Source organism: Zootoca vivipara, chromosome 3 (assembly GCF_965207765.1).
Source record: "Zootoca vivipara chromosome 3, rZooViv2.hap1.1, whole genome shotgun sequence".
In the NCBI taxonomy this organism is placed as follows: domain Eukaryota; kingdom Metazoa; phylum Chordata; class Lepidosauria; order Squamata; family Lacertidae; genus Zootoca; species Zootoca vivipara.
The window spans coordinates 21,690,111-21,762,199 of NC_142586.1; the positions used below are offsets into that span (position 1 = coordinate 21,690,111).

Below are 72,089 nucleotides of genomic sequence, written 5' to 3' on the forward strand. Positions count from 1 at the left end.
GAAATAATTTCCCTTTGATGCAAAAGTGAGATTGTAATTGTCTTTATGGATTCTTTAATTCTTTGTTATCTTGTAGTGCAGGAACAAAAGGTGGTGGTTGTTATTTTCACAAGAGCCTCAACATTTGCTCACGCAACTCCACTTAAACCCACCCCTATTTCTAATATAGAGGAAGTAATTAATGAATCCCGCAGATCTAGAGATTATGTAGGTTTTGTTTTGCATTGTTCCTTGTAGGCACTGACGGTACATTTAGATACACATGCACTAAAAGTGCTATTATATTTTGCACTGTTAGGAGAAAGAGAGAATTCAAAGAAATAGAAATCTTTCCACTCAGCGGTACTGTACGTATTACAGTGGTACCTCAGGTTAAGAACTTAATTCGTTCTGCAGGTCCGTTCTTAACCTAAAACTGTTCTTAACCTGAGGTACCACTTTAGTTAATGGGGCCTCCCGCTGCCGCCGAGCCGCCGCCACCACACGATTTCTGTTCTCATCCTGAAGCGAAGTTCTTAACCCGAGGTACTATTTCTGGGTTAGCAGAGTCTGTAACCTGAAGCGTCTGTAACCCGAGGTACCACTGTAGTACAACATCTGCTGCCGAAGCATCATCACAAGCTTTTGCTTAAATGTCATGTGTATGCTCCTGGCTTTTATGTATGTATCCCACCATTTTTCAAAGTTTTCAAAGTTTTGATCCTTCTAAATTCAAGGCTCTCCCCCTCCACATCTTTTCCTAACAACAGCCCTGTGTGGTAGGTTAGGTTGAGAGAGAGAGATAGATTATCCCAAGGTCATCCAGTGAGCTTCATGGCTGAGTGGGGATTTGAACCCTAGTCTCCCAAGTCCTAGGCAACACTCTAACCACTACGTCACACTGGGATTTCACCTTGAAATCCCCCAGCTTCTTTTTATTGTTTCGCTGCTATATTTCCTCTGCCCTTCTGTTCTCATATTTTGTATTTTCATCCGCTTCACCAAACTTGTAACCGATACCTCTTCCTTTCCCTCCCCCGCCCCACCTCTGTTATCTTTTCCTCCCAAGTTACTACTAACAGCCTATTGGGACTTCATTGTGAGTTTCCTGCGTTCGAGAAGTCTTTGCCCACACAAAGATTGACAGGATGATCCCCTTCAGGGCTTAGCAAGGCAGCAAAGCTTGAGACAAAACTACCTTCGCTCCTGTACCAGAAGAAAAAGAAAACATCCTGATTCGGAGCATACTTGTTATATTGTCCCATTAAGTATGTGGAGCTGCATTTGTGGAGTGTTTTCAATTGTGGGTCTCCACAGGGACACTTTCCTCGCCTTTGCTTCTGGCAACAATATATTAAAAAAAATGTTTTGTTTTGTTTTTTTCGTCAGGATGTAGAAAGCCAGAATGTTGTGCTTCAGGGATTGTCAGGGGAACAACAGAGTTGTCTGGCAAGAGGGAGAGCCTGGGGGTGCTACAGGGTGACAGCTAAACCTGGAGGGGGGTAGCAGAGGAGTTTTCCATTTCTGTGGTGAAGAAGGTTAGCATTCAATTAACTGTAACTAGCCATTGGCCAGTTTATGTGTTATATGCATCACGATAAATTTGTTAACATACATTTGCTGCAAATTTCTCAGTGGCGGAGCACACATCCACAGCAATAATTTAAAGCTCTCTTATAACACTTTTGCAGGGACGCAGGTGGCACTGTGGGTTAAACCACAGAGCCTAGGGCTTGCTGATCAGAAGGTCGGCGGTTCGAATCCCTGCGACGGGGTGAGCTCCCGTTGCTCGGTCCCAGCTCCTGCCAACCTAGCAGTTCGAAAGCATGCCAGTGCAAGTAGATAAATAGGTACCACTCCAGCAGGAAGGTAAACAGAGTTTCTGTGTGCTGCTCTGGTTCGCCAGAAGAAGCTTTGTCATGCTGGCCACATGACCTGGAAGCTGTACGCTGGCTCCCTCGGCCAATAACGCGAGATGAGCGCTGCAACCCTAGAGTCAGTAACAACTGGACCTAATGGTCAGGGGTCCCTTTACCTTTGCCATAACACTTTTAGCAGTCATGGCTTTCTCCCAAAGAATCCCAAGAACCATGTTTTGTTAAGGGCGCCGAGAGTTGTTAGGAGAATTGATATGCAGATGTTAATATTGACACTAGGACCCATGGAGAGGAGGGAGTCATATGATTCAGAGTAAGCCCGTTAGATGGATTTTTAAGTAATTTTGTTATAAGTTTATATTTTTTTAAAAAAATAATTTTGAGAACCAAGGTACCACTGTAAATAAAAACTTTTTTAAAAAAGAGAGAGTTGTTAGGAGACACCCTCCCCACAGAGCTATAGTTCCCAGCACCCTTAATAAACTACAATTCACTATATTTATATTGGGGGGGGGAGGGAAATCTATGACTTTTAAAGTGGTGTAAGAATGTTTTAAAGGTGCAGTCTGTCCAACTGCCAGTTATGTACTTCAGCAGCATGTTAAGTGGAAAACAAAATTTAAAAATCTGTTCACTCTTATCAGTTTCTACAGATGAAACACAGAAACTATATACTGCTTACGAGTATAAACAGTCACAAGTTATGCCATGTGGTATTCATAAAGGTAAAGATAAAGGGACCCCTGACCATTAGGTCCAGTCGTGACCGACTCTGGGGTTGCGCGCTCATCTCGCATTATTGGCCGAGGGAGCCGGCGTATAGCTTCCAGGTCATGTGGCCAGCATGACAAAGCCGCTTCTGGCAAACCAGAGCAGCACATGGGAACGCCGTTTACCTTCCCGCTATAGCGGTTCCTATTTATCTACTTGCACTGGTGTGCTTTCGAACTGCTAGGTTGGCAGGAGCTGGGACCAAGCAACAGGATCTCACCCCGTCACAGGGATTCGAACCGCCGACCTTCTGATCAGCAAGCCCTAGGCTCAGTGGTTTAGCCCACAGCGCCACCTGGGTCCCAACATACATTATTCATACATAATAGTAATTATCTTCCTTCACATAGTGTGTTGCAGCCAACAGGATGGCTGCTACACACAGCTCATGACTGAATGCCAAGCTCATAACTGAAATTTGGATATGATTTTTGCTCATCTGTATTTAGAAGTCATTTCTTGTGTATATTTTTATTTATTTCAGCAGGATTCATAATGCTTAACACCATAGTCTCTAAGTAGTGCATAGTAAGATTGCAAAAGACCTAATAAAGAGAGAATCAATTAGCATTAATCATAAAATCAGAAATCTTACTTTAAATGGCTGCTGAAATAAGAAAAATTGCCACCAAGCACCTGAAGTTCAACAGGGAGGCGGCCTATCTGATCTCAGGTGGGAGGGAGTTCCACCAAACTAGGCATACAATATTTAGCTTTCTTTCTCTTCTTCCTTTTCGGCTTTGCCCCATTCACCCCTTTGCCTGTGACATTTATAAGGAGGAACTGCTCCCCCAAACTCACTCTTGCTCTCTCTAACATCCTTGTGACTTTCCAAAACCAATGTGAATTCATTGGGCTTCCAATGTTTGTTTGCTGGTTTTGAAATGTTAAGATTTTGTTGACTTAATTTGATTTAAAGTTCTGTGTTTTGTTCCTGAATTTTGTATTTGCGTTGAGATTTCGATTTGCCTGTTATTTCGACCTGTATTCCTCCCAACTCCTCAGCTTCATCAGCATTCAAACTGTGCTGGCTATCTGTTGTTTCACTGAATATATTAACATCCGCCGGGAGAATATGGATGGAATGGATTATGAGATGCCAAAATTACAGTATCTTGCTCATATCCTTGAAATCTTTTGACATCCTTTCATCAGAAAATCAATGTGTTGCTTGGTACTGATGCGTGAAGGCCTGTGAGCTTTCTGATAATGAAGGCAATCTCCCATCATGTGGCTTGACTTGCAGAGCAATCCTTTACCTGTCTTCTCAGAAGTAAGTTCCACTGAGTTCAAGGGGGGGGGGTGACTCCCAGATGGATGGGTGAACCTGTCAATTTTGGTTTCTCTGAATTTCTTGCTTTTCCAGTCTTAAGTTCAGGTCTTCACATTTCCACATCAGTTTGTTTGTGTAAATTTCACCTAAGAGAAACATTTCTGTATGCAAGCTTGTCAAATTTACATTCCTGCAAAGCAATTTTCCTTCTTCTTATTTTATTAATTTCTTTATTCAGGTTAGATCCTGCCCTTCCTCCTTAAGCATCACAGGATGGCAGGCACAGTAATAATAAATCATTTTAAAAGTTTATTCTGCATTTTTATACGTTATAATCACCAATATATGCATTTCTATGCACACTTTGCCCTGGAATGTGCATTTTTTCACACAGTACTTGACTGGAAAACTGCACTGTGAAATTGGAGAAGTGCTATTGCTGAAGAGTGGCTGTGTTTTGTTTGGAAAGTATGGATTGGACAAGATTTCCCTCTAAACATGGACTGAACTGAATTTCTCCATAACCCCACATTCTAGGTAAGTGGGTGTAAGATGTTAGTCTTAAATCCATAAAGTGCATTGAAAAACTATTTGGTTTATGGGAAATAGAAATGTTGATGTCCATTTGAGTGAATACTTTGAACACGTTATTATATTTAGCTGATAGAGAACTGGAACTATTTTGATTTCTTTTTTCCCCTCCCACTTTTTCCATGTTCGTTCTTTTTCTTTCTTTTCTTTTTCTTTCTTCCGTTTCTTTTTTCCTTCCTCTTTGCTCCTGTTCCTTTTTAGATTAGAGTTTAAAAATATCTCTTTTATTCTGGTATATTCTAAAAAAATACTTTGCATTGGGTATGAACCTTTGCATACTTTTGATGAATATCAATGAAAATAAAATGTAAAATCAATGAAGCACAATTGGTGTTCAGACACGGATGGTCCATCTTTTGTTCCTGCATGATTGCACTATAAATCCATCCATCCTACCACTAGCCTGTATTCTGTCATGTCTTCTCAAGGTAATACCTTAATAGTGTCACCTGAGTGTGTGAGGTGTGTCATACCCTCCAACATTTATCCAATGAAAATAGGGACGTCCCATTCCATAATGATAATTTTTCTATATATACCCCACACATCTTACTGGGTTGCCCCAGTCACTCTGGGTGGCTTCCAACATATATGATGTTGGTTTTGTTGTTTAGTCGTTTAGTCGTGTCTGACTTCGTGACCCCATGGACCAGAGCACGCCAGGCACTCCTGCCTTCCACTACCTCCCGCAGTTTGGTCAAATTCATCCAACATATATAAAAACATAATAAAACATTAAATATTTATTTTTAAAAAATCATTCCTATATAGGATTGTCTTCAGGTGGCTCAGGGTCAGTTAATTCCATACCCTCCAACATTTCTATAATGAAAATAGTGACTCCTAAGGAAAAGTGGGACATTCCAGGGTCAAATCAGAAACCGGGACGGCTTCTCTAAATCAGGGACTGTCCCTGGAAAATAGCGACACTTGGAGAGTGTGTGCATGTTCACAATTCCTTCCTATTAGGTTTGGGTTTTGCTGGCAGAGAGGGAGGGTGCACATTAATATCATGGCATTTATTATTGTTTTTTTATATCCCTCCTTTTCCTTCAAGGTGGCATACATGGTTTTCCATTTCACCATTTTTCTCTCACAGCACTCCAGTGAGGCAGGATAGGCTGAGAATGTGTGGGCTTCATGCCTGAGTGTGGATTTGAACCCTTGTCTCCCAGCTCCTAGTCTAAACTATGCTGGCCCTGCACTACACTAGACTGAATGTAGTTTAAACACTGACAACTGGGAAACACTGGCCTGCGAGCACTCCAATTGGAGAACAGCATTTACTAAAGGTGTCATGGGCTTTGAAGACACTCGAACTCAGGACGCAAGGGAGAGACATGCCAAGAGGAAGGTGTAACGAAATAACCCTAAAATGATATATTTGGTTACAACCTGGGTGTATAAGGGTTAATACATCTCCTACCTTGAGTGACAGCACATGCTTGTGGGGACGGGGGGGGGGGGTTATGGACATTCTATGAGGAGAAAAGAGCGGTTATGACAGTTGGAGGGAGTGAAGGAGAAAAAAAGAGCAGGAGAGTGGGAGGTTGAGTGTGATGCTGGGCTAATTCCAATGTACTGTATTAGTTTTACAGCTTTAAGTAATAATATGAACTAAGAGTTTAAGCAGATGAAAAGATAAAGAGTTGTAAGTTCTCCAGCAAATAAAAATTGCATTTATATTGTGTCAAAAACAATAAAAGGACGGTCTTCATTGATCCAGTGATATATATCTAAACTCAAAAAGGTGGTGACTGAAGAGTGGAGACAATACTATACCTGAGGGACAGGTGGATAGTTTTGTATCTCAAGGTCACGCACAGAGGAGGCAAGGGAAGGAAAAGGGTGCCACAAAGTAGCCAAAGTGTGGAGACACTTGAACTCTATGTACTAGCAAACCCATATATAAACAGGGAGTTTATTTGGGAGGTGGCGGGAGAAGAGTGTGTGTGGCTTTTTTCACCTCTGGATTCCTGTGTCACATTTTAGTAATAGAGAGGAGAGGCACACTTGGCAAATCCACACCATGATCAACTCCCGCCTGGAAACCAATGTCCCCACTGTGGAAGGATGTGTGGATCCAGAATTGGCCTCCACAGTCACTTACGGGCTCATTGTTAAAACCGTGTTTATGGAAGACAATCTCAATTGGCTATGAGTGATCGCTAAAGAAAAAGAACACTAGACTGGGCATTAGGGCTATTACGCAATGTCCATGTTTGGTAGCCTAGAACCCTTCCATGTCTGGGTATCAGAAATGCTTAGTATACTGCATATAATTCTTTAGTTTGTTCAAATTGTTTCACGTTTAAGGTCTCTATTGTTTTATTCAAATTGCAGAGTTAGAGCTGAAGCAAGTAGCTTGCCTTATATCAGAGTTACTTCAGGGCTCAGTCACAAAGTGAATTGGAGGCTTACCAAGCTTATACTCTTACCACATTAAAAAAAAAATCAAAGATCTGCTTCAGTTTTGGATGGGCGGGAAAATATAATAACTTTCCAGTATTGCCTAATCTTCAAGATCTGCCCCAGGGTAGGGAAAAAAGAAATTAATAAAATCATTAATATTTAAACCTTGTCTAGGAAGAGGCCTTTTTAATATTTATGTGTGCTTTCTTAAAACTTCACAAAGCTGCTTAAGAACTGGAAAGCACGTCTGTTTTTATTACTATCTTTCAGCAGCACAATTGTCTATTTAAGTACCTTGCCCTCGGAATCATCGCCGTAAAATATGTGGCACCTCTGATTAAGATCCCCTCATATGAAAATGGGAATTCTTCACAGAAACTATTAAAAGTAATGAAGATATTAGCTGTATAACAAAGGCTGGATCGTGTCGAGTGAGCATTCGGCAGTTATTTCGGTGAATATCTAACTAGGAAATGAGATGCAAAATAGTTACATGATAGTAAACAGGAGCAAAGGGAACTCTGTTGAGTCACAACTTGCAATCCCTCATTAATTGGTCATGGATCTCCCTCTGACTCACATGGCTAAATATGTATTACTGTGCCATTGCTCACTGAGATTATTACAGAATGCAAAGGAAAAGGCGCAAAAATAAAAATGGACCAGCAGATGAGACAAGCTGAGAAATTTAAGGAAAGAGAGAAGAGGCACCGAGCTTTCCGTATTTAGTCATTTAAGAAATGCATAGACTGCATAATACCAATGCAAAACACAATGTCCATGCAATACGAAAAGTTAAGGGTCGCAGAAATGCAATTAATGATAACAAGCATAATACTGGATCATGCAAAATAGTACACGATACATAATGTGTAATACGTGATATGCATAGGGTTAAATTATCTGCTATGCCAACCCCACAATAAACTTTATTGATGTGGCACTCCCTGCCCACTCCACCCAAGGCTGCTCACAAAGGAATGTGATCTTCAGGTGGAAGGTCACATTGAGTTCCCCCATCCTTTCCCTAAGCTTCAAAGCAAAATAAAAAAATAAAAAAATCCGGACCTGATAACGTGCAAACTTGCCACAAAGAGAATGCTTTTGCTAGGCCACTTTTATCACATGATTATGGAGAGGAAATATTATGTAGTGATTTTCCACTGTCATAGTGATCACTGGTCTCATTAGATTTCCTGGTCTTCATAGCCTCACTTGTTCCCCCACCAAAGATTCCATGAGTTGGCTTTCTGGAAGTCATTTTATTTATTTCTTCTTCCCTGTTTTTCTGTGGTGTTCTGGGTATTTTTTACTATCAGTTTTGCTGGCTGTCTTTCCTTAACATCTCTCTGTCTTCCTTTCTTTGACAGAATACTATGTGCAAGCACTATGTGCAAAGCGGAAAGCATTATTCAACATCTAAAAAAAAAAAGTAAGAACACTGCTTTCTTGTCCTGCAGCTATTCCGGGTAACCAAGCAACATTTCCCTTGCCCTGGAGCAGCTTATAGTCAACAAAGGTTAAACAAAAATGTGCTTCTAAGCAGAGCAGCTGTCTGAGCTATCAAATACTGCTTTTGATTCCCCCAAAGCAGAATTAATAACCAGAGGTTAAATGAAATGTTATTCCCTTGCCCTCTTGCTGCTTAATTCTGCACTCAGCATAAATGTGTTGCAGGCCCTTCTCAGAAATGACTCCGTCATCTTTGATTTTTTCATTTTCTTTTTCATTCTCCTCGCGGAACAAATGCAAAGCCTAGGGATCAGAATTTAAATGCTTGTTCTGCTGGGAAATCTATAACTTCAAGTGTGTACCCTCACTCTTTCCTCAACTGTAGGAAAGCTCTACAGCCAACCCAAAATGTATTAATCAGGTTCCAGTCCTGAAAGTCCACATTAGCTATGATAGTAGGAGGAGCCAGATATGTCCCACTTTAGGAATGGAACTTTGCCCGGGAAAGTGCATATCACTAGATAAACTCCTTTCCTCAAGAAAGGTTTTTAGCATGTAATGAATTCAGTCTTGATCTGTGTGCCTGGTGCCTGTTTGCAGTCTGAAACCTGTTCTGTCAAATCCAGCTAGACAAATGTTTATAATGAAAACATAAGTAGGTGTTGATCCTCTTAATCCACTTAATTAACTGGAGCATGACAGTTCCATTCTCGAACACAAGTTGCAACCTCTAACTTGGCTTGTCATTCTCATTTGTGGTGTCCTTAAATTTCATTTCCTGGCCTTTCCTGAACACCGGGGGCATCTAAGAAGAAGTTTAAAAAATATATGCATACAGTAAATATTAAAACAAAAACAAAAAACAAGAGAAACACCGAACGCCAGCCTGAACCAGCTTAGTCCTAGTCACCCAGGACCAGACTAGGGGGGGGGGGGAATGGATACATGTGGGAGCTGTTTATGAGATCATTTTACTTTGAAAATTTCATACGGTGAATATTTCTTACGACTGGCCACCTGCATGAGGGGAAATGCTTCAAAACTAACAGGTCATGTGGGAAGAAGCCACCTGCGAACATATGGGGGCCGTTTCATAAGCACATAAATAGCACATGAAATATTTATATTAGGAATATTTGCTTGCACAGATGTGTTAGATAAAATGGCACACAAAAATATATGTAATAGGATTAAATGCTGACACTAAAATGATGACTTTTATAAATAATAATCGCAAATTGCTGTGGGAGTGTGGAGTTCTGGAAAAATTGGAAACTGAGAAAACCAAAACTGACAAATTTGTCTATCCATTGCTAGTACACAGCATAGATTAAAAGCATATCTAAAATACGGTACATTTTACCCAAAGATTTTTTTCCCCTCTTTTGGATATTTACTTATATTATTTTTATATAAAAGAGCATACTTCAGTGCAATCATTAACTTTTCATTATACTCTGGACATTTGCTGTTAATAGACATAAGGGTATAGTCTGGCTTTTGTTTCGCTAAAACAAACAAAGACTTACTTTGTGCTAACAAAAAATTAAGTAGGAACACAGAGTGCTATCCTTACTGTAGACATCTGTAATTTGCTGCTGTATCGGTGTTCATCACTGGAATTTTAATAATATCCTGCTAAAGATTTTGCATTTAAAGTTCCAGTTGAGTCATTTTCATAAAATCTGTGCCATTTGCTTATTTATTAGCAATTATCTTTGGTTATATTTTTTCATTCTTAACAAGGTGCATGTAGAACAAGGAGGGAGAATCTGTGATCCTCTAGATGTTACATAAACTTAGTTGGTCTTTAAGGTGCTACTGAAGGAATTTTTTTATTTTCCTCTAGATGTTATTAGACTCCAACTTCCATCAGCCCCAGCCAGCATGACTAATGGCCAGGGATGGTTCAAATTGTAGTCCAGCAACATCTAGAGAAACACAGGTTCCCCATCCCTGATGTAGAAATAAAACTTGTGGAGAAGAAAAAGGGTTGTGGAGAAGATAACAACATTTTCAATAAGAAGGAAGGTAGCTGGGACACTTCTGGAAGCAGGTGTTTACTGAGGAAACAGCTAAACCCATAGTCTGTAAGGAAAGCCAACAGAGAAAGACACTCAAAACCCCCAGATTATATGGATTATGGTGAAAATCTGTCCCACTCTTCTGCCACATTTAGGGCTGTCATACGTCATGGAATTCGCCTTGAGTCCTGGATTATTTTTTTGAAATTCGGCAAATGTCCTGGAAAACTGGCAACAGGGGTTTGTGCCGAAAATGCCCCCCAAAGCTCCCAAACTAAAAAAACTATTGTAGCTTTTACTTTAAAAAGCTCAGCAAGTTTCGAGGTGTCCTGGTTTTTAGAAATATGGCAACCCTAGCCACATTCAGGCTGCGTTATGTCTAGTTCTTTAAGGTTGATCTATTGTAGAAAGAGCCAACCGCACTATGTGAATGTCATTGGCATATATCTAAGAGTCATGAACATGAACACTGGCAAAAAATGAAGGTGTCTGCAAGAATGTACATATTGGTTAATTTGGTTCAAGACAAAAAATACTAGGTATGGTATGATAATTCCCTGGATGCCTAGATCCAGGTTTGGGGCAAGTACCCTGTAACAAACTAATGCGAGGAAATATAGGACCTTTAAAATATCCCCTTCTAAATTGCTTCCAAGGTTCCTCACTTCCCTTAGCATTCAAAGAATTTAAAGGCAAACTCTTCAAAGGTCAGATTCACATGTTTTTCCATGGAGCAGCAAAAAGAGTCAGTCAGGAAAACTTAAGTCTGTTCCAAAGAGGTAAATGTTTCTAACTTATTTGTATAGAAACACGAAGATGGTTTGCTTAGACTTCCCTACTGGTAGGGTTCACATGGCTTAGTCTGAAGTTGGCCACCTTTGCTGGTGAAGAGCAATTCCAGCAAAAGGTCAGAAATCCTGGCCAATCAGAGTTCCTGCCCACATGTTGGAGGTCATTTTTGCACTGATTGTGCCGCAAGCAGCATGGCCAATGACCAAAGATGAGAAGACTAGAAAGCTACCACATTGGCTATCCCTGCTCTATGACATAATTCATATACAATGAGAGAAATTATTATATCCTTCAAAGATGTGACCCAAAACCACACTGCTTCTGATAATGACTCAACATTTTATGGACTGGGAGTCTTCCACTGTCTGTTTTCAAGGGGAAAATTTATTTGTCTTTTCAAATACTTGACATAGATGAAAACTCTGAAACTAAAGCCTACTAATAATGACTTGTATCAGGGAGAATCATGAACAGAAAGCAGCTCAGGACCCTGAAAGAACTATCAACAAGCTATCACTCATTAAAAACTGCAGGCGTTCCTCTATGTGGCATAAACAGTTAGGCCACCTAGCTATTGTGTCTATCAAGTGTGAACTCTTGCAAGAGAAATTGACTTTCAAGAGTGTGAATTTGCTAGGTAACATTCACGATCTTGCAATGGAAAAGGCCAGAAGAAAAATAAAGCTTTCAAGCGAATTGTTGTGTTTATTAAATGTTTGCATGACAAAGCTCCCAGAAATCCCAAAATAACTCACAACTGACACAATACTTTAGGTTTGGGTTTTTGGCATTATTTTGGCCACAACTTTATTCAAAATACATTTTAATTCTGAGTGTTGGCTTAGGCTTTGGTTAAACCATCTGTCCACTCTAAGGGACAGGACCATTCCATCTGCCCATTTTGAGTCAGGACCATTTCCGACTTACCTAATGGTAGGTAAGTCAAGTAAACACCCCAAGGGATTGGAGGTACTGTTCACAGGCACTCTCCTCCCCCAAGGGGTGTTCCCCAAGGCTCGGCTCTGTAATGGCCGCACCATCCTTGCCTATGGCAGGATGAATGGACTAGAGTCCCTGAGCCCCAGGATTCCTTTAACGGAATACTTCTATAAGGAGCAAGTAAGGGGGGGTAGGCATTTTTATGCTATGCCCCTCCTATACCAATTTTTAACCAAAGCCTAACGGCCAACCTAACAAGTTGTGACAATTTGCTTGTCAGTAGGCAAAAACCAAATGGCAACAGCCAATCAGCCAAGTGGCAAAATTCCTACTGGGCCCCTGAATACAGGCGACCCCCGCGAACGGGCAAGCAGTGTTGACTAAGCCTAAAAGCAGCGGCGGGCGGGAGGGAGAATCGAAGGCTTTCTAAGAGTGAGGGGAAATGAAAGTAACGTGGGTGTTAAGTAAAATGCTGCTGTCAATCAAATCAATGGCACGCCCCATGACTCAGCCTAACTACAGCCCACCCCCCTCTCAGATTTCTTTTGAGCTCGTCCGCAACCCCCACTACACTTGATGAGTGTAATGGGCTTTGTGGTTGCATTGGTCAACTAACATAACAAAAAATAAACCACAACACTGACAGGATAATCAGCACCCACCCAAACTTGTGAAATAATAAGGTTGGTATGACTTTATTGCAGACTGAATGTTACATTAAATAAAGATGGCACAAGATGGTAGGGACTATTTGGGGATGTGGTAAAGCAAGCCTACACGCAAACAAACTGTGTGGACTGTTGGTGTAATGCCAGAATTGTAGAAAAATCAATTGAAGTTGAAAGTTTTCTTTTATGACAAGACCAGATTAAGGTGGTTAGGAGGCCTAGTGTAGCTCCCAAAATAGGAGTCCCTTTCCTCCCCCAGCCCCCGCCCCCAAAGAAGCAGCAAACAAAAACAAATGGCCAGCCTTGAATTTCTGCCTGCCAGCTGTTAAAGGCAAAGGAATCCTGTTTTTCCCCCAGTGCCACCCTGAAACAAAAGCCTACACAGTAAGAAATCCCCATTAAAACCAAAGGAATACACATATGTATTATAGTAACGTATTATAGTAACTGAATACACATATATATTATAGTAACGTAAGTTATACAGTGGTACCTCTGGTTAAGAACTTAATTCAGTCTGGAGGTCCGTTCTTAACCTGAACACAATTTCTGTTCTCATCCTGAAGCAAAGTTCTTAACCTGAGGTACTGTTTCTGGGTTAGCGGAGTCTGTAACCTGAAGCGTTTGTAACCTGAAGCGTTTGTAACCCGAGGTACCACTGCACAGTGAATTCTTAATGAATGCTTGGTCTTTAGGTCCTGTGCAGCAGGAGACATGCCTAAAACTCCTTGTAAAATTTGTTCTTCTTGCATTTGCCATTAGTACAGGCACTTGTTGACATCTGCCAGCACTTATTGTGTAGTAGTATTTGCAGAAAATAGCTTGTAGGGAGTACCTGATCTCAGACAAGTGACTACAGGAAAGATGCATCCTGGTTGCTAGGGGAAAGCGAGGGGAAGTCACGGAGATTCAAAGGACTGGAAAACTAGCCAAAGAAAGGGAACATGCATTAAAAGGCATTAGTGGATACTGGGGTGGCAACTTACCTGGCCTCCCATCACCTGTGTTACTGTGGCTTGCTGAGTGAGGAAGGCGCATGGTGGTGGTGAGGTTTGGGCGGTGCAAACACACCAGTGGAACCAATCCATTGCTCCTGCTGTGCTGACTCCTGCTCCTCTATTTGCACTTGCATTTGCCCCTCCTTCTCTCCCTCCCACTAAACTGCAGCAGCACTGGTGATGGGGGGTCAGGTAAGCACAGCTGCCCCGCCCCACCGACCACTACTAACAAAGGGGTGATGGTAAAACATCAGCTCTTTAGGATTCAAGGAATTCCTTTTGCCTGGTGTCCAAGCTAGAGATGGGAAGGCCTGGGGGAAAACTGGGGTTTTTTCCCCGTTTTTTCCGGTAAACAAATGAAAAAACAAACCAGTTTGATATAATTAGACTTTTCCACACACTCCCCCCCCCATTTTTCTGGGAAAAAACGGCTTTGGGGGAAACCCAGGGAAAATCTGTGTGTCCCCCCAGTTTTTCCGTTCCCCCCGGCCTTCCCATCTCTAGTCCAAGCTAACGGCTCACCATTCACATCACCATTCACACCATTATTGGCTATAAACACTGAAAGACAGGTGCAGATGGGCTGGATTACCTCATAGAACTTGCTTATAAGGGGATATGCATATTTTGCTTCATAACTTTCTTTCTAGAAGAGCTAGAGATTTACTTTTGCAAAAAAAAAAAAACAAGAAGTGGGAGGAAAGGTCAGAGTCTAGGGCCCCTGCAGGTTGTGGGCCCAGTACATCTGTACCCTCTTAGCTGCCGGGGGGGGGGGGCACATGACAGGTCTGTCCCAGGCTCTCCAAAAATTGTCCTTATGCCCCAATTGTTATAGATCTTCCATTTCCTGATGTTGTAACAGCTACTCTGCTATGTATTGAGTTTCTGCATTGTGGAATACTTCATGGTGACAAGCGGGTTTGTGTACACTCCCTCCAAACTTATAGAAAACTGCAAGACATTATTATTATTATTATTATTATTATTATTATTATTATTATTATTTCTTAATTTATATTTTGCCTTTATTATGGAACCTGGCATACATGTGATTCCCTGCTTAGTAGAAGCAAGATGGTGGCCTTATATGCTTTCAGACCATACCCTGAGACTTATTTCATAGGAAATGTGAAATGAGTGATGGAAAACAAATAATCTGCTATGTGGAATTATCTTCTTAGATTTTCTGATGACGAATGGAATTGCTATCAATCGCCACTGACCTAGGCCTCATCAATTAGTTGATTTACCGCAAGCTTTTTTAGCTGGTTTCAGTTTTTGTGGCAAACCAATAAACCACTTCTGTCGAAGTAATTCAGATATTAAATAGCAATTAGAACTACTATGAACGTTTTGCTTCTTATCTTTGTGTGTGTTAATTAATCTTTGGGTTCTTTGGTGGTATATCAAGTTTGTATTCACATGCTTACAACAATCACCAATTGACCTTTCCAACTATTCAGACAGAATGCAGAATGGAAAAGTCTGAGAGAAGGAAGGAGAGTGTAAAACAGATCTAGTATGTAGCACTGTAGAGCATAGAGATGTGAATTTGAAGCCATTCCTTTTTTAGATATAGCAGGCATTCTGGGTGGACAGAGGTGGAACAGAATGTGGAGGCATCACTATTTATATCATTATTTTAAAAAACTTATATGCCACTTCCCACACACAAAAAACAGTAACTTACAACAATTACACAAACTTACCATGAAACCAAATGCACCAAATGTAATAAATATGCATCAGGAGACATCCACATCACAAAAACCAAAGAATTCCAAAATAAACTCCCCCTTCAAAAAGTCGCTTCGCTTCTCCCTTTGTGCAAGCAGCTGAACGAGGCAGGATTCAGACGAACTTCCCATTACATGTGTACCCAGCAACTATGGCTTACAAAGAACTTGCAAACCATTTTTAAGCTATGGGTTTATATCCTGGATTCTTTGTAACCCATTAGCCATAGTTTGCAGTTTCAAATGTAACAGGAAACTATGGTTAAAAGAGTATGATCCAGGCTTATTCAGCCACTTGCAGGAAGAAATGTGTGATGTGGTAGGTAAAAGGCTGCATGTGGGTCATGTAAAAACAGCTAGTGTTATAGATGCAGAATTGTCTTGGAGTACAAGTTCCACTGTTGACAAACCATCCAAATTATTTTTCAAAGTGATACCGGAGATGCCCAAATATTCTTCTGGGATATTTCAGTATTGTCAGAGGGTTGCCGTGGCTACTCTAGAGTAATAATAATAATAATAATAATAATAATAATAATAATAATTTATTATTTATACCCCGCCCATCTGGCTGGGTTTCCCCAGCCACTCTGGGTGGCTTCCAACAGAAAAATAAAACACAATAATCTATTAAACATTAAAAGCCTCCCTGAAGGGCTGCCTTCAGATGTCTTCTAAAAGTCTGGTAGTTGTTTTCCTCTTTGACATCTGTTGGAAGGGCGTTCCACAGGGCAGGTGCCACCACCGAGAAGGCCCTCTGCCTAGTTCCCTGCAACTTGGCTTCTCGCAACGAGGGAACCGCCAGAAGGCCCTCGGTGCTGGACCTCAGTGTAACTCCGCCTGAGTCCAGTTTGTCTTCAAAGAAGTTTATTGTGCTATTTACAGTGTAGAGACAGCTTAAAACATGACCTCTCATCCCGAATCAGAATCTGGCAATGGACTACATCTGTTCCTACGCCAGCAAAGTAGTCTGGGCACCCCAAAACGCTGCCTCCTTGACCTGCATTGTGGTGCTCTCCTCATTTCTGGCGCCGGAAGGAGCGATGCCCTTTCAGTTTCCTCCCTCAGCAGTTGGTTCCCTGGCTCTGCAGTATCCCCAAGCATCTGACTGGATCCCTCTGCCTCCAAGCTTTCCTGTTGTTCCTCATTCTGATTTCTCTCCCCCTCAGAGTCTCTTCCTCCCCCTCTGGCTGCGTCAGAACCACTGGTGCTCTCTGTACTTGTATGAGGTGGATGTTAGGGTGATGGGGGCTGGCTCCCTGTAGGGAGTCCCCCTTATAGGTATGTACACTGAAACTGGATTCTTATAGATGGCATTCTTGAAATTCATGATAGTCATGACTGATTATCCAATTAAAACTGTCCCAGCGTGTTTGCACCATCACAAATGATTTGGCATATTTCCCACCCACAGTGGTTGGGGCAACCCATCCAGATGGGCGGGATATAAATAAAATCACCACCAACACCATCTAGAAAGGCTTGCTTTGCTATTGGGACTTTGCCACACAGGAGAAAATTTCAGCTATATGAACAGAAAGAGGCTGAGAAATGCAATCAACCACATGAAGCCTTTGCGACTGCAAATGAGGATTATGATTTATCGGCGTGTCCTTTGTCCTATGACATTATTGCAATATTGTTTCAGCTTGTTGTTATTGTTACAGAAGGAAATCAGGCTTGTTCGTGCAAGCATTTCTGTACATTGAGAACAATTTGAATTTTTTTGCTTTATAGTGGGCTATTTTAATATCTCTAGGAAGCTCAGTGGCATTCTCAATATAATGTTTTCTTTGCAGGAGAAGTAGTACCTTGCAGGCATACATCATTTTTGCCAAATAGAAAATGCCACACTGAATGAATACAGATAGAATTTTTTAAAATGAGTAAATCTTTAAGACAGTGATAGCACTGTGCATGAAGGATAAGGTACACACTTCAGCATGTTGGGTCCATATAGCCATTGTTTCTTTAAGCCTCCGTAATACTCTTTATCTCAAGTCCGTGAAAGAGTCAATAAGCCGTTACTGAGATGTATGGTGTTTTTGCAATCAATTACAACTTGTAGTGAACAGCCTTTTCTTGACAGCCCATGGCTCTTTTTGTGACATTGTCAGAGTAATTACAGTTTTATTTTAAAAAATTTCACCAGATGACATTGGGTGGGGAGGGGAGTTGCTTCACATGGCATCCTCAAGCTCTCCCAGTTGTTTATTATTCGACAACCCAGAATCAATTTGCTTCTTTTCGTCCCTCACGGCACAGAATGGGTTTCAGAACCTTGATGCAATTATATGTTAGATTGAGTGAGAAATATAAAAAACTGGAACTTTGAATTGGATTATTTTCCACTTTTGAGGCATTCATCAACAGTCCTGAAGACAGAACATTTTTAAAGGCTTTTCAACACTCGTGTGTTGCAGTGGATCCAAAGAAATTACTGCCCAGCAATTGGAGCGGCCGCGGGGAATTTCACAAAACCCCGAAAAAGCAGCACTTTCCATGACGCATTACCAAAATTTGCATTCTAACAGACTGGGGGAGACCTATAGCTCAGAAGGTCTTCTGCCTGAACACCTGGAGAGCTGGTTGCAGTTTAGATCATTGTTTCCCAAACTTGGGTCTCCAGCTGTTTTTTAGAGTACAACTCCCATTATCCCTAGCTAGCAAGACAAGTTGTCAGAGATGATGGGAATTGTAGTACAAAAGCAGCTGGAGACCCAAGTTTGGGAAACACTGGTGTAGATGATACCAAGCTAGATAGCCTGATAAGGAAGCTATCTATGTTCCACTGTATACATTGTCACAAGGGATTATCACAGGAATGGTGAACCTGTGGCCTTCCGGATGTTGTTGAGGTCCAGTTCCCATCAGCCACAATCAACGAGGCTAATGGTCAGGCATGGTGAACATCATAGCCCCACAATATCTGGAGGACCACAAGTTATCCATCTTTGGTTTACTGGTTGCATCTCTATGGCAACTATTCCCCTTGCAGTGCTAGGTGGGTCATTTCCCTTGGCTACCTTTATTTATTTTCACACCGCCTTTGCTGCGTGACTCCTCTAATATGCAGTCAAATAATGAAAAGATCCGTCTGTAAATGAATGTTTGTGCAGTCAAGCCAGCTGCGATAAAAGCCCATGTCCTTAGGCTCTTTTGTATTTAGCACAAGAGGGACTGGAACCTGAGAGAATTTTATTGATTGAAACTTAAGAGTGGCAAATGGAATCATATGATTGCACAATGGGGAAATCACTTATTGAGCAACAGCAACAGATAAAAACACCACCACTTTTATTGGCATGTTTCAGTACAAGTAGAAGACTAGGCAATTATTCACACACAAAAATGCAACACAGAGTCAGCTGGGCAGACAATAATTCTACTTGTATTTCAAAACTCTTTTCAGGTCAGATGTCCACGAGAAGGTAGGAAGGTCATGCCAAAGAACTGGTTACCATTTTACATATGTAAGTGATGCTTTTATATATTGCCTCCAAATATTTTTTCTCTCTTTGAGTTGGTAAGCCATTTCACTGACTTTCTTACATCTAGAAGTCAAGCAACTTCTTTAAAATCATAGTCAGTCTTGATTTTAGTTGAACCTGGAGAGCAAGCCACAGCCCAATAGAAGAATTTTTTTTAACTTCCATTCATTGCAGTCTCAAGCTAAGCACTAGAAGTTTATCTAGTTAATGTCAGGAAGCCGACAAGAACAGGTCATTTCCAAATCAGAGAAAGACAGTGAAACACCAGTTAGTTTCTTGATTAAGGAAGCAGAACAGAGAACACAAGGAGACTTCTAAGGGTTGCTCCTGTCTAGATGAAGCAGTTGCCTGAACTGGCTTGTAACTTCCCCTTCACTCCCTGTCCATCTGTGTCAGGTCCCTCCTTCTGTCTACAGTGAGCCCAAGGGATCCTCTCTGCTTCTGCCTGACTCTCTGCTTGGTAACATGCAATAAACAGCTTTTTCTGGGGGGTGGGGGATTGCAGGCTGACAGCAGAAAAGCTTTCAGGGTGTCTCTGCCCTGTACCTGTTTCTTCCTCTTCACTATCCTCCAAGCTCCCAGCCTCCAGTACTTCCCAGCTCTACCCCTCCTCTGGGATGTGGCTGGTTTCCCACTGCCAGGATCCAGGGTCCAAATCCTCTCCCTTTATGCTTTTTTTTGGGGGGGGGGGGAGATGCTCTTAATTAGGCAGATTCCACCACTTCTCCTCATTCAGCCAGTTCCTGACAGTTAACATCAGTGCTGAACTTTCACTGAATTATCAAGCTTTCCTTTTTATAACCTTTACACGCAAATGGCTTGCATTTAAGGTGGAAACATAATATAAAAATGTGCAACAAAAATGTATTTACCATTAGAGGGTTTGCACTATGTGTGAGGAACCTCTCTTCTTCTCAAGGGCACATGCCAGTTTTGGATAGGACCACAGAACAAAAGAATCTGGGGAAGATTCAATTGATGTGAATCTTTCCTTTGTGTGGTAGGCTACATTCCAGATACACAAAAGCCACTGGTTACTTTTCCCACTCACAACACACACATCCTTCGCCTACACACATCCCGGCCAAGCAAAAATACTCAAGAATGATGTAGAGCAGAACCATGGAGGGGTGTGGAAAGTCCTGTTGGCCAGAGAGGGGCACTTAGAGAGCATGAATTGGCCCAATGGGCCAGAAGTTCCTCACTCCTAAATTATACAGATATGTACCTCACAATATCATCCTGAATTCCATGTTTATCTTTAGTCATACACTTCCAGAATGGAATCGGGGAGGGGGATTCATTGAGGTGATGAAATTCTTAGAAAATTGAGAGAGAGATATTATGTGAAAAAGACTTGGAAGAAAGTGATGGTTGTTTAAGAGTTAAAATTATGAAGAGGCAGGCAGCTGCTATTTTAAAGTATAGATGGTAAATCAATTATTCCATTTCCCTTTCCCAAGAATTCAAGAACAAATCAATGACGATGAAAGGTGACTGATGTCAAATACTAATAGTAGAAAATTCATGTTGTACAGTTCACCTATCAACTCTATAGCTGATTTTTGAGATAACTTTTAGAAGTATAATGTGATTTTTTAAAAGAACCAATCATGTATGTAGGTAATGATAACTTTTCAAGCTGGATTACACAAGGCTGCACAGAGACTTATGTATCCATGTCCTTCCCTTCATTATATATTCACACAGGGCATGATCCAATCAAAATAAAGCATTTATTTCAATGGAACAGAATTTAGCGGCCTAACTCTCCTGTTGGGAAAGAAGAACTTTGATGGACTCATTTAATTTTGACTAAATGACATTGCACTCTCCTCAAAAGACCAAGTTAGCAGTCTGGGGGTTCTTCTGTGGAAATACAAGTGGTGGCATTGCTCTGCTGTGCCTTTCATCGGCTTAGGTTGGTGTGTCAACCTCCAGCATGCTGACCCTACCTTGGTCACGATTGCACTAGTCACATCAAGGTTAGACTTCTATGATGCAGTCTATGTGAGGCTCCCTTTGTAGCAGTGGCATTGCTTGGCAGTGTGCTACCAATTCAAACTGCTTGGCTCTTAAAGCTCTCTCAGAGTTTCCAAAACTTGAGTCTCCAGTTGTTTTGGGACTACAGCTCCCATCATCCCTAGCTAGCAGGATCAGTGGTTGGAGATGATGGTAAGTGTAGTCCGAAAACAGCTGGAGATCCAAGTTTGTGAAACACACTGCTCTACTTGGGGGCTAGTTTAGCTGAAGGTCCAACTGTGCCAATATGAGCCTTCTTGTGCCACTAGGTACACGGTCTTCTCTCAACAGTGCTCCTTGTGAAACACTTTCCCTGAGAGTCCAGTGGTGGCCAAACTTGCCCCCCCCAGCTGTTTTGGGACTACAACTCCCATCATCCCTAGCTAACAGGACCAGTGGTCATGGATGATGGGAATTGTAGCCCAAAAACAGTTGGAGGGGCAAGTTTGGCCACCACTGCCTGAGACGTTGGTTGGCAATACACTTTAATACTAGTAATATCTTGAAATATATATTAGCTGGCATGGTACTCCTCACCTAGGAGAGGCTCAGGAGAAAGCAGATACCAACTCTATTTTACAAGCACATCCCTCTTGTAGTTGCAGACAGCTCTGAAGTTCTTTAAATATCATTTATTTGTGACACCCGCTTTTGATCTTGTGCCTTGAGCAGCACTCCCATGGAGCATTAGGTTCTGGTGAACATGGTACATGCTGATTTCAGACCACAGCTATTTTACTTTTAAATACAATGTATGCTTACGTTTTTTATTTATGTGTCTGGGTAGGCATCGGTGTAAATCCAGCTCAGTGTAAATCCAGCTGTTAACTGAAGCGATATTTCTTCTCCCAAAGCATATTACTCTAATCCTAGGTTTAAAGGGGGGAGTCTATTGAACCTAACATAGGTTGAAAGATTGTTGCGGAAGACTCCAGCTAAAATCCTTACAAACTATTTTTCCTCTTTAAATAGAAAGAAAGAAAGAAGGATGAAAGCTAGGAAATTCTGAGGTGGCATTCTATTAAAAAGTAACCCATTCTTTTGAAAGTGCTGAAAAGGGGAGTTTAAGGTTAACTAAACAGCAACTGGTCAGATTCACTACTAGAACAAAATTGTCACTCATATCTTGTGTATAATATGTGATTCTTGGGTGAAAAGCCTTTTAAAAATCTTTTGGTGGTTGGTTGCTATTCTAAAATGTGTGGTGAAATACTATTTTGATGAGCATGAAATATCTTCTGGATCTTACAGCACCATCTATAATATCTACTGAGAAGCCAGAACTTCAAGTAAACCAGTATAAAGTTTCAGCCATGAATTTACTTACAAAGTTAAATTACAGTATAGGAAACTGCTGGCTGAAACCTGTATTAAAATTTCAGGTCACAACCTTAATTATTTTGACACTTGAGTGGAATGTACTTCAGTTTAAACTCACAAAGAAGAGGACTTGAAATTAAATCCATCTGTAATTCTCTCTTGCTCTGTTTTTATAACTTACCATTGCAAAAGAAGTAAAAAATAGTAACTACTCTGATTGGTTGATTAAAATCCCTATCTTACAGTCCTTTTTCATATAAACAAGGAGCGCCTAGGGGTCATTTAGCAATCTTTTATTTTTATGCCATTATGGTCTGTCCCGTCCCACCCCCACCCCCACCCTGACTAACGTGCTTATTACAAGGAGATGGGAAAGGGCAGAATTGTAAAAATATAATGTACAGATGATTAAGGTTGTTAATCAACAACACTCTTTTGAATGCTTTTTGATATTTGGAGTGTAAAATGTCTGTATTAGCACTTAGGATTTTGACACACAAACAACAGTGATGATGACCTCTTGACTTTAGCCCACACACTGACAAACGCGTCCCAAAATAGAAAAGAGAACTAATAGACATTTGTTTGCATTTTAATGTTTAGCACACTTTTAGGGCTTAGGCGGGAATGCTTTGCCGCATAGCTGCCAAGTTTTCCCTTTTCTCGCGAGGAAGCCTATTCAGCATAATGGAAAATCCCTGAAAAAAAGGGATAACTTGGCAGCTATGCTTTGCCCTGTTCCTCTGAAGGATAAGAATTGCATTGCTTGCTCTGAGTTTGGTTCCAGAGACTCAAACAGAAGTGTGGGGTAGCTATCTGAAGGCACTTTGCAAAAGGGATTTCAAGCAGCCCAGTTTTAGCTTTTTTTCCCCTCCCCCATGCAGCCAATGCTTTAAAAAACACACAGCTTTTTTCTCTCCCAATCATCTGATGGGAACGGATTATTTTTTTTAAAAGTATTTTGGAAGCATTGGCTGCATGGGGAAGAAAACACGGGGCTGCTTACTTTGGCTGTGTGTGTGTTCGTCAGCTGGCAAACAAAGCGTTAAATCCTTGAACCCTGCCCTCAGCTGATTGACAGGTGTATGTGGTTTTGGGTCAAGACTAAGCCTCATTATTTTTTACTTAGAAACTTTCAAAATATAGCTTCTTATGGGAAAGTTTTAAGATGTCAGATGTTGCAATATAGTTTTAATTTTAGCAGGAATTCTCCATTTACTATGCATGCTCAAGAAGATCTCTATAAATAAGTAAGTGACAGTGTCATCTTGTATGATGTGAAGTGACCGTTATTGCCTTAAACATTTCAAGATTTGGACAACTTCTTCCCATGATCATCAAGTGAATTACATCCACAGTTTCTACAGCAAAGCTGCTGATACTGTACTGTACTGTTCCATGTATCATGGACAGAGGTCAAAAGCTCATGGTGCTACTATATATATATATATATATATATATATATATATATATAGAGAGAGAGAGAGAGAGAGAGAGAGAGAGAGAGAGAGAGAGAGAGAGAGAGAGAGAGAGAAAGAGTTATTCATAGGTGGCAAAGATCATATGAATAATATTAGCACTTTCGAAGTCATTAGAACAGGAAAGCTACAGGGGGGAAAAGTCAAAGTTTTCAAAAAGACCGAGCTCTCAAAAAGCTATTTAATTAAATGCTGGGCACTTTTGACAAACAGCCACTTCATTCAGCTGCAGGAGAAACGAGCATTCTTGTCACTTTTAGACGCAACCCTTTTAATAAAAAGTGCTTCCAAACACAAAAGGGTAATATTACCATACTATTACAATGGATACCAGGGCGTCTTTACCCGGGGGTGCAAGGGGCGCAGGGCACCCGGGCGTCGAATTGGGGGGGGGGGCTTCCAACAAATACCAAAATACATTAAAATATCAAGGATTAAAAACTTCCCTAAACAGGGCTGCCTTTAGGTGTTTTCTAAATGTCAGGTAGTTGTTCATCTCCTTGACCTCCGATGGGAGGGCGTTCCACAGGGCGGGCGCCACTACCGAGAAGGCCCTCTGCCTGGTTCCCTGTAGCTTTGCTCCTCGCAGTGAGGGAACCGCCAGAAGGCCCTCGGCGCTGGATCTCAGTGTCCAGGCTGAACAATGGGGGTGGAGACGCTCCTTCAGGTATACAGGACCGAGGCCGTTTAGGGCTTTAAAGGTCAGCACCAAATCATCTACCACCTCAAGCATGTGGAGTGCTAGCAATGTTGTGAATTGTGAATTGTGCTCGGAAACATACTGGGAGCCAATGTAGGTCTTTCAAGACCGGTGTTATGTGGTCTCGGCGGCCGCTCCCAGTCACCACTCTAGCTGCCACATTCTGGATTAGTTGTAGTTTCCGGGTCACCTTCAAAGGTAGCCCCACATAGAGCGCATTGCAGTAGTCCAAGCGGGAGATAACCAGAGCATGCACCACTCTGGTGAGACAGTCTGCAGGCAGGTAGGGTCTCAGCCTGCGTACCAGATGGAGGTGATAGACAGCCACCCTGGACACAGAATTAGCCTGTGGCTCCATGGACAGCTGTGAGTCCAAAATGACTCCCAGGCTGCGCACCTGGTCCTTCAGGGGCACAGTGACCCCATTCAGGACCAGAGAGTCCCCCACACCCACGCACACCCTGTCCCCCCAAAACAGTACTTCTGTCTTGTCAGGATTCAACCTCAATCCGTTAGCCGCCATCCATCCTCCAACCGCCTCCAGGCACTCACACAGTAGCTCTTGTGTGCAATCAATATCTCCTCTGCTCTTAGCATTTCTCTGCATATATTGGGAAACCAGAATAATAATAATTGAATTAATTAATTTATTATTATTATTATTATTATTATTATTATTATTATTATTATTATACCAGCCACAGCAGTTCCTGTATTTTATTACAGGTGCTTTTCTGGACCTGATTTAAGGGGCTGTTGTTGTTTTTTCTTGGACTACCTTCACCTCTGCCATCCTGCCATCTTCTGAGATCTAAGCCGAACATCCTCTTGGTATGTCTACCTGCTGGGTTTGAGAGGTGGATGAATGAAACACAGGGCCTTCTCTTTGATGGCATCACTGTTTTGTCACTATGGCAGGCAGCTTCACTCTGGGGTTTTCTGAAGCCCTTAAAGACCAAGTTATTTCCATTGTCCATTTCCCAAGTAATTTTTTATCCCATTTGCTGGATTGATGCTGCAGTCTTATGTTATGGAGGTTTTGAATGTGTTTATCATTTTATCTTTGGGGGGGGGGTAGTTTTTGTTTTTGTTTTTACTGTTGCAATCTGCTTTGAGTGAGCTTTGCCTGGAAAAACATTGCATAATTAATTTAAAATAAAAACAAAAGTGCATCACAATACAGTGGTGCCTCGCTAGACGAATTTAATTCATTCCACGGGTCTTTTCTTATAACGAAAAATTTGTCTAGCGAATCCCATAGGAATGCATTGAATTTTTTTTGAATTTTTTTTTTGCCCATAGGAACGCATTAATTGAATTTCAATGCATTCCTATGGGAAACCACGATTCGCTAGACAATTTTTTTGTAAAATGAATTCGTCTAGCGAGGCAACCTCCACTAGGAAAAACCTTTCGTTAAGTGGAAATTTCGTTAAGCAGGGCATTCGTTAAGCGAGGCACCACTGTAAATGAAGAGCTAAACACAACTCAGCTTTGATAAGTCAACATATGGGAGCGCTGAATACAGCCTATTTGAAAATGCTGGAATCACATCAGCAGAAAGTGTCAACTGGATGGATGCACTGATGCGTATTTAAGCGGAAATGGGCGATAGCAATGGAGGGCTGCATTGCTACAGCTGTCGAAACATGATATGCAATCCAGACAATGGAGATAAGGCAATGTGTGAAAATGATGCAGATCTGTTTTGCAAAAAAATACACCTTTGCTTCTGCTGGCAGTTGTCCCAATAACATGCAATGCCAAATGGAAATAAATGCATAAATAAAGAAACAGGTTTCATACCTCACTAGTCCAGCACACAGTCTCATCAGCATGTCAGCATGGTTGTATGGACTGGTCTGTGTGATGATCCCTTATTAGCATCCAGGCAGGAAGTTGCTAGAGGTAAATGGTAGTTCCAATGACTGATTCAGGTCGAGAAAGTAATTACTTTTGAAATTGGGAACAGAAAGAGTACACTTTGCTCATAAGTCATGCATTCTTATTTCAAATGAATGTAATAACGCCAGAGGATCTACAGAAATCTATACAATATGTGCTAGATCTTGACACTCCCTGAAAATTGACACATTAAAACTGGATGCTGTCAGAAGCACTTCGTGTAGAAATGATGCGAGTGAGAGGAGGAGGAGATGCAGAGAGGGAAGGTAAAATAAAGAGTGAATACAGAGAGATGTAGGCTGGATTTGGGCTTTAAAGGTTTATAAGATCCGAAGGGATCTTGCAGGAGCAGAAAGGCACCTCCATCTGCACAAGATGCTATCACTTGATTTCCGCTAAATCCTCCTTGCTTCAGATCCTGGACCACAATGCACTCCAGACAGAGGGGCTCCCTATTTTTGTGACAGGCTTCCTGGAGGTGCAGCGAGAAGGGAGTAGGAAATCCTCACTGTGTTAGTGATTTTCCTTTCATACTTTTTGGGATCCAAGCCAATGTCAACAAAATGAATGCCTTTGACATTATTATATTAAGCAATGCTTAATATAAATGGGTGCGTGTTAACCACTTAGGACTTTTTAATAATTTAGATACATCTGAGCCTCTTTTCTTTAAAGAACAAATAAATCTATTTTTAATTCTGGTGGTGAAATGAGTTTTGCTGTACTGGAATATTTGGTCATTTGGGCCTCTTAAATGTTTTTAATGTGGGAGACGCAACAATTTCTTTTGATGTATTTATGCAGGTTTCACTCTCATTTCCGATGGTGTAATGTTTTACTTTGTATTTCATTGTTGCTTTTTCTCCTTATTTATTGCAAGCCACTCAAAAAACATTATGTTATGGGGCACACAAATGCGAAAAATGTCATAAATGTGCATGCCAAATTAATAGACATTTGCATCAGCTGTGTGTGTACGCCAAATAATAAGGCAAATTGGTGTTAGTATTTTATGTTGCTGAGTTGGATTATTCCATTAACAAGGAGTGGCTTAGGGAGTGCTCAGCCTTCCTACCGGTAGTAGCTCTCTAAACTGAGTTGCTTAATTCCTCCCCAGTATAAAGTTAAAATGTAGGGCCTGTTTCTTTTCTTTCCATTTTCTTTCTTGGGAGATGAAATCAAATTCACCCAAACCTTGTTAGGGGAGCGGGGAAAATATTTCATTTTGAAGGACAGGTCTACTTTTAATGAGAATGAATTATTTTCCCGATCACAGGGATTTGCAGGAGGGATGCTGAAGTAAACATATAGGGTCCCTCTTCTTTCTTCGCATTTCAGTTGTGAGAGCAGGGCATAAGTAGCAGACAGTCCATTGTGTAACCCAATTCTTTCCCAAATGCTCTTTTCCCTACAAACAACTAAAAATCACAGTGTTCTAGTTTGTTGTTGTTGGGTTTTTTTTGGGGGGGGGCATGCAAGCACCATGCAAGTGTCTAAGCAGTTGATCTTGTGTGGAATACTATGCAATATTGGCAGTACTGCTGCAAGCTGCAGGAGTCTGTTTCCAATATGCTCTGCTTATATATTTGTAGACAAATAGATATAACAAAGAGTGATTGTAGAACTCCTTAGCCGCCCCTTTTACCCCAGCGGGAACTTAAATAAAGCCAGGGGCTGGCTTAGAGCTTAGCAATACAGTTACAGTAGGCTGCCACCACTCCCAGTCATGCTATTACTTAGAAGGTTTAGGGAGACTCCTTCTGCCCTTGTCTGGGTTGTACAGTTTAACTCACAAATTATAACCCAATTAACAACAAAATATCTAGTAGCGGTCGAATGGTCTGGCTCTGGATTCAGCTTCACTCATTCAAAGGCCAGTAAGACCAACCAATAATTACTTTTCAGTATTTATTGTAACTAAAATACTTATAAACAGGGTGCACGTTTCTTATAAGCATACAAATAAAACAAAACCTAAATTGGCATTACTATCTAATGTACTTACACATAAAAGTTCAATCTTAAGATTAAAGCACAAAGTCTCTCCATCAGGTCCCTGCATTCCAACAAGGCCATGACGAACACTCTGGCAGACTTCCAGCAATCTTCTCAACGACAGGCAATTACATCGACAAAGGTGGCCAAAGGAGGGCCCCTTGCACCTCTAGACGCTGAGTATAAAAAGGTAAAGGTAAAGGGGCCCCTGACCATCAGGTCCAGTCATGTCCGACTCTGGGGTTGTAGCGCTCATCTTGCTCTTTAGGCCGAGGGAGCCAGCATTTGTCTGCAGACAGCTTCCGGGTCATGTGGCCAGCATGACAAAGCTGCTTCTGGCGAACCAGAGCAGCGCACGGAAATGCCGTTTACCTTCCCGCCGGAGCAGTACCTATTTATCTACTTGCACTTTGATGTGCTTTCGAACTGCTAGGTGGGCAGGAGCTGGGGCCGAGCAACAGGAGCTCACCCCGTTGCAGGGATTCGAACCGCTGACCTTCTGATCAGCAAGCCCTAGAATCTATGTCTTAACCCACAGCGCCATGCTGAGCATATATCCCTCTTAACCCCACGAGGTAGTGCGATTTTAAACCAACTGAAGGGATTCTTTAATCAGCAAAGACCCAATGATTAAAGACCAAAACTATAAATCACTTGTCAACTATTCACTGCAGCTGGACAACGGCTGATTAACAACCATCCGAGGAGTTTAGGTCACTCCCTACCTTCCCAAGGCAATTAAGGGAAGAGGAGAAAAGCTTATCTTAAAGGAGCACCAGACACGAAAGCCAGGCACCTTCCCAAAATACCAACCTTGGCTTCTCTCCCCAAGCTGAACAGAACAGGGACCCAAAGTTAAACTTTTTTCCAGAATCCCTCTTGCACTACAGTGATATTCTCTCACCCAGTGGAAACCCAGTAGTGTTGCTCCTGGGCTTCTTGCTGCTAGAGGACGTGAGGGGTGCTTAACAGTATTACCTTTTGTAGCTGCTGGTGGGGATGCCTGTCTCTTGGCATCAAATAAGTAGCTGGTCTTAGCAACCATTTGATCCTGCACATAGCTCCACCTGTCGCAGGCTTTTCCCTCTCCTCTTTATTTTAAGATTACTCACAGTCATCACAGCAAAAGATCCAACAGCAAGAGATGAAACGCTTTCCTTTGCTGTTCAGCATCAAGTGGTAAGTGAGAGATTATACAAGTTCTGCAGGGGATCATGAAGGGTGATGCAGTCACAGAAGGTGCAGGTATAATGGGAACCAGCATTCGTATTTCACTGTTTATCAAAGGGAGTCAGGAATGCATGGAAATGAAAGGTTTCTGGGGGTTTTAACCACAGCAATATGAAATAATAATAATAATAATAATAATGGTGCTGCTCTATGAGTGCAAAAAAAAAATTAAACCAAAATTAAGCCAGTGAAGTTTTCATCATATTCCAAATATTCTGGAGCAGACAGCAAATGAAGGACATGATTAAAGTTGAGGAAACTGACTTGTATTTTCATGTCCTTACTGGTGGTAATAGGGGTCTCTGCAGAAGGAAGAAGAGACGTTGATATGAAAGTCATTTTTTAAAAAATAATAATAAAGGAGAAAAGAGCAAATGGCTATAACAGAGTTTGAACTTAGCAAAGAGAAAGAGAATCAGTGTTTTAGTGCATTACATTTGCATGTAATGGTTGGGATCTGAAGGGGCATATTGCCGGTTCAGGTCTATACACCTGATTTCTTTTCAATTTTTTTTCCTGAGCCACATTTTCAAAAAATTGCAATCCTCTCAGAACTCCCAGCATGTCCTTTGAATTCCCGGAGTTAGCCAATTAGGTTCAGTAGCTCTTTAAAGCAGATGTCTGAAAGAAATAGCACTCACGGCCCAGCAATTCCAACCCTCCTGCTCTGCTTTTTGCAAAGGTCTTGTGTCGAACCCTATTTGAAGTTGGATGAATTCAAAGGGCAATTTGGGAATTGTCGGAAGAAGGGGGGGGGATATTTAGAAAATGTACAGTAGCTGGGCAGGGGAGTTGCATTGCACGAAGAAGCAGAAGATTTCTCCTACACAGACTATTTTAACTCAGGCCCATCTTAAGCACTTCATAGTCAAGTTTGGGGGCCTTACTTTCAATTAAGCATGCGCCAAAACATAAGTGCTTTTCCCAATCATTCTCAATGAGAAAAGAAATTGCACCCAAAAATGCCTGAGAAATTCTCTTGGGCAAGCTGAAGGAGTTTTCTTCAGTTTACCTCACTCTGCATGCAGCCTTTTCAAATGCTGCAGAGGAAGAGGGCAATTCCTCTCATGGGGACTTTTTCAGTTCAAGAAGTGTGGGCACCCAGAAAGTATGGTGGCGGCAGCCTTTCCAAAATATATGGCCAGGGAGTTTCTGACAAAAGGTTATCTGCAATCCAGCAGTATTTATGTATTTATTTGTCATTATTATTTATTAGATTTATATTCTGCCCTTCATCATGAGATCTCGGGCCAGTTCACAGAATAAAGTATATAATTTTTATGAAATAAATAAATACATACATAAGAGAGGCAGCAAGGGAAACAGCTAAGGAGTTAGATGAAGGAAGGGCAGCAGCAGGACCCTATATAATTGCTGCTTTGTGCCATAATTTATGCTCAACTGCTGTCAGCTGCTACACCTAGCAGTAAAGCCCAGGGCCTTGCAAAATGGCAGCGTTCTATGTCAGTAGCAACAGTAAAAAGGTAAAGGTAAAGGGACCCCTGACCATTAGGTCCAGTCATGACCGACTCTGGGGTTGCGCGCTCATCACGCATTATTGGCCGAGGGAGCCGGCGTATAGCTTCCAGGTCATGTGGCCAGCATGACAAAGCCGCTTCTGGCAAACCAGAGCAGCACATGGAAACGCCGTTTACCTTCCAGCTGTAGTGGTTCCTATTTATCTACTTGCATTTTGACATGCTTTCGAACTGCTAGGTTGGCAGGAGCTGGGACTGAGCAACGGGAGCTCACCCCGTCACAGGGATTCGAACCGCCGACCTTCTGATCAGCAAGCCCTAGGCTCAGTGGTTTAACCACAGCGCCACCTGGTAGCCTCCATAATCCTGCTATGGCTTATTTTATGACTTAAAATGGGGAAAAGAGGGTAGTAGGGTCTTTTGTCTTGTAAAGAGCTTTTGCCAACCTAGAAGTTCGAAAGCACATCAAAATGCAAGTAGATAAATAGGAACCGCTACAGCGGGAAGGTAAACGGCGTTTCCATGTGCTGCTCTGGTTTGCCAGAAGCGGCTTTGTCATGCTGGCCACATGACCTGGAAGCTATACGCCGGCTCCCTCGGCCAATAATGCGAGATGAGCGTGCAACCCCAGAGTTGGTCACGACTGGACCTAATGGTCAGGGGTCCCCTTTACCTTTAATGGCAGGGCCATCATCTCCCTCTGCCTCTCTGGCTGGCAGAAAAAACAAGCTCGGCCTCTTAGCTCACCTTAATTATCAAAGTCCTGATTTAGTCCCAGTACCCAATAATCTAGAAGGGAATTCTGGGGTCCCTGCTTCTCCACTAAAACACACACACACACACACACACACACACACACACACACACACACACTTATTGTACTTACACAGTCAATAATATACAGTATAATCTTTGAGGGAACATCGAAACTGTACAATGTAAATCTTTGGTGAATTGCCTAAAGTTAACCACTGTTACTGCGTAGGAACTCCGATACAAAATCTTTCCTTTGCACATTGCTAGCACAAACGTTTTGAGATCATGCTCTAAGTCTAAGGTGACTTCATTGCATCACACATACCTGGCTGGCGCTCAGGAGGTATAAATAGTAAGGAGAAAAACAATGATCCATTCTTTCCAAGAGCTTTCACAGAGAGCTCCCGTTGCTAAGGAAACCGTTTCCTTTATTTTCATATTTCCCTAATCCATATATCTCGGGGTCATTCAGACAGTAAGGATCACAATGTGGTATCATACAAGATAGGATGATACTCTTATTACCTGGTAATTGGAATTTTAATAACAGATTAGAGAGAACAGCCATACTTGGAACCAGTGAACCACCCCTGTTCTCTTATAATGGCAATGGCGCTCATCTGAGTTCCGGTGAGCTCTGGCTGAAAAAAGCCTTGCTTGGAACAATGAATGAGAGTCCTGAAAAGGACGGTGTTACTCCACTAACGGACTAGGTTCCCTCCACTCTTCTCTGAGTGTCTCTCTTACCTTATCCCAATTGCATATGATCCTAATGCAGGTGAGGATTCTTTCTGGCCAGAACAGGCTGCCCAGCCATAGAAACAGAGTAAGCAGCTTCACATGTGTTGTATTACAGGGACAGGGCACCTGCAGCTCTCCAGGTGTCATTGGATTCAGGGCCGTCTTAAGCACCCCTGGCGCCGTGGTGCGCCGGATCCCTCCGGCGCCCCCCCCGCCCGTTTTCCAGCGCAGTGGGTGGGCGGGCGCAGCGCGGTTGCCACAAGCGCTGCTGCGCGGCGGGCAGGCAGGCACAGCACAGTTGCCGTGGGCGCAGCTGCGCGGCGGACCGTCGGACCGGCCGGCCAGCGGGCAGGCGCAGCTCGCAGTGCCCCCCTGGCGGGCCGGCGCCGTGGTGCCCTGCGCCACCCAGCCTGCCTGTAGGGCCGACCCTGATTGGATTCTATCAGCACCAGCCAACGTGGCCAATGATCAAGGGTGATGGGTGTTGTAGTCTTAACAGCAACTAGATCACCACGAGATCTGCATACTTGCTCTATTTAGGGAAGTTCTAATATGTTTGATGTTTTATTGTGTTTTTAATATTCTGTTGGGAGCCGCCCAGAGTCATAGCTGCCAACTCTCCCATATTCCCCGGGAAACCCCCGTTTTTCCAGCCGTTTCCCGTAAATCCCCGTAAATCACCCGGATTCTTACCAGCCTGGGGAGGCTCCTTCTGTGCATGTCTGGAGTCTCTGGATATGCACAGAAGTGACTTCTGGCACTGCAGCCATTTTGGAAATGGGCAGAGCATGCGTAGAAGCAACTTCCGGTGTTGCTTTGCCAAGTTCCAAAATGGCCGCAGTGCAACTTCCGGTTCTGTGCAGCTGCCGATCCTGGATTTTTCAGTCTGGAAGTTGGCACCTATGCCCAGATTGGTGGGGTGGTTATTATTATTATTATTATTATTATTATTATTATTATTATCATTATTTCTATACAGAAGAAATGGGTGGACACTCCATTCCATCAGGGAATTCCCAGATGTGGGTAAATCTCCACTGGAGACCTATAAATAAGGGCCTTTTGACTCATTTGTGTGGCACAGTGACGCCAAATCGACGAAATATCCTAGAGGCAATATTTACCATGTCAGGAGGAACAAAGATAAATTCTTATATCTCAGGTACTGCCTCAGTTCCTAAAGCTCTAAAGGGTAGGGCAGAGCCCCAAATGTGGAACACAGACATAGGAGCCTAGATCCAGCTCTCAGGTACCAATAATTCCAAACCCCATAATAATTCCCCACCCCATAATATGCTCTCTCTGTGTTTCTGTCTCTCCTGTGTTTTAATTTGAATCAGTTATAGAAACGTAGTCAGTCTAGAAGGCTGCCAAATGGGCTCTTTTGCCCAGAGAGAGAGAGAGAGAGAGAGAGAGAGAGAGAGAGAGAGTTAAACCAGCATGGGCCTTAATTTTCCACTGCAAAAGCAAGTTATTGTGGAGCTCCTAGCTACACAACTTAATGATAGCTCCCCATCATATATTGCCCATTAAACAAGTGGCACATTAGAAGTCCAGTTACAAGAAAGCTGTGCTTTGATTTGCCCATTGTATTGCATTGTGAGCTGGTAGCATCCCGTGGAGGCGAACAGTTGAGAACATTTTGTTAAGAGCCCAACCACAATGCCGCCACTGTAGGTTTTCCACTCATGGCTTTCTTTCTTCCCGATCGCTGTGCCGGTGGTATAGGATTAGGGTCAGTTCTGAAAATATCAGGAAAGCTTCATTGTTATCTAATAGTTTTTCTACCCTGTGGGGAAGAACATTTAGGAATAGAGAAAAAAGGGAATGGGATAAAGCCTTAGCCATACTGAATGATCTTTTTAACCTCTGTTTTTAAGACAGTCTCTCTCTTCTTCTTCTTTTTCCTGAGGGAAGAAAGATGAGATTACAGGCATAGTTTTGTTCTTTCTACAGCAGTGAACGGTGGTTTAAATGACACGAAGAACAGTCTCTGCGATGGGGGTGAAGAGAAATCATGTTCTGTTACTTACACAGACTCGAGTCCCAGAGATTTAAAGAGACTAGTGTCAATTCAACTAGACACACAACTTTTGATCCCAGGTGTTTCAGACAGTAGCCCACTTTAACGCACTCATCTAAAGTAGGTCATGGAACAGTCAAAGTTCTCACAGTAGCAATGGCAACTTGGATAGTTTTCACTAGGGAAGATGCATGCATCTATATCGAAATAGGTCTCCAATCTACCGATATTGAACTGACTACTTGAGTGTATTATTTGGTGCAGGGAATGGAGGGTTTCTAAACCCATGTACAGCTATATTCTGTCTACCATTTGCAAGATTGGGGTGGGGTGGAATATCAGCTATAAAAGGGAATGAGATACTGGTTGTGAAGCATACAGTTGCCGAAAAGGCACAGCAGCAGTACGTCTGTAAGGTAAAAGGACCCCTGGACGGTTAAGTCCAGTCAAAGGCAACTAGGGGTTGTGGCACCCATCTCGCTTTCAGGCCAAGAGAGTCGGCATTTGTCCACAGACATGTGTACAGATAATGGTGATGGAAACCTGAGCACCGTTTACCTTCAATACATCTGTACACATGTCTACTCAAAAGTATCTCAGTAATGCTCACTTTCAGGATACAGGATTGCAAGTTTGATGTTGCAGATAGTGCTTTCACACTGCATATCCATAAAAGGGCTGCTTCTGTGGGTTGACATTATTAAATTACTATTCATTTATTAAGTACCAGCACAAGGCAGTCTAAAAGACTCTGAAGCACATGAGAACGCAGCTCAAAATAACACACACACAACACACAGCCCTTCGCCAGCTCTCTTCTGCGTCTCCTTATATCGCCTACAGATGGAGGGAGGTCCTTGGAACCTGAGCCTCTAAATGCACCAGCTTTTCAAAACACACCTGTTTAGTGTTTACACAGGCATTGCCCTTGGTTTCTTGACTCCTGTTTTACTGCATATTTTAATCACAAGTGCTTATATTTTAATGAGATTGTTTAATTGTTTTTTAAAAATGTTTATGTAACTGGATTTTATACTGTTTAAATCACTTAGGAGCCTATTTTGGCATCAAGCAGTATGTGCATTAAAAAAATAATGCACTGTGGATGGTGGCTTGGATACTTAACATCCCTTATAGGAATGCAATCTGCATTCACAGACTGGGTCTTTCCTACCTCACTCTTCCCCCTGCATCTCCACGTATCTCCCCAAAATGTTCTCTGCAGGGCACCATTAGGAATGGAGCTGAGATGGAGAGAGTGAAAGACTCATCATGAATAATGGGGTGACTTCTGATTCCAAGCCATTTTTCATATGGCGTTAGATGGTTTTCTGTGACAAATGTGTGTGCTTCGTCTTTGCGTTGCCTTCCCTTTATTCCCCCCCTAAAACTTTTTGTACATCTGCAAACCTTGGAGTTCCCCCTAAGCCTTTTGGTGCTTCTCTGTTGTGTGTATATGGGGCAGTTTTAGCTACATAAGGATCCACACTGAGAAGGCGAGTTCATTGCTCATGAAGAGGATTGATCCCTCTGATATTCCATGTTTTCCATCTGTTTCTATCCTTCCCCCTCATGTTCCATATTAAAGCCTGCCTCTTATTATATCTTGTCTAAGACCTTATCATTTGTTTTGAAATTCTCTGTCCCAGAATAGTGGTGGATACCAATGTGGTGCCTCTAGAAGTTGCTGGACTTCACCTCCCATCATCTCTGACCTTTGACCAGGCTGGGGCTGATGGAAGTTGGAATCCAACCCTAACCCTAACCCTAACCTGACAGGTCACAGTTTTCCCCATCCCTATTTAGAATGAATGAGGCAGTACTGTACCACTGACAAGATGGGTTGTATAAGCCTGTCAGATCATCTTCACCCAGAGCTGTGTGAATGCTCCTTGGGATGAATTGAGAGATTGATCTACTGAGAGAGGAAGTTTACACATCTTGCTTAAGATTTGCGTGAAAACATGCCTTTTAAGTGAAGTGTTCTTGGGCAACAGTAGTGAAGATCTTGACCTTTCCCAATAGCATTAAGCTGCGGTGCTGTGAAATAACACTTAAAAGCCATTGAAAAGCATGATTAAAGTGTTTAAATAAATAATAAATTTAGAGTGCAATCCTATACACATCTCCTTGGAAATAATCCCCATTGACTTGGATGCTGTTTACATTTCAGCAGCAGCTAAAGAAATGCCAGTTCCTCATAAAACCATTTCACTCAAACACCGAAAGTCATAATAGTAGGTGGGCAATAGTGATGTCGTTGAAACCCTGAAGTGGCAGCTGACGAAAAATCTGGAGGTTCCTGAGGATACAAAAGAATTTCAAGGCAAACTGAAGAGGTTTTGATAAGACTACCACAATTTGCTAAGAAGGAAATGGATTGCACTGCCTAAAATTGTCTTCTGCAATATAGTGTATTCCCAATGCTATTGGACCAGCTCCCATATTCTCTAATCTTTGGAAATGCTAAATGAAAATGTAGTCTGAAAGTTTGGCAATGCATGCCTAGAGCAACATTCCTGGTGAAGTTTAGAGGTTCATTTAAGAGATTTGAGGAACATGGTGGCAAACGATGGCTCCCGTGTGTTACGGTAGCTTTGCATTATGGCAGCTGCTGCATTGCGGCTAGTATTGAGTTGAGAGGTTCCTCTATTAAGCAGGCCCTAGGAAAGAACCTCTTTCCTTGCCTGGTGCATGAAGACTGAAATGGTGGCACAGGGGATAGATTTCAGAGGTTTTTCAGAAGTGGGGGCAACACTTAACTTTTTAGGGCTTATGAAGTGCAAACTATTATTGCTCTGATTTCCTCTTAGGGAGAGAGAAAGCTCCCACAAATCCTATGGAATGGTTTTAGATTTAAAATAAGATGGTATAAAGACTGATGGGGATTCTGCCTTTAGAAGTTATTGATGTTTTGCTTCCCTGCTTGCCAAGTGAGTTTGATCATTTGCTGTAGAATATAATTCCTTATCTTGTATACCCGCTTAACACAGACACAGTGTCAGCTCCCTAGAAATGTGCAGGTGGCCATAAGTTTTCTCCTCACACACAGTTGACACGGGCAACTTTCTCTCGGGCATTCTGCTAGGGCATTAAAAAAATATTAAAGTATATGGCATCAGCTCATTCCGCACACCTTCATTAATTCAGCAGCTCTGACTTGTATTGAAGTCGAAATCAGAGACACTTTCCCTCCCTTTTGATCAGTTCCCTGTAAATTAGCTGGGATGCTTTTGATTTAGAAATGTTTTTTTATTTAAAAAATAACTATTAGATTATTATTATTTTCAAACACTGTAAGTTGCTGTAATGCTGAGTGCTATTCCTGGAGGTTTACACTGCAACTTTATTCTCCGGAGCCCAACAAAGAAATCATCTCTATGGGGAGAAATGCTTTTATCTCTCTACCTCTTTTGAAATAGGAGTTTGCCTAGGGACAGACTGACTCATGCTGAGACCTTTTGCTCCCCAGAAACCCTGTATTTGGAAATGCTGCTGGGCTGCAGGTCGCAGGCAGAGGGCAAGAAAGATGTGGTGGGCATCTCAAAGGCTTTATAGACACCACAAATCCTCCACTGGGATCTGGCCTCATTTGAAGTCAATAGGTGCTTTCCCTATTCAAAGGCTGCGTTCATCTCTGCCATCTTAAACGGCTGCAACAGCAAGAGGTCCGCCATCATTAACTGCTGTGTTAAGTGTGCATTGAGCTGTAAGAGAAACAATACACTCTTGAGGTGTTCCTGTGATTAACTAGGAACCTCATGTTGGGCTTGTACAAACTCTCTAGAAAGATTCAGGGCAGATCTCCTTAACCTGCACATTTAGCTGACAAGCATTTCCATGTTGTCTGGTGGCTAAACTTGCTCCTGGACCAGCGTCAGAAATTCCAGTGTCCCTGAGGTTATGACATAGCAATAACCTCCTCCTGGCTGATGTCTCTGTGTATGTTTTCTAGGTAATGCAGATGGCAGTTGTAGTTACTGCTGTAGCTAGCATGGTTCAGACACTTGGAAGGGTGATGCTCAAATCTGGTAGATGCCTCTCCTCTCCCTTCTCCTCCCTCATGCCAATGACATACGATGGAGTGCTCCACAAGGTGTCTCATATGCCTGATGGTCTCATGCTCTTTTCTGTATATCAGCTGTGCTCAGAGGTGGGGATGCTCCTGATAAGCTTCTGGTGGAATCGTGAGCAGGGTGTAGCAGAAAGGAGGGACTGGTATCTGAGTGCTACAGCAAGACTCCCTCTACCCACATCAAATGAAGAAAGTTTTATTTATTAAGATAACAATATGGAGGAATTGGGACACAGGTGGCGCTGTGGGTTAAACCACAGAGCCTAGGGCTTGCTGATCAGAAGGTCGGCGGTTCGAATCTCTGCGACGGGGTGAGCTCCTGTTGCTCGGTCCCAGCTCCTGTCAACCTAGCAGTTTGAAAGCATGTCAAAGTGCAAGTAGATAAATAGGTACTGCTACAGCGGGAAGGTAAACGGTGTTTCCGTGTGCTGCTCCAGTTTGCCAGAAGCGGCTTTGTCATGCTGGCCACATGACCTGGAAGCTGTACGCCGGCTCCCTCGGCCAATAATGCGAGATAAGCGCCACAACCCCAGAGTCGGTCACAACTGGACCTAATGGTCAGGGGTCCCTTTACCTTTACCTATGGAGGAATTACAAACCAATTCACCAAAATAATTACCTTCTCAGTAGTGGTGCCCGCCCTGTGGAACACTCTCCCATCAGATGTCAAATAAATAAACAATTATCCGACTTTTATAAGACATCTGAAGGCATCCCTGTTTAGGGAAGTTTTTAATGTCTGATGTTTTATTGTGTTTTTAATATTCTGTTGGTAGCTGTCCAGAGTGGCTGGGGAAACCCAGCCAGATGGGCAGGGTATAAATATGTTGTTGTTGTTGTTGTTGTTGTACCCAGCCAGATGGGCGGGGTATAAATATGTTGTTGTTGTTGTTGTTTGTTGTTGTTGTTGTTGTTGTTGTTGTTGTTGTTGTTGTTGTTGTTGTTGTTGTTGTTGTAATAAAGTGTGAGAATGGGAGGATTTTTGATAATTCTGGGGCAGGGCAGGCTTATAAAGACTCAAATCTCTTCCCAATTAGTAATCATGTAGCCCACAATCAGTCTCCTTCATAGCTGCCAAGTTTTCCCTTTTCTCGCGAGGAAGCCTATTCAGCATAAGGGAAAATCCCTTTAAAAAAGGGATAACTTGGCAGCTATGGTCTCCTTTCTTCAGGGAATAATATTTGCATGGGAAGAGGAGATGAGAGTGAGCAAGTGGGAACAATATTATTAAAAGATTGTCCCTTTCAGGGGATGGGAGGAAACCAGCTGGGCTTTAGGCTGCAAAATGTCTTGGACCAGCACTGCACAGAGTTACATTTTGTGTATTTTTTATTTAAAAAAAAATGCAAAGAAGCAATAAATAGCATCAGTTAAGCTGTGTGAAAGTCACCGACACACTGTTGAATTTGGAGATCAATAAAGACATGGTTCTGAAGCAGCAACGTAAAGACAATTAGATTCAAATGGTTCGGGTGTGATTTATATGCTTCATTAAAGGATTATAAGCATTCATTAAGAACTTACATGAGTTGTCAGTTTCTTAAAACTCACTCGTAGAGTTGTTTAAAATACAAAGACTCAGTTGTGGGGGTGGCATGGGGATGTTTGCATCCCATCTTTTGAAAGTTTCTCAAGAAACAAATCCTGATTTAATGCACAACACTTTAACCTTTCATTTCAAGCACCCTGTTCTCATAGCCGTCATCCAAATGCCAATAGGACACCTGCAAGCAGGACATTGGTACACCCTGTGGCAACAAATTCCACGAGTTTGACTATGCACTGCGTGAAGAACTTTCCGTTCTTGTCCTCAATCTTAAAAATGTTTCGCTTGGGTTATATAGTATGGTGAGAGAGGGGATAAAAACTTCTTTATCCCCACTTTCTTCAAACCATGCGTAATTTTAGACATTTCTGCTTGTTTTCCCCCAAAATAAACATCCCCAGATGTCGTAACCTTTCCTTATAGGGGAGCTTCTCTCGCTTAAGCTGAATGTTGGGAGATTCAGGACTGACACACACAAAATGTTCCGCTTTTTCATACAGAACATGGTTCAATGGCATAATTTGTTACCACAAGATGTAGGGATGGCCACTAGCTCGGAAGGCTTTAAAACAGGCACCCCCAAACTGCGGCTCTCCAGATGTTTTGGCCTACAACTCCCATGATTCCTAGCTAACAGGACTAGTGGTCAGGGAAGATGGGAATTGTAGTCCAAAACATCTGGAGGGCCAAAGTTTGGGGGTGCCTGCTTTAAAAGATTAGAAGAGACTGAGGAGTTTGAGGCTATTGATGGCTGCTAGTTATGATAATTGCACACTTTCTTCAGGAACAGGGGCAGAAACTGTGGGAGAGCACTCATGCCCTCATATTCTCCTTGTGGGCTTTCCACAGGTATCTGGCTGGCCACTGTGAGGACAAAACACTCATTAGACTGGCAGAGTTTTTCTTATGTTCATATATCAAGGCAAGAATGTGGGGTGTGATAAATTACCCTGGAATTCACCAAGACCATGCAACGAGTATTCCAAACAACTGTTGTATTTGGAAACACAGCGACCAGCAACATCCAGCCATTCGATTCAGAAGAGGAAATGAGAAGTGGGGGTGCTTCTGATCAGGGTTCTGGTGACTCCATTCCAGAGTTTTCCCTCCTTATCCCCTGTCAGTCAGCTTTCTGTGGCCACTGATTCTTTTCTTCTCTTATTGAGCTTCATAATTTTCACGACCGATATGCCAGTGAACAGAAAGGTAGTTCAGCAATCCACTTTAGACTTCATTTGTTTAGTGGATTGCCGATTATATATATATATATATATATATATATATATATATATATATATATATATATATTAGGACCGCATTACATTTATGGTTATATATATATATATGTATTGTGTATCTCTCATCTTACCATGAAAAGCCACAGAATTCCAGGATCAAATCGAATGTGTTTTCAAGAGTTTGCATTGCAAGGATACCCTTGTTCACGAAGTAGCTAAGCTTACTTTGCCGCTCTCGGAGCACAGCAGTATATTTGCATGCTGCCCAAACAACTTATGGCAGGTTTTTTCTTGACAGTGTGAAAATTCCCTCATTAGCCAATGGGACCTGCTGGAAAAATGTGTTATGAGCCGATAGATTCTCATCTTGACATACTTCCCACGCCCCAAAAGTCAAGTGATGGATACATACAACCAAGGGACGGATGCATGCCTTTTTTGTCCATTAAATGCAACTTTTGGGGGAGCTGTTACTCAACTATTATTGATTAGTTAAATTGCTGTGATGTTTTTTTAAGTACTGCACTTTGAAGTTTCAGCTGTTTTTGTCATACATGTGTCATACGTGTGAAGGAAAACCTTAAACACGCTGCAGAGTTCAGCAGAGTTCCCAAAAATAGACCAGGGGCAATAGTACTTCATTCAGAAGAGCTTTACTTGTGCTGAAGGCAAATGCAGTGTAATGGTTATCAAATCCAATAAAATCAGGATTGGCTCAGTCCATACAGAAATCCAGTTGCAGCATTTACAAACTTAACTCATAATGAGACTAAACCTTAGCACTAAGCTTCCCATGTACATAAACAGAAACAGCACACCAGAAGGAAGAGAGAGAGAAGAGAAAAGTAAAACCCAGGCTCCTTTTGGCTTATATTTATAGTCAGCATGACTCTGCAGAATAGAGATAAGAGATCTTATTCAAAACAGCTTCCCAGAAGGTATAACCCAAACAATTAACCCTTCTGCCTCTGCTTCTCTCACACAGAGAAGCTTCTAGTAGTTTCTTGTATTAATCAGAATAAAAAGGAATAGGAAAGATCTTTACACATGAGATCAACACTTTCTGCACTAAGAAATGCAAACTGACAGTTTTCTTGAGAAAATACATGCCTATGCAGTAGAAAATGCTGTTTTCACAGAAATTTTTTATACCGGTCAGGCAATTGTGAAATGGGGTAAAATATTTTCATGTGCATTTTTTACTTAGGCATATTGTTGGCTACAGAGCTGTTATTGTTATGGCTTTGTAAATGTGTTACAGTGGAACCTCGGTTTACGAACACCTCAGCTTATGAATTTTTGGTTTGCGAACGCCGCGGACCCGTCTGGAACGGATTAATCCACTTTCCATTACTTTCAATGGGAAAGTTCGCTTCAGTTTATGAACGCTTCAGTTTATGCACAGACTTCCGGAACCAATTGTGTTCATAAACCGAGGTACCACTGTACATAAGAACACAAAACAGACCTGCTGGATCAGGCCAATGGCCCATCTAGTCCAGTATCCTGTTCTCACAGTGGCCAACCAGATTCCTGTGGAAAGTCTGTAAGATGGACATGGGCACCACAGCACTCTGCCTACCTGGAATTCCCAGCACCTGGTATTCAGAGACATAATGTGTTGTTTTGGATGGTTCTGCATTTATTGGTTGACAGCTACCCCTGAGCTCCAGATTGGAAGAAGAGTGGAATATAAGAATCTTGAATAAACAAAGTTTTAAAGAACACAGTTCTTTCAATTATCTTTCTATCATTGGATCTTTATTTAAAGACTGGATTTTGATGACCACAAATTGAATGCCTGGCAAAATGTCAGATGCTACACTTTGCCGCTAAACGAATCAACGTTTTCTCCCAAGCACCCTCAAAAACATCTCCATCTCCGTTTCACTTCCCTGACATGAAATTTTGACAGAGCAATGAAAAGAATTGCCCAAATTGGGTCTTTTGTTTGCACATGTACATTGGTGAATACCCAGGATTATATGGCTCATGAATAAATTGTGAGCTGCGATGCCACTAAAAATGTTTTTCATTTCACAGAAGTAATCGGGTTTATCAACCATTAAAGTTGCAATAAAATTGCTTTGTAAGAGTAATGAATAAAGACAATAACAAATGCATCTAAATAACTGAAAATGTTTTAATAATAACAGACGTTTTAATACGTAAGGAGCAAGCTTAAAGCCGACCAAAGGATGGGGGATGAGCTGCTGGAAGCAGCATCAATACAGAAACACCAGTTTGTATTTCCTGAGTTCAGAGGGGAATTTGGAGGTAAGAGGACATTCTTTGTCTTTACACTGCACTCTTTGTAATCTTCCTTCTCTCATAATGAAACAATTCTTCCTATTTTCCCACATTGCCATCAGAGGTGTCTTCATAGGTGCCAAGTTCCGGATTGAAAAATCTGGGATCAGCAGCGCCACGGCACCAGAAGTCACTTCTACGCACTTCCGGACGTGCGTAGAAGCGACTTCTGGCGCTGCGGACATTTTGGAAATGGGCACAGCGGCATCGGAAGTCGCTTCTATGCATGTCTGGAAGTGCGCAGAAGCGACTTCTGGCGCCGCTCTGCCCATTTCCAAAATGTCTGCCGCGCCAGAAGTCGCTTCTACGCATGTCAGGAAGTGCGTAGAAGCGACTTCTGGTGCTGCGGACATTTTGGAAATGGGCACAGCGGCATCGGAAGTCGCTTCTACGCATGTCCTGAAGTGCATAGAAGCGACTTCTGGTGCTGGCGCGGCACCAGAAGAACATGGCCTCCATAATCCGGGGAAATACGGGGTATTTTGCTATTCGGGACACCTGCGGGAAACGATATGAAAATACGGGGGTTTCCCGGGGAAAATGGGGTACTTGGCAGCTATGGGTGTCTTAGCGCTAACCACCTGCTCCCTACTAGCAAAGGACTTCATCATACCTGAACAATCCCCCCCCAAGCACCATCTAAAAATAAAATAAAAACCCAGTTCTCCTCTAATTGTAGTGACACAACAACCTCTCCTACAATATATGCATGCAAAATATTATAACAGCCAGTGTGGTGTAGTGGTTAAGAGTGGTAGACTCATAATCTGGGGAACCGGGTTCGTGCCTCCTCTCCTCCACATGCAGCTGCTGGGTGACCTTTGGCTAGTCACACTTCTCTGAAGTCTCTCAGCCCCACCCACCTCACAGAGTGTTTGTTGTGGGGGAGGAAGGGAAAGGAGATTGTTAGCCGCTTTGAGACTCCTTCGGGTAGTGATAAAGCGGGATATCAAATCCAAACTCTTCTCTTCTTCTACTTGGGTGCCAAGATTATGCAGTGCTCCTGCAACAGAAGCACAGCTTTGAGGGAAGAGACAAGGACTGTTTGCAACAACTGTGTAAAAAGGGGTGAAATTCACCCAAAATGAACACACAGCCCCCCTGAGTCTTAAACCTCATATAAAACTGAAATAACCAAAAGTTTCCTTAATACAGAACTTCAGAGCTCAACATTGCAATACCTAGTGGTGTCCTACCTGGAGGTGACAAGAGAAATATATTGTCTAGGTACAATCATACTGATTTTCAATTGTATCGCTGTTTTGTTGGAGGAAAGCATCATTTCAAACACTGCAATATCATTGCCGGAAGCGCCGTCTTTCGGGAGCGCTACTTCAGTGAACCATGTGGAAAACAAGTTAAACAAAGATAAGGTGTCATGTAGCAAAATTTCAACCCTCGCAGTATTTTGTCAGGTCAGCAGTGGAATTTACTGTAAATAGTGCCTGCAAATGCTGCCAAAGCTTTTATTTGAAAGATTCAAAATGAGTCACCAAGGAGAGGGTTGTTCAATTAATTCTGTCTGAAGGGTAAATATCAGGTTTGTATGGGGTGCAGGTGTTCAGCTCAAAGGTGCTAATTCAGGTCATCTGATAGGTTCCGTGTGTGCTCCAAATTGCAAGACGAATCAGGGTGGTTCAATGAAGCTTCTCACTTTTTTTAGTTGGACTGCACCATTAACAAGGCATCTTGAGGAGGTCAGAGGCTCCCCAAGTTTCCAGGTAATAATATGTGACTTTGGCTCTTCTCTCCCTCTCCCTCTCCCTCTCCCTCTCCCTCTCCCTCTCCCTCTCCCTCTCCCTCTCCCTCTGTGTGTTCATGACCTTTTTTGCAGACAGCTACATCTTTTAACCACGGTGAATAATTTCCCTAGTGTACTCCACCCACAGTGATTTCAGAGAGGGTTTACAAACTGTTGTTTTTCAAGGTCAGTCTGTTGTTTTTCAAGTTCATCATTCAGCCCGGAAACTGAGGTCCAGCACCGAGGGCCTTCTGGCGGTTCCCTCATTGCGAGAAGTTAGGTTACAGGGAACCAGGCAGAGGGCCTTCTTGGCGGTGGCACCCGCCCCGTGGAACGCCCTTCCATCAGAAGAATTCTGCCACCACAAACTGTTGTGTAACAGCTCACATTGTGCAAGAGATTGTGCGACACCTTGCACTAGTCTGCATCTCGAGGCCTTGCACAAACAGATAACACTTCTGGATTTCTGGCCTCTTTTTTTTCATGCAAAGGTCTCATGCCAAGTCAGAAAAAGCCCTTCTGGTCCTAGAAAAGCCCCTCTGAATCCAGCCCAACGTAGAGAAGGTACACTATACCATCCAAATGTAATACTTTTGGCATAAAATTTCACATTTTTGTGAAAAAAAATTATAACTGTCCAACGTCCATTGATTCTCTGCAATAACTCAGTTGTGATTTTAAAAACAAACAAACAAACAAAAACCTAATATGCACATCACTTGAATATGGGCAGAAGAGCAATGTTCCTCTTACAACAATATTTCCACTACTCAGATATGACGGCATGCTACAGGGATCGTGAAAGAAAATTGCCCATATTCTTCATCAGGAAAAGATTGGTACAATACACTAGATTTAACAAATTTAGGGGCAGCCTATTGTTTGGCATCGTGCCTCGTCACGGCTGTTAAGAATGAATGCATAGTAAATGTAATTGCCTATGAAGCATACTGTTATGTTTTACCCTATCATATTAACATGCTTGCTGAGCCACAATAAGCTACTGCAAGGTAACATGACAGCTCCAAGATCAAGAGAGGAAAGCTGCAGAGTCGAGCTGAAATAAGAATGTATGAGAGATAAAGTAGGTTTTCTAACCTATTTGGGAGGAAAACTAAAATGCCTGCTTTTTCAGCATACTCATTCATAATCCAGTCCCCTTTTACTATTTGGTAGGCCCCATTCTCTCTCTCTCTCTCTCTCTCTCTCTCTCTCTCTCTCTCTCTCACACACACACACACACACACACACACACACACACACACACACACCAGACCCTCCAAGTACCCCTAATTTCCAGGGACAGTCCCAGTTTCTGGTTTGATCCTGGCATGTCCCACTTTTCCTTAGGATGTCCCTAGTTTCACCAGAGAAATGTTGAAGATACAGTAGGATGTCCTATTTTCATTGGAAAAACGTTGGCAGGTATGGCGTTGCCCAACCCCCGAGCTATCTGAAGGCAGCCCTGTATAGGGAAGGTTTAATTTAATGTTTTTAAATAGGGTTGCCATATTTCAAAAAGTAAAAATCCGGACTAGTTTTTGAGCTAGTGTTTCAGCATTTTCAACACGTGCTGCCATACGCATGAATTTTCCCAGACACTTACGCTATTTCTGCCCGGACACAGTTTCCAACGGTTGAATCCTGGATAGGTCTGGGAAATTCCAGACATTTGACAACCCTATTTTATATAGGTTGGAAGCCACCCAGAGTGGCAGGGGCAACCCAGTCAGAAGGATGGGGTATAAATAGTAGAACTAATATTATGGAACAGGACATTGCTATTTTCTTCAGAGAAATGTTGGAGGGTATGACACACACACCACCACCACCAGCAGCAGCAGCAGCATACAGACATCACTATGCTCATTTTAAACTTGCTTCATTTCAGCAACCTAAACTGCAGGGTAGGAGTAAAGATTCATTTGGTTACACAATTGGGAATCAAAATCCTTGCCAACCTACTGGAAAATTTTCAGAGATCTACCATTAGATGCCAATCTACCTTCTATGCCCCCTTGTCATAGAGCATAATCCACCAGAAACTCAATATTTGTTTGGAATATGGTATTACAAGTCTAAGGCTGAAATCCTAACCCTGCTTACCTGGAAGTAAATCCACTGAATTCAGTGGAACTTACTTCCGAGTAAAGGTAAAGGTAAAGGGACCCCTGACCATTAGGTCCAGTCGTGGACGACTCTGGGGTTGCGTGCATTCATCTCGCTTTATTGGCCGAGGGAGCCAGTGTACAGCTTCCAGGTCATGTGGCCAGCATGACTAAGCCACTTCTGGCGAACCAGAGCAGCGCATGGAAACACCATTTACCTTCCTGCCGGAGCGGTACCTATTTATCTACTTGCACTTTGATGTGCTTTCGAACTGCTAGGTTGGCAGGAGCTGGGACCGAGCAACGGGAGTTCACCCCATCGCGGGGATTCGAACCGCCAACCTTCTGATCAACTCTGTGGTTTAACCCACAGCGCCACCCACACCATAGCTGTCAAGTTTTCCCTTTTCTCATGAGGATGCCTATTCAGCATAAGGGAATTTCCCTTGAAAAAAGGGAGAACTTGACAGCTATGACCCACACTTCTGAGTAGACATGGTTAAAATTGCATTGTAAGATGTCTTCACTTTGTATTTGGGCTTACACAGGCAGCCTTTATGTCCTCAGTGAAAATCACTTGCTTACCACTACACTCAACTGGAGTCAGTATACTCAGCACCTGACAGGATGAAACCCTGCCATAGCACTATCATTGGCACACATTACCATGGTTCCTCATTAATAATGTTGCAGACAGCATGCTTTTCTGACTTGCAAACATAGAGGCTGTTGCTTTTTTCAATAAAGATGAGATATGAACCCTTCGAGCGCTCCGTTTAAATTAATCGACATGACATTTTTCATTGTTATCCCTGACCTTCAAGACTGGAAAGGACAGCTGACAGCTGACATCTAACGATTTATTTATTTTAATGCAAATAATAAAAAATAAAAAATGGAAGGGGTTAGGAAAATGGAAGGAATTGTCTTGTCTAATTGTTTGGAATATAGACTATTTCGAGTCACAGATCACTGGTTTTGAACTTGGCACAAAGCAATAGATATAAAAAGAGGAGAATGCATGCTAAAATCCCATTAGCCAAATTAAGAAAGTTAAACAAATGCACAATTGCCTTCCGTTTAAATAAATGGAAGTTAAACATGTTTAGCTTGCTTACCTTGGATCATGGCCCAGTTTAATGCTGCAGACAAGGGCCAGTTTACAGGTAACAAACTGGCAGTCTGTCCCACTTCTAGTAGACAGGTGCCCATCACCATCATAACAGGCTCTAACTGACACTCTGGTTAGAGTACTCCAAGGCAATAGGACAAGGATTTCATGGGCAACATGGAGACTGAATCTCCCAGAGGGAAGCTCTTTTCATGTCAACTACTCAGGTTCTTTCAAAGAAGAAGGTGGACATTTTCATTGTGTGCACTGAATCCATTCGACAAATAAACAGTGAACTCAGATTTTCAATCTGGTGTTTGCTGCAGTTCAAGAACATGAAAGATGGTTGCAAAGTATTCATATCAATACATTCTTGTTGCAGGAGGTACATTTCTGCCCTGTAACTATTCAGCATAAATTAATCACCATCATGAGTTGCGTCCCCAACTCCTGTTGCACTCCAATCTCTCAGCAGCCACTAATGCAAAGAAGGGAACATGACTCCCCCCCCCAAGATCCCTCTTCCCCCAATGCCATTTCAAAATTTGCTCTGGAGATGCTGGGAGTCTCTCTACGACAGCATCTGGAATGGCTTGGGCAGACACTGCAGGAATCAGCACATCAGGCAATTTCCCCTCTTTGGCTTGCATTGCTGAGTTTATACCATCAGTTTCATGAAAATACCCTAATTAAGCATGAGCTTCACCACCAAATTGAATGGGGGCTGGGTGCAGGTCTGGTCCGGTGTCCCCAAGGTCAGGTCAGTGGCCTGGATCAGGTAGGAGAGCTGTGCACAGCCCTAGCAACCACTGGAAATGGAACAAGGTGAGAGTAATATGTTCTGAATACTAACTGCAACCAACATTCTGGTAGTGGCATATTGTACTAGAACATGAGAATATGTGATACTGCCTTACACTGAGTAAGACCGTGTAGTTCAGAACTTTCTACATTGGCTGGCTGTATCTCTCTGGGTGCCAGGCTTCGGGGAGTCCAACCCCTCCCACGGTGGCAGTCAAGAAGCAGATAAACAAGAAGAATTCTTACCAAGTCTTTTATTCAATATTCTCAGAGAGAGAACGTAAAAATGCCATCCATCTTAGATACCTGAAGGAGCGTCTCCACCCCCATTGTTCTGCCCGGACACTAAGGTCCAGCACCAAGGGCCTTCTGACGGTTCCCTCAATGCAAGAAGCAAAGTTACAGGGAACCAGGCAGAGGCCCTTCTCAGTAGTGGTGCCTGCCCTGTGGAACACCTTCCCACCAAATGTTAAGGAAATAAAGAACTGGTTGACTTTTAGAAAACATCTAAAGGCAGCCCTGTTTAGGGAAGTTTTTAATGTTTGATGTATTTGTCGTGGTTTTAATGTTCTGTTGGGAGCTTCCCAGAGTGGCTTTTAAACAACTTCCCAGAGTTGTTTTAAAAAAACAACTACCAGACTTTTAGAAGACATCTGAATGCAGCCCTGTTTAGGGAAACTTTTAATATCTGAAGGACTATTGTATTTTAATATTTTGTTGGAAGCCACCCAGAGTGGATGTGGAGACCCAGACAGGTGGGCGGGGTATTATTATTATTATTATTATTATTATTATTATTATTATTATTGCATTGCTCTGAGTAAAGTCCCACCCCCTCCGTCTCTCCTATTATACGTCATCACTGCATCAGTTGATCTGTGCTTTCTGCCTCTGAGCTTTCTGTTCTACTACTCTCAATGCATGCCAGGTCCTGGGAGGGATGGGGGTCAGGAATGCTTTCTAAAGACACTGAGCCTGTTAGCTGTCTCTCCTCGGGTGCTTTCCGCCCTGTCCGCCCCCCGCTGCTCTTCTCCCAATACTTCCCAGCTTCTCCCCTCTGCAGCCTCTGAACTATGACCTTCTGCAAACCGCTGTTGTAAATCTATACTGTCCTCCTCTTCTCGGGAAGGTTCAGAAAGAGGTGGGGGGGCAGTCCCCACCATTCCTCCTCAGTCCAATCCCTGACACTGGGGTAGTAGCTCTCTAGGATTTCAGAGAGTGGATATTCATAGCCCTAACTTTACATGCCAGCGATTAAACCTGGGACCTTCTCTGTGCAGAGGAGATCCTCGGTCACTGAGCTATGGAGAAAGAGGACTACTACATGCATGGCTATTAGATAACATAGGGAATTTACTACCACAAAAAGAGGTGGCAGCCACCTCTTTAGGGATTAGAGAAATTCATGAAAATAGAGGTCTGTCTGTGGCTACTTACCCTTTTACCTAAATGTAAATGTTAAATTCAGAAAACCTTTGGATACCGGATGCCGAGTACAAATAACATTTCCTGCTGTTGGACTTCCTTGAGGCATCTGTTTGGCCAGTGATAGTATGCTAAACTAGATGGTCATTGGCTGGATCCAGAAGAATTCTTCATCATATTCTTATTTGTAAACATCCAAAGACAGAAATATATATGAAAATAGGAGGTTCAACCAGACTGCTAATGTGATTTTGCTTTTTCAAGTGTTAAGTTTTCCCAGAATAAACACTGCTATGTTTGAAAATCTCGCAACAAATGAAAAGAAAATATTCCCTGTGAAGTGTAAGATGTTAAACAAACAGACCTTCAAATAATATCATGTTCTATATTTAACAAGTTTAAGACACTTTTTCCTACCGGCAGGCATCAGGAATTTGCATTAGTAAGAAGATAATAAATGCACATTGGCCTGGATCAAAAAAAAAACTGTGAGTGGAAGGTGAAAATGTATTAGTGCTGTTTCACAAACTCTTCTGAAAGTATTAGCAGTGCAACACCTCAATGTATCGGGGGTCATGTTAGAGCACAAGAAATAATGAATCAGGCAGATAGGGCTGCAGTGCATGAACTCTAGTGAGCCATCTTGAGAACAAACTTGTGCAAAGTCTTACACAATCACACAGAATAACTCTTCTGGAATTGGAGTCTGAGAAGGGCAGAAAGAACCCAGTCACTCTTGCCTTTTGTAATGACCCCCCAGCTGTTGCTAGAAGACATGGAAACATCATTTGGCTACCGGGGATGGAGCCTGTGGGATTTCATTAAGTTCCCCAAACCATTTCTCCCATAATTTGTATGGTTGGCACTGTTCTTCCACTAAGCTGAAAACAGCCATTCCATGAACAGAACCTCAAATCAATTGCACAATACGGCAAGAGCATAGATGAAAACAATGCAATATATAGTTAACACAACCCTATATGCATTTTTTTAAAAAATAAATAAATCACATTTATCAAAGCAGTTAACAACATATACAAAAGTAATTTCGAATCCAATTCAGATACCAACTTGGGGGTGGGGGGTGGGGAGGCGCAGAAACTTCACATAGAAGATTTGTTTATTTACATTCTATTTCTTAACTTTATATCCCTCCCCCCCATCCTGTCCTCCCAAAGGAGCTCAGGGAAGATGAAAGATGAAAGTCTTCGACAGGTGCTGAAAAGACAATAGAGATGGCAATTGTCTGAAATGTGAAGGTTACAGATGCTACACTAAAATTCCAATTCTGACATCATGTGGAATGGACCTCCTGATTGGATAGTACAGTGGTACCTCGGTTTACGAACTTAATCTGTTCCTGAAGTCTGTGCTTAAACCAAATCCATTCTTAAACCGAGGTGCGCTTTCCCTAACAAGGCTTCCCGCCGGCGGTGCCTTTCTACCGTTCAGCTTCCATTCATAGACCAAGGTAAAGTTCCCAAACCGGAACACAACTTCTGGTTTTGCGGAGTTCATAAACCGAATGGTTCATAAACAGGATTGCTCATAAACCAAGTGTCAGGGGTTTCTGGTGACTACTCTCGAGTAACGACGCTCCTCAGGTTACTTTTCCATAACATGTTTATTGGTGCTGATATGTACAGTGAAGCAGGTGCAGAAACATGTCTCCTCAGTCCGATGCAGAATCCGGAAGTGCGCCTCGGCATGAACGCCCCCAACATAAAAGGCGCGGGACACTGAATCTCTTTCCTGTTCTCCTCCTTCGTAATTCCGGAACCGGCGGAAAGGGTCTGTGTTGCGTGTTTTCCCTCTCCCCCTGTTCCCCTTCTCTCTCCTCCCGTCTGTGGAGTCTGGGCTCTTTCATCCTGCCTGAGCCCGGGCACTCCCTCTCCGTGTCCTGACTTCCCTCCCCGGAGTCTGTGTTTCCTTCGCTACTCTGTGAGGAGCTACTCTTGATGATGGGGGGGGGGTATTCTGTACTCCCTCTCCCTTACACCAAGGTACCGCTGTATCTGCATGAGGACCTTTCCTGCAGGGCACAGTGATCTGGTGGTTATGTAAGGCAAGGCCAGCCCATCCCATTTCATCACCTGAGTAGAGATGGGAATTTTCTGCCCCCTTTCCCCTTCCCCCTGCCCTGCCCACCACATCTCTTCAGCTGCTGCTGGAATGCCCCCTCTCACCAAAACTCAGTGATGAGGTGTGTTCTCTGCCCTAGCTGTGAGGAAGACAAGCGACAACGCCATGCACCAGAATGCCTACCTCTTACTGAAACTTGGTGGGAAGGGGGTGTTCCACCAATGGCAGAAGTGCTGGGGCAAGCAGAGCGCTGCCTCTTGCATTTCCACCATCTGAGGTGACTGCTTCACCAGCCTCATGGGTATGAGGTATCTGATATGAGACAGTCTTTTAGGTATCCTGGGCCTATGACATATAATGATTTGAGTTCATTGATTTCAATGGGTCTATCCTGAGTAGGATTTCGTTGGATATTACACATTGTTTCTTATATATTGATGGATGCAATCTCTGGTCAGAACATTATTAGAACATATTAGAATATATATGCATCTAATAAAACCAGTAAAACGTTCAGCAGCGAGAATAGATAATCACCAGTAGATTCAAGCATAACCCAATTAATTGACAAATACAGATTATTCAGTTCAAACCTGACGGGTTTTTCTTGATTGCTGATATTTAGAAGACATATTCATGCCTCAAAACAACAACAACAACAACAACAACAATGTATGAGTTAAACTGCAGAGGAGGAAAAGCTACACACATAAGGCAGGTCTGCTGCACTTCTGACTGTCCCGTTGAATTCAGGAAGGCTGGGTTCATGGAGCATGGAGACATTCCACCTCCCGAGTTCAAGCCCTCATATAACAACAACAACAACAACAACAACAACAACAATTCTTCATGTATCAGGAAGCATAATAAAAATGCAAGGAATGGCTTTGAGAGAGCCAGCCTGACTCATGCAAAATATATACTATTCACTCCATCAGTAGCTGATCTACAGCAACACGCATTTGCCACAGAATGGCACAGAAATCATTCTGAATGCATTTGGGAGGACACATAACAGCAGATGGTGGATAGGGGGTCCCAGGCTCAGTCCCTGGTATTTCCAAGTGGAGGAGTCCAGGCAGCAAGCCAGGTGAAGTTGCTCAGTTGACACAGTGGAATACTCCCTTCAAGACTAGCTGAACGAACGTGGGCAGATGCATAACTGTTCAAACTTTATTTTGAATGTGTTCATAGCTGATCCATTGCGAAACTGCTCTCTCTCTCTCTCTCTCTCTCTCTCTCTCTCTCTCTCTCTCTCTCTCTCTCTCTGGGGATGGGGACCTAAACCTGTGTAGAAAACCAATGCAATGTGCTTATTAAACTAAATTCAGAAATAACTGTATACAAAACAAGGCAAACAAGGTGGTGCTAATTCCATTAGTATATGCAATCAGAGAGCACAGGGAGCTGAATGCTAAATTGCATGTATTGATAATTGCACTATCCAAGGGTGAGCCGGCCAGTCAATTTTCTGAAAGAATCTGTTGGGAATTCCCTTCAATACTAAAGACAAATACAACAATTTGATTATGACAGCTTCTGTAAAATGTTGACATTGGGATATTTTCTGATAGTTCCTTGTGAGTGGGATTTGTGGTGCCTATTAGCAGATATAATTTTGGTTTTCCTATAATATCATTTGAGCATACAACCACATATGAGGATGGATGATATTTACCACTTCACTGATTGATATGATGGAATTTCATTTCATTGAATCATATGAATATATATGATTCATATTCAACTTCCGGTGATGCAATCTCTCTCTCTCTCTGAAATGTATTTCCCCCTTATTCTTAATGCAATTTTATTTCTATTTATAAGCACGTTGCATTTTTCAACATACTTTCCTTTTTTCTCCCATTTACCCTTTTGAATAAATGAGTTGTTGTATCCCTCCACCCTTTACCTTTGCCTGCATTGTATGCAAGAAAGTCATCCCATTCCAGGAGCCACATCCTAGTGGCAGGCAGGGCCAGAGGCAAAAAGGAGCAGTATGTGAGCCTGTGTAGAAACGAGAGTTGCATTAGTTGCTCTGCTCCTTTTTGCCTCTGGCCCTGCCTGCCCCTAGGATGTGGCCCCTTCTGGAAGATGGAAGACACAGTTTCAAGGACATACTCCAGCCAGGAAAAAGCATTCAATGAAGATGCAAAGCAGGTGGGTTTGACTGAAGAAGAGATTTAGCCTGGGGAAACCCTGTGTGCCAGACAGAGAAGTCTGGAGAGCTCAGCCTGAGGTTCCCCACCTCTCATATATTTACAAGAATAATCTGAAGTAGCCTGGTGCACATTTTTTTTTAAAAAAAAAATTTAAACCCTCCCCCCTTCTTTAATTCCTGCCCCACTGTTAATTTTCAAATGGGCCCACTTAATTTCCCCATGATTCCATAACTTTGTGCGCCCCTGACCATTAACCTTGAATACGCAACTTTATCAAATACTTTCAGGAAACGCAATATCATTTTAAGCTCCTGGAGCTGCTCACTGGCTTACGCCAGCTATAAAATCAAAGTGACACATTAGCAGGCTTCCTTGGAGAAGTGTGGTTTCAGAAATATTTATTTAAGTGGGTAATGGTAGTTATGGAATTAGAGGCACATTATGGCATTCACAAATTTCTAATAATGGCAAGAATGACACGTGTGGAGGGACAGATGAGGTATGGTGATCATTTTTATACAGGACCCCAATTTAGGAGGCTGGTTGCAGCAGTGCCATTTAACATCCGTTGAGTAATTTCACTGGCTTCAATGTTCTAATGATTTCCTTGCAGAAATGAATGTCTGGGAGAGCATAATGAGGCACAGAAGTACTAAACCTGATTATCTAGCAGCCTAATTAAGTGCAATTTTAACTTAGGTTAGTCCTGTATGGGTTCGTTCAGGAGTGAGGACGTAGTGGGGAAGGGGGACGGCAGGGAGAAATGAAATTTATCCCACCTAATGAAGAGAGATGTGTGGGACATGACTATTTCCTGGAAAGACTCAGGAACAGAAATGAGCAGTTTGCTTTTGCTGAAGATGAGCACCAAATGGAAAGGGAGAAGGGTCATCCCTGACCACTGGCCCTGTTAGCTAGGGATCATGGGAGTTGTAGGCCAAAACATCTGGAGGGCCGAAGGTTGCCTTTGCCTGGTTTAGGGTGTTTACACCAAAGGCATCATTAGGGTGTGACCCAGAAGATGAGGGTTGGGAAAATATTTTTGTTGTATAAACTAATTTGCATTTCTCAAACCAATACCCGAACTGAAACACATGTCTCCTTCAAAATTCATACATCTCCAAATATTGCAACTCAGTTCTCGACCAAAGAAGTTTGTGCAAAATTGCATGCATTAGGGGAATATCCATTTTTCAGAGCTCATGCTGGGCCCTGGCTGAGCCAAGATGGGAGAATAGCCCTGACATATCTCTGGCTGAGCCAGGGGTGCAGACTTACACTGGCATTGCCCCACTGAGCCGATGATTCACCTCATCCTAAATCACTTATCTCGGCAGATCTAGGGTTAGAATTTCACCCCAACTTCATTTAAATGAAGAGGGATTTTGAATGCTTTTTGTTCAAGCTACCAAAATATCCCATCACATTTTTTTTAAAAAAAAGTTTCCTATGTTTTACTTTTCATTGAACCCAATGGGAGCTAAAGAGGGATACTTTCCATCCAACCTACCATAAAACGCTATCACATTTTTATTTTATTTTTGCAGAGGAGTTAAATGTATACAATTATTCTATAGTAACAAAATAAAAAACTATAAAGGAGTATGAGTCTCCATGAGTTGTTGTTATTATTATTTTGATAAATGTCATGGTTCAAAATTAAACAGAATAAAAGACTGAATATTATTTCTCCAACACTTGTTACACCTTATCCCCATCCCCATTGGGGAATTAATCTTCAAACACCACAATTGCTAATATTTCAGAAATCATGTTTTATTTTTGTCACAATGAATTGCTGCAATTTGGAATATAGATCAAGAGTACAATAAGCAGGCCGTTGCTTTCAACCTTTTGTTTGTTATTTGTGACTCTGTTTGACTAATAATATGGTTCTGAACTAAGTGGTCACTTTTCTTTTTCAAATAACAACTAAGCTAAAAATAATAATCGTGCTACTTTTGTCCAGATCACAGTCCCTCAAATAGAGTAAACTTCTTTATTCCCTTGGTTGTTTGATGGATCTCTTTTTTCTCCACATGCACAGGCATACAAACAAAGCCCTTTTCATTTTATATGATAAAGTATATACAGTATATGTATATATAGAGAAAAGGGTCACCCAACAGACATTATCTTGCTGCTAACCAAGGGAAATAACTTTTCAGCGTACACAGTCATTCTTTTATTTTGAGTGCCATGACTCCTATTATGAGATATAATATTTCCTTTAGAAGACTTGTGTTGACCACTTGAAAATAATGAAGTTTAGCTACAGCACAATAGATTCTGTCTAGAAGCACAATGTAGATAGGGATCAGAAGACAGAGAAGCAAAGGACACGGATGAGTCTATATCAAATTGAAATCAGAAGCAGGGCACTGTGTTAAAAATAGCACACTTTTCTACCTTACAGCTTTAAAACTCTCCTTTTTTGATGTAGGTGCACACAGTGGTGCTCGCTCCATTATCACAGATTTCAAAAGAATATATGCACAACTTAATTGTGCACGACTGCAGGTTAACAATGCAGCCATTTGCATGGTCACTCAGAAGCATCCATTGAGCTTTACTCCCCAAAACGCACCCACAGGAATGAAACAAAGAGAAAACAAGTAACATACAGTACGTGTGAACCATCTCCAAGTGAGCTTTGCAGCAGGGAGTTAAAGCTGCTTAGGAAGCAACATAAAGCCAGGTAGCTTTGCCCTGCTTCCCAGGCATAGCAGTAGACGTCTAACGTAGTGATACGAGTTACTGCTTCCCCTGTTACAATACAAGCTACAGGTTCATACACACCCATAAGTGATGCAATAAATATTTACTGGTGTCTCAGCAGATCATGTCAACATCACAACCTTCGCAGAAGACACTTGAGTCCGTACAAATGAGTTAATAAAATGTGGTGTTTGAATTGGGTCTTAAATCAAAACAAGTTCCCCCTTTTCATCACTGTGTTTTAATAACACTGTATTTCATGCTAGACTCATGAACAAAACATATCCAACTTTCCATGATTTTGTTTGTGTGCATGCAGTGGTGTCTCTAAAGCTTACCAGACTGGTGATAGAAACCAGAGTTTGATAAAGCCCATGGATGAGATATCCTCTTGCTTCTGGCTACTCTATTATTTTCTGCATCAACAAAGAAATGGACCAGGGTTGACTATAGAGGATATTAGTGTCGGGCATTTATTGGGTTCCAAGGCTGGCAGGGGGCCCATTGATCCAATGGCAGCACCATTCCCTGTTGGCAGGGAGCATCTAAGAAGGTGAGAAAAATACTAGGAGGACATTCTTGGTTCGCATGCCTTGCCTCTTCCAAGTTATGGGTGTCTTGCCCAAGGCCATCAGGTATCATCGTGGACCATGATATTTAAACCTATTTTCTTAATCTGCACAAACCGCAACTTCTTGGAGTTACAATGGCCTTAGTTTAAGGCAAGTTGATCACAGTAGCATAGCAGAAGATCATATACTGCTGTTCCTGTGTGAGCTTTGGGATCATGTGCTAACCTCGTTCCTCTCCTCTTTAGGCACAGGCACACACAAAAAGAGTTTAGAAGCTTATGCTTCTGTTTCTGACTTTGATTTGGCTGACTTCCGTAGTTTCTAGCATTCTATGTGAAAAAAGAGTTTCATAATTGAGAACAGGAAAGCAATAGCTGCACTCAAAACTCTGTTCAGCCCCTGGACTCCAGCCCTCGTGTTTGCAAGGATTGATAGTTATTATTGTGCTGTCTGAAGGTTTCTCTGGTAGCTACAGTGATAGCTGTTTCAATTACAGACAACAGCTAAAAGATCCAGGACATGGATTCCACCAATAGAGAAGATCAGCACAACCGACAATAGCCACAATAATCTTTTCAGATGTTGAAAACAAAATTTGACACTAATGACTGGCTATATTCCTGTGTACATCTAACCCTAGTAAAAGCTGAAAGACCAAATAGAAGAACAAGACCATTAAGATGCAAATTGTAGCCACTAACAGCCCAGTTTCCCCAAAAGCTCCACCAAAGCAAGCCCATTCATTTCATTTCAACATGGTAGAACATGTTAATTATTTGTCCGGACAATACTAATGCATAACATTGCAGAAGGAATAGGAGCTGATAGTGGCCAGCTAGGAAATTGATTCTGAAGCCTTTAATTAGAGACCATTAAATAGCCTGGAAGCAACTGACGCATCTGGTCAATTATATTATGGACAACGACAAATATCTCAACATACATAATGCAAGTAAGTAGCATAGAATGAAATCATCTGCCTTAGGTGGAAAAGAAGCTTTAGTCCTGATTTGGAGCAAAATAAAGTGTATAACTTTGATCACAATAAAAAGAAATAGTTCAACTCTCGGAAGGAACATTGGCCTAGGGCTTTGGTTTTGATCTAATTCCCTATCCCACTACACATATTGATAGTTGTGGCCTGTAGCCACAGAAAACATTTTTCATACAAATCTGACCCTATTGGCTACTGTCCTAACAAGGCTTCAGATCATGGGCAGGGGAACCTTTTTCAGCCTGAGTATCATATGGTCCTGTGGGCAACTTTGATGGGGAAGGTGGGAGGCACCCATAAATGCTAGGTGAGACCAGAGACCAGAAATTCCAGCTATGAAAGGGTCATAGGTTTCTACACATCCTGGTATCTCTCCATCCAGGCAAGCAAGAGGGATTATCAAATCTTAACAACAAATTCAAGACAAGTAAATGCACTAGAGGAAGGTGTACAACAGCAGTGGCGGTGGATGTGGCCTGAGGAGAAGGTTGCATGCATCTCTTGAGCCTGAGATTCCCCATCATTAAGGTCAAGGACTGAGTTCTTAAAGACCCTATTAAACCACCCAGGACTACCAGTATCTCAATCCAAACAGGCTCCTAATGGTTACATGGCAGAATCACAAACAGGATTTTATGAGCCCGGTACTAGGTCCTACGGGGTGGGAGAGGTGGCAGAGGGAAGAGGGGAACACTTTTCACTTTGTGTGGGGCCAGCCAGGTCAAAGTTAGTGCAGACTGTTTCATGAGGTAAAAGCAAGGTCAAAATCTCCCGTGTGCCAGCCCAGAAGCCTCACAAGTTGCCTCTGACATTGATGACTCCTGGGCAAATACTGTAAGGTGGAAGGACATGAGATGGAAGCATGTGCCCACTGCTTCTTGTCTTGCCCATCCCCTGAGCCCAGAAAAACCTGTTTATAGGCCTTCCATTGAGTTATCCAGACTATTATGGGCTGGGGTGCATTTTGTGGGCTCTCCCTCTGTTTGGCCTGTGCATTTTGTCTGGTACTGGGAGAAACACCCAAGCTTGCTTTCCTTGCAGATGCTACCACCAAATGTTTGCTGCTAGATCAGGTACTTATTAAGCAACTGCAGAACTGAATGAAGTTTGGCCTTGCCTCTTTCCCGAGTTTGCGGCATTTAAGAATTGTTCGTGATTAATCTGATGGGTTATCACAGAATATTTTGCTGCTGTTGCAAATGAGGCCAGAACAAGTGCTACACTGAACAGGGTATCATTGTATGTGTGTGAACCAAGAGATCTTTATCAGTGCTAGAAATGCAATTTTCAGGGCCCTTAAACTCCCGCCCCCAAACCTGATAGGAAGTCACTGGATTGTAGCTGCCAGCCCCTACCTGTTAGAGATTATCTTCCCAGAATGTCAGACTTTATCCACACATGTAGCAAGGCAGTCTCTATCTATTCATCGTTCCATGCAAGGCGTTGTGATTCTGTTGTTTCTAATGAGAGAGATACCAGGGCTCTGCCTTGTTTTCGGTGACAAGAGGAGATCAGATACTGTCGATTACACGGAAGGTTATGCCAGAAATAGTGCTATGTCTTTCCACCAGGGCAATCAATAACCTATTCTCCAGCAATCGCCAAGTCATAACAGTGTCAATTACCAGAAGAGTGTTCGGGAGTTTCAGTTATATCTTTATATAAGAAAGAGAGGGGAAGGTTGCAAGAGCCAGCATTACAGGGAAGAACACATATGTGACAACAAAGCTAATTAAATAATTCACACCTCAGAAGGACCAGGATCCAGTCAGGACATGTGGGTAATAGTCAATTGAGTCCAAAACAGTGAGGAATGAAAATGTATGGTATCACACCTTTTCCTGGCCCGCAATCGAAGTCCACATGTGCAAAGGGTTAAGTAAATCAATGCAGCCCATCTGATAATCAGTTAAGTCACACATCTGCAAGTTGTCACAAGCCTGGAGTTTCATAATTGATCTGGTCAAGCTTTGAAATAGATCCGCAGGCCTCAACAGTTAATCTCTCTCTCTCTCTCTCTCTCTCTCTCTCTCTCTCTCTCTCTCTCTCTCTCTCTCTCTCTCTCTCTCTCTCCCTCCCTCCCTCCCTCCCTCCCTCCCTCCCTCCCTCCCTCCCTCCCTCCCTCCAAAATAGTCTAAAGGATGAAATGTAACTCTCTCAGTTTTACACAGTCATATATTAAGGCAGGGTAAAAGGAAAAGGAATATGTGTTAGAAGGGTAAAAACATAAACATACACATAATAGAAAATGGTTTTGAGTGTGCAGCTTCAATTACATCCAAGTACAGTAGGTAGTCTATTCAGGTCTTAGGGTGAGCACATGTGGCCTTAAAATGGGAAAGGGAGGGGTGGGGTATGCAGGTCCCCCACAAATCTCCACATGCTCCAGTTCTACTCCAAACCTTCTCGCATCTAGCATGATGGTCTGAAGGGGAATTTTAAGCACATTCGGGTGAGCACACCTTCAAACTTAGCTACAACTGGGAACCCTATCTGGATGGGGACAAGCTGGTTTCAGTGGTCTATACTGCGGTCACCTCACAGTCAGGTTACTGCAATGTGCTATATGCAGGGCCACCTTTGAAAACTCTCCCGTTTTCTGCATGCTTCCTGCTGTCACTGCTGTTCCCATCACCATCAGATGGCTAGAATGGGGAAAGGGAAAGGGAACCAGTAGGAGGGCTGAGGGATTTTGATCCAAGCTGGAGGATAATTCAGTGGAAAGTCCTCATTTCTCCATGCCCAGCTCAAGAGAATTCCACCAGCATTTCTTAATTTTATTTGGACCATGCCTTGATTCCATCACTGAACAACCAGCAGCTGGCCCTGTTGAGACTTTTCATGAAGGCTGCATAGTTGTTGTTTGTTTGTTTTTTTTAAAAAAATAAGACAGCCAATCATAAACTGAGAGCTCTTTGTGTTTCCTCAATTGCTCAGCTAGAATGCTGGAAGAGAATTCCTCCACCTGACCTGTCAAAGTAAGGCTCATCCAATGACTCCCTAAGTCTGAGACATTTGGGTTTGTGTCTGTTTGTTTGAAAATTGTAGCTGTGTGAATCTGTAAGAAAATCAAACTAATGAGGCTTGAGTCCATTAACCAAAGTGCTCTATACAGTCCAGGATCAAGCCAATAAAACACTGCTTTCACAGTACACAAAACCAACAGATTTTTACATGGAGTCCAGATTATTCCACTTTGAGAATTATAGCTGGGTCACTAGACAAGAGTGTAAATGTGAAGCTTTCATTTCATTTCTCTAAATTTACAGAATATATTTTCTTTACACTGCTGTTGACTAGCTCCTTCCTCTTGCATCAGCCTTAGCATTTCCATCAGTTCTACCGATGCCATTAATGTTCAACGAGCACGATGTCTTCTCCTTGCACCAAAACACAAAACCCTACAGCCAATGGGAAATAACATTTTTTATTGTACCAAATGTGAATTACCAGTATCAACTGCAGTCCAGAACATGGTTTGGATTACTAAATACAGCTAGTCCTCCCCTGACCCCACCAGTAGCAGAGCAATACAGGTAGGTCCTTAAGGACATAAACACAACAGCCTTACTCTTTTGTTTGCCCCACAGCAAATGGCATTCAAAGGCATACTGTATTGGTACATGGAGGTCTAACAAGGCATGTTGATCTTATATTAATGGAGGAGGTGACTAGGAATAAATTCAGTGGTACCACAGGTGTTGAACCGGAAAAAAGAAGGAACCAGTCCCAACATCTACATGTGCAGAAATACATAAAAGTGGGGTTTCTTACCACATTTACTTCCTTAGCAGTGGTGCTTGGGTGAGCTAAAGTGATATTCACAGTAACCCTTCCTCCAACCTGTATACTGTAGACATTTTATAGTAAGGCAGCCCAAAGGCAGTTTCAGAAAGTCTTAGATAGTTGGTATGGCTTCTTGTATCTTTCCAGATGCCTTGCTTACCCTGAGCAAGATCATGCAAGGCTCAGAGAGTGGCCTGAAATATATATAGAAAAACATTAAATTGCTTCCCCCCCCCATGTAATAAAATGTTCTTTCGGCAACCAGATACTTCGTCCTCTCCCTGTGTGCAAACGGGTGTGCTGGGACCCATTGACAGAGACGCAATTTTAATCTTCTCTTCATTGGTATACAAAGCATCGTTCTAGCTATGCGGGGCAGCAGGGATTTAGATTTTAAAGCTGGGTATTTAAAAACAGGAAACTGTGATAGATGAAAGAACTAGTCGAGCCCATGTGCATAAATACACACGGAGTCCTGCCGATGATCCATTCTCCCGGAATCAAAGCAAATCTACAGTTGTTTAAAGCACAATGCCACGTATACCTATGGGCAAGAACAACCTGATTTTCCCATTGTGTGCGTGTATTGATTTTTTTATTGCAGGGGTTATTCTGCAGATGGAAAGCTTATAACCATACTGTGAGATGCTTCACTTGAAAATTAGCACTCAACAAAACAGAGCAAGATTCTAAATGCAACTAATCCTGCAGTTTCTCCTTGCTGGAGAAGGCACTTTCAGACAACAACTCCAAACACACTTGCCTGGGAACACAACCCAACAAGCTCAAAGGGCTCTGAGTAGACATAGACAGGATACTCTTAGGGAGTAAAACGGCATTTGCTTCAGGGTAAATATTCATAAAATTATATCCCCCCCCCCACTTCATTTGTGGTCCCAGTCACAGTGCCTCCCCGAACCTGGCCTAATACTATGGTGAGGTGTGACAGTACAAACTCAGGCAGACAACGATCTGAATTAAAAATGGCCACAATTTTATTGACTACAGGTGTAGGCAGAGCTTTGGCTCAGACATTGGATGTACTGTATATCCATTCCAGCCTCTTACCACTGTGGAAGCCACATGCAGCCAACCTTTTAAGCATTGCTGCGCATCCAAACAAGGCAGCAGCCAAGGACCAGACAACCAGACAGGTACTGCTCTCCAAGAGGGACCACTGATTGGCCCATTTTAAAATACATTTTTGGGCTGGAAGACCTCCCCAAGATCCCACCAGCCATGAGGAATTCTCTTCCTACGGCTGGAGGAAGAGTGTGCCCAGGCCAGCGGTGAAGGAGGCTGAGACTCTTGGTAAGTATGTCTAGGACTGTGCAGTTAATGACCTAGTCAGCCTTCCCAACTTGGTGTCTTTCAGATGTTTTGAACTACAGCTCCCATCACTTCTGATTATTGACCCTGCTCACTGAGGATGGTGGGAGTTGGAGTCCAATTCATTTGACTTCTAAGTTGCTTCTAAGTGGTTCACTGGTACAAAACCAATGACAGAAAATACAAGCACAATTTCATCAAAACATTGAAACAAACACTCACAATTTAAAACGTGCAATAAAAGAAACCTCATTTATGGGAAAGGGGCACCATATTGTCCTATACCTCAGACAGCAACATTTTTGAGCTGGCCTTGGTGAGTCCCTCCTGTATGCTTCCCCCAACCCTGATGTGCTGGGAAAGTACTAAGTGCACTTCATCAGTTCAGCCAAAATGATGTAATATAGAATCGTAAAGTTGGAAGGAACCAAGAGGGTCATCTAGTCCAAACCCCTGCAATGCAGAAATCTAAAGCACCCATGACAGATAGCCACCCAACCTAAAACATCCTATGAAGGAGAATCCACAACCTCCCAAGGGAGTCCATTCCACTGCTATTACTGCCAGAAAGCTCCGGTTTGTTTCTTCTGCTTCACAGTTGTGCTTTTTTCCAGATTCCCCAGTCCCTAGTAGGTGTAATTTCACGTCTTTGGTCACACTGATGTCAACCTCCTTGAGGTTCTTCTCAATCACATCACTCCTTTCCAAGGCGGCTGTGCCTCTTCTGTGCTCATTTATATATCCCACAGCTGCCGAGAAAGGTTTTGCCCTCTGCTGGTAGCTACTTCTCTTATTTTTCATATGAGTAGCTCCTCCTCTAGCAGCTATCTTCAGATAAGATGATAAAGGACTTGATATATTATAGTAAAATGCCGCTCCCTGGTAAATAATAGACACGAGGATAATGTTTGGTCATCAGCCAAAAGCAATTTTGCTGACTTCCGGGTTTACCTGTAAATTCTAGAAAAGATAGGCTGCAAGGCTTCATATCGAATGGGAACTTTTGCTATTTACTGAGGAAAGGTGCAGAGAAGACTGGGATGTGGTTATTAACCCAAGCACATTGCAGTTCATCAGATCTGTTGGCAAATGGCTTTGGGAAATTGCTTCTTGACAAGCAAATACAGTTCTACTGGTGATGGTGAAGGTGTGTGACCCTGGAACTCCCTGGACAAAAGATTACCTCAGAAACATTTTTAAGCTGCTCTGATCTCCTGAGGAAGAACTAGGTGTAAGTATAATAAACAAATAAATGTCAGCATTGCTGACCTTTCCCACTGACTCCTAATCTGTCAAAGTTAGGATGAAATGTTAACATTGACCAACTTCTTCAAATTTACAATGATGTATACATTAGATTAGAGGTTTGCTGCCATGTTCCTGTTGTTCTGGGTTTTTGGGGTTTTTTTTTAAGGTTTGGATGGTTTAGAGATTCAATGTTAGGAATTCTCTCTCCATTTTTAGTTTATGTATTTGTATCACCTGTAGCTTCAGCTTTCGCACGTGAGCTTTTCCTCTTATCACCATCGGCATTGGCATCACGCTTTTTCTTTTGTTTGTTTGAAGAATAATGGGTCAAAAAGACAAGAATTTATTGAGACATAATGTGTACAGGGCGAGTGAGAAAGATGCGTGAAATTTGAAATTACAAGGCTATTGTAGGGAAAGGCCATGGCTGATCAGTTTCAACTTTGCAGCTGAAAAATCAGGACTTTTTTTTTTTTTTTTGGTAGTCACACTAATAATGTTAACGTTTCCAAGGTGCTTTCAAAACAAGGCTCCAACTTTTTGCTTCCTGGCAAACAAAAGAACTGGGAAGAGGCCCTAGATGTATTTGCACACACACAAAATGTTATTTAATAGCAATGATTATTAGAACTTTCCACAGGGGAAGACCTTGGAGTCTCAAATTTCAGGCTCTGCACCCAGTGCAACTGAACTGGTAAAGGTAAAGGGATCCCTGATCATTAGGTCCAGTCGTGACCGACTCTGGGGTTGTGGCACTCATCTCACATTATTGGCTGAGGGAGCCGGCATACAGCTTCCAGGTCATGTGACCAGCATGACTAAGCCGCTTCTGGCAAACCAGAGCAGCACACGGAAATGCCGTTTACCTTTCCGCTTGGAGCGGTACCTATTTATCTACTTGCACTTTGACGTGCTTTCGAACTGCTAGGTGGGCAGGAGCTGGGACCGAGCAACGGGAGCTCACCCCGTTGCAGGGATTTGAACCGCCAACCTTCTGATCAACAAGTCCTAGGCTCTGTGGTTTAACCCACAGTGCATCTCTGGTATCCACATCCATTAGTATCAGGGGGGATTTTATTCCAGCCTGAGGGCCACATTCCCTTGTGAGCAACCTTCTGGGAGCCACATCCTGTGAAGGTGGGATATGAGGCAAAAGCAGACAGAGGAACATTATATTCCTATAATATTTGACTACTTGCAATAGGCTGCATTCTAGACAATTAAAAGTCAGTGGTTTCTATACAGTGGTACCTCTAGTAAAGAACTTAATTCGTTCCGGAGGTCCGTTCTTAACCTGAAACTGTTCTTAACCTGAAGCACCACTTTAGCTAATGGGGCCTCCTGCTGCTGGAGCACGATTTCTGTTCTCATCCTGAAGCAAAGTTATGTTGGGATTCTGAACAGTACAGAGTTAACACTCCAGGAGGCGTTCTTATTCACTGGGTGCCTGCCCAGAATATCCGGTCATTTCTCCTTTGTTCTGTGTTAGTTGGTTTCGGTTTCGGTTTCGGTGAAAGAGAGACAGAGAAAAGCACTGCAGCCATGCAGCTTGCTTCTGTAGGATTTTCTGTTCATTTATACTAAAGAAGTAAAGACTTCTGTTAGATTAAGAAGCACTGGTGTCAAGCTGTGTATTTGAGACACCACTAAGACACAGACAGCTGCCATTCCTTGCTGCGTTTTGAACTCTGCAACGTCCGACAAGAGAGAAGTGTGGCTGAGACGCTGAGGAAGCATGCAGGGCGGCCATAAACGCCGGACCAGATCGTAAATTGAGCTAATTACAGTGCCGGGCAGCAGACTCCGTGGGTCAAAGGATTTATGACCCACAAACAAACATACTACAACAAGTTCTTAACCTGAGGTACTATTTCTGAGTTAGCGGAGTTTGTAACCTGAAGCGTTCGTAACCTGAAGCATTTGTAACCCGAGATACATGCACATTTCTCCATCCCTCATCCAGGCAAGCAAGAGGCATTAGTCACAGTTGAAGGACACATTCCAGCCAAGAATCAAAATGGGCTCCCTGAGCCAGAGAGTTAGAATTCCTCCCTACCTTGTTTAGAAACTGTAAAAGCAGATTTCTTTTCTTTTACACTATGCCTTTCATGTGTAGGCAGTTACTCTGATGCATAACTGAATTACATGACATTAATAATAATTATAATAATTATTATAATTATAACCCATCTGACTGGGTTGCCCCAGCCACTGTGGGCAGCTCCCAACAGAATATTAAAAACACAATAAAACATCAAACATTAAAAAACTTTCCCTGAACAGAACTGCCTTCAGATGTCTTCTACAAATCTGTTTATTTAGTTGTTTATTTCCTTGACATTTGATGGGAGAGCGTTCCACAGGGCAGGCACAACTACCAAAAAGGCCCTCTGCCTGGTTCTCTGTATCCTCACTTCTTGCAGTGAGGGAACCACCAGGAGGCCCTCAGAATTGGAGCTCAGTGTCTAGGCTGAGCAACACTGCGGAGTCTCTCCTTCAGGTATACAGGGCCAAAGCCAAAGTTTGACATGGACTTGGACTTTCCCTGAGAATGTTAATTAATTTAAAAAGGAAACCTGGTCCTCTCCGCTGACTGTTTCCTGCTCTTCTTTACTATATACCTGGCAGAGCAGCCAAGACTTGCTAAAGTCCTTCCTACATCTTCAGTTTTATTCATATGAGATGGAACCTAAGCTAGCCACAGCAAGAGCTCTAGGAGCAGCCTAAGGCTGTTCAACCAGCTGGACTTTTGTGACACAATCACTTTACTGGAAATCCTCCAACCCTTCAATGAATCTTGAAATTAATTAAGTTTGCCTCGAAGGTCCTCCAGACCTTATGACACTTGCTCATCAATGAAGGAGCTCAAAAGGTTGAAGGTTCTCAACATGGTTGAGGAGAAAAGCGACATGGTGGGTGTGGGTATATACATATAAAATATAGAAAGGGAAAGGTTTTTTTTAAAAAAAAAAAAAACTCTCCAGCTTTTGCATTGTGCTTTTTAAGCACGTTTTCATCCAAATCCATTACATTTTAGTGCATTTGAGGAACAATCAAACAGTTCTCTTGTAAGTTGTAAGTAACTCTTTTGGAACTTAATAAAACACTCTGCAGCCTGGCTGATAAAACATTTGTAAAATTGCACAAGAGACATGCATTCAAAACCCCTTTATAATGCTGTGTTTATATAACCCTCTTTCAATTGGCTATTAGGGTTGTTTCAATGAAACAAAATATTTTTTTTAAAAAAAAAACATATTAAAACACGAGAGCGGCTTTTAATTCAAAATGCATCAAACTAGTCTCCCTGGCTTGTTCACTTTTCTCAGCACAGCTATAAGTATTCCAAGCGACCAAACATTCACTGACTCTCCAGAGGCTGGGAATTCTCATGTCAGTAGAAGTCTCTAGAGGCTGTAAAAGCCAGCAGAGTCAGCTTTTGTCCAAACTCTTCACTGAACTCTAGCAGGTCTCCCCTTGTAAATGGACTTCTCAAATCCATTATTAGCAGGAGTCTGACAGAAAAGGGAATTCAGGTCTTTCCTGTTCTGCTTCGCATTGGAGAGAATCTAAAGTTTCCTTTAATATTGTTATGAGTGGTGGGAGTGTAAGTTGTATACATGAGCCCCCACTTTTTAATTCCTAGATCCAGCACAGATTCAACTCCTGGAATAGCCAGGATAGTTTCCTAAAAGCCCAAACTACTGCTCTGTGTTTTCAAATAACCCTGCCACAAAGTTGACTGAATTGCTGGAGGCTAAGCCTACCCACGTCATTGTTAAACTTTTACGAGGGATACCAATCTTCGTGGAACAAATCAAGTTGTTTCCCCTGCAGTCTCATCTGAATTTGGTTCGATCTGTTGCTTGCGCAACATATAAAAACTGTGTCACTATTTATTTATTGTTTATACTCCACTTTTCCCCCCAATGAGCTCAAGGTGATGTTCTTCTCATTTAATCCCTATAAAAATCTTGCGAGGTAGGTTAGCCAGAGTGCCAGTGATTGGCCCAAGGTCACCCAATGACCTTCGTGGCTGAGCGTTGATTCGAACCCTGTTCTCCCAGGTTGTAGTCTGAGACTCTAACCACTACACCACAAGCCTTATACGTGTACCCAAACCAGTATGCAAAGGGCCATAGCTCAGTGGAAAGTGCATCACCTTTGCCTTCATAAAGTCCCTGGTTCATTCCACAGATGCTCCAGATAAGATCTGGAAATGTCCCCCATTTGAAACCCTGAAGTGTTGCTGCCTGTCAATGTGAAGACCATGCTGAGCTAGGCTACCCTCCCATGCAATGCAGGAGACAACTGGGACACCATCTTCCAGGACCACCCTCCTGCACAAGTCATGTGACCCGCACGAGATTGCATCCCAAAATTGCACGAGAATATGGCACCCCAAATGGCTGCTGTGCTGTCATGAGAAAGAATGGGATGGCCCGTTATACCAGGACAGTCGTTGGGTAAAGGTAAAAGGTAAAGGACCCCAGGATGGTTAAGTCCAGTCAAAGGCGACTATGGGGTTGTGGCACTCATCTTGCTTTCAGGCTGAGGGAGCCGGCGTTTATCCACAGAAAGCTTTCCGGGTCATGTGACCAGCAGGACTAAACTGCTTCTGGGGCAACAGGACACCGTGACAGAAGCCAGAGCTCATGGAAATGCCATTTACCTTCCCCACCACAGCGGTACCTATTTATCTGCTTGCACTTGTGTGCTTTTGAACTGCTAGGTTGGCAGGAGCTGGGAGAGAGCAAGGGGAGCTCACTCTGTCGTGGGGATTCAAACTGCCAACCTTCTGATCAGCAAGCCGAAGAGGCTCAGTGCTGGGAACAAGTAGGTGGACCAATGGTCTGACTCAGTAAAAGGCAGCACCATCCATAGAGTCAAGGTACAATGTTATTTTTCTAGGAAAGGAGGTGTCAGAGCTCACCATGAATGGCTCCCTTGTTCGCAGTGCCCACCAAGAGGTGCCAGGACTGAGTTCCAGTGAGTTCAGGCTGCGGGGGCGGGAGCCTTGTGAATGTACCTGTTAAGCAGGTAGGTGTGATAATTGACAGAACTAATAATGGTATTGGAAATATTGTTTGGGAGATTCCATCTACAGCTCATTCGTTGAGTTAGAAAGAAGCACCACACCTTGCAAAACTTCAAGGAATCCATCAGTGACTATACAATGTAAATACAATACTAGAATAAACTGGTGAAGCTAGAGGGAGAGAATAGAAATAAAACTGTTTTGAGCTCTATCTGGCCCCTGGCAAAACCTTTGGAGCAACGACAACCACAAGGATGTAATAGCCAGCTAAGCCCATGGCGCCACCTAATGGCAAAAGCAAGGGAGTGCATTATGGGGGCGTTGCACAGGAGTTCCTCTTTTCAGAAACGCAAAATTATTTTGGCATCTAAATAATAACACCTGTGTTTAGATTTCTGTTCTATACAAATGACATATTGAAGGGAAGATTATTACTATTTCATCTGCCAGCCATACATACTGCCACAACGAAGAGGGGAATCCTTGCCCCTGGTAAGCAGAGTTACTAACTTCCCTTTCCTCTAAAACAGGTTCTCTGAAAATAGAGACAATGTATGTACTTTTGTAACCCAAGAAAATCTTTAATGAAAACATTTAAAAAACAGGTTCTTGATGTTGCCAGTGAAAACCTCATCAGGCATTTTATTTGACCCATATTCATAGTACCCCCGATCTAGGAATGGAATTGTGATTGCAGCCCTAGGGATTGGATGCCTTTTGGAACTTAGTACCAGTTTCCCATTTTTTAAAAAAGGGTTTATGTGTACAGAAGCCTATTTTTTTCTTGTAATGCAACATAGCAGCGATCAGGGCAATAATGTTTAATTCCTACACATTGGTTTTACAGTAACAGGAGTAATCTAAGCTGGTGTAGCCTTTGAAAATCGAAACATTCCAAGCACGCGTTAGGTAAGTCAAAATGAGAGGCACTTAAAAATAGTCCTGAGCTATTAATACCGTAACAGGCAGTCTAATTGGATTAATCACAATTAAATCTGAACTCCAACATTAAAAATTATAGATAATAATACACTTGCGCTTCCCAAGTGGATGGATATCTAAAGCTACAATACAGAACTTATTCGAAAAGAGAAAGAGATTGCTTGTGAAATGTTAGTGTCTTGTTTTGGAGGGGGAAAGGGAGCTTCTGTTGC

The 72,089-nt window shown here is 42.4% G+C and overlaps 1 long non-coding RNA gene across 1 annotated transcript; it reads left to right on the top strand.

The window, feature by feature from the left end:
- The first annotated feature begins 28,311 nt into the window (after positions 1 to 28,311).
- Positions 28,312 to 43,265, top strand: LOC148686179 (uncharacterized). Its single transcript, XR_015949369.1, has 3 exons — positions 28,312 to 28,613; positions 29,527 to 29,602; positions 41,809 to 43,265. It is a non-coding gene; the product is annotated as an uncharacterized LOC148686179 (long non-coding RNA).
- Positions 43,266 to 72,089: the final 28,824 nt, after the last annotated feature.